At 50.6% G+C, this 70,720-nt stretch overlaps 2 protein-coding genes across 2 annotated transcripts; both read left to right on the top strand.

Annotated features, from left to right (window-relative positions):
* The first annotated feature begins 17,859 nt into the window (after window positions 1-17,859).
* On the top strand, window positions 17,860-21,327 carry LOC132334975 (serine/threonine-protein kinase pim-3-like). The gene is made up of 5 exons (XM_059861096.1): window positions 17,860-18,457; window positions 18,661-19,030; window positions 19,261-19,437; window positions 20,800-20,927; window positions 21,250-21,327. The coding sequence occupies exons 2-5, from the start codon at window positions 18,703-18,705 to the stop codon at window positions 21,325-21,327; spliced, it is 711 nt and encodes a 236-aa protein (XP_059717079.1). The 5' UTR covers window positions 17,860-18,457; window positions 18,661-18,702.
* Window positions 21,328-47,187: 25,860 nt separating this feature from the next.
* LOC132334974 (olfactory receptor 14I1-like) lies at window positions 47,188-48,057 on the top strand. The gene has a single exon (XM_059861095.1). It carries the CDS (start codon window positions 47,293-47,295, stop codon window positions 48,055-48,057), a length of 765 nt encoding a protein of 254 aa, XP_059717078.1. The 5' UTR covers window positions 47,188-47,292.
* The last annotated feature ends 22,663 nt before the right edge of the window (window positions 48,058-70,720 follow it).

Genomic DNA, 70,720 nt, shown 5'->3' with positions numbered 1-70,720 from the left:
TTTCCTCCTCACTGAATAAATCCTGCATTGAACCAAAAGCAGAAAAAGCTTTGGAACAGATGGGAACACCCATGTCAGAGTGGTCATTTATGCTTAGGAGATCCCCAGGTTGGAGAAGTAATAAGGGGACTCTGGGAAATTAATTTTTAGGAAGAAAGATCACCCATCTGAATTACAAGTAGGTGAGGAAGGAGAACTTAGGACAACGAGAAAATGCAGAGGAATACCCCATTAAAACAAGTAAACTTGGTATTGAGGATGGATATGAGCTCTACTTTGAACTAGTATCTACCAGCAGGAGCCTGTGTCCATCCCAGATAATGTTTAAATTACATATTTCAGGGGAAAATTCCATACAACCAGCCATCACCTACTGTTACCAAGGCACTTGCCATCAACATGGAGAATTCAGAAAACGGTGAAAGAACAGTCTAGAAAACACAGAACAAGTGCTGGGTTTAAACCTCTCAAGCAATTTACATTTTCAGCACCATGAGGCTTTGGAGCAAGATGTCACAGCTTTTCTGAAGCACTGTCTTAAAGGTGCTGTGAAGTAAAAGCTGCTGTTTTAAACCTGTTTGATGACTTCATTCATCTTCTCCTGTTTTGATGATCAGCTCAGCAGCAGAACAATTCCCCCATTAGCTATCATCCCACATTATCAGAGGAGCAGGAGCCTCTTGTGGAGGATAGATCATAAAGATGTATTGACAAAAAGCGGAGTTTACATTTCCTTTTTCTTTTAAATTTACCTCAGCTTTGTATCACTGCTCCAAGTGTACCAGGTCAAAGGGGTTCAAACCAAATAAAATTAACACATGGCTATGATTTAATCTAAGAACACAATGAGAATGCCATTGGATTCATTCAAATGCACAGGGACCTCAGTGCTTCTGAGCATCTGTGTGATCTTTTTGAAGAGAATATTGCTTTACAAGAAAACTGGAAAAATGATAACTTTTTAAAGTTCTGTTTGGAAAAAAAAAACATCTTTCAATTAGATTAAATCAACAGGTGTGGATCTGCTGGAAAAAGAAATGAAACTGATTCAGAAAAAAACTTATTTACACATATTTGTTATTTGAATATATTCACCCATCATGAAGCTGATTAAGCAGAAGTTGATTCTGTATTAAAGATACAGTCTCAAGAACTTAAAAATTCTCTACTGTCCTTCTGTTATTCTCAGCTGTGCTCAGAGAATCCGTGTGACATCAGCCAGAATGGCCAAACAAAACAGCCCCAGGTGTTCAGTAAGGCACCTTTGCCCAAAACCCAGAGGGAAAAATATTTCCCTTCAGACTGGGAGCATTTGATAGAAAAACTTCCAAGCTTAGATTTCTAGAAAACCAAGAGAAATAACTTCTAATATCAAATTACTGATTCTGAGAGCATATTCCTTGCACCAAATACATCTTGGGAAAGAGCCCTCTTAAGAACATATTTTTAAAGATAAAAGACTAGGGATTTCAATGATACATACCAGATATTGAAATATCACATATATTCAAAAGCCAAAAAACCAAAGTGTTTAAAAAGCCTCATGTAATCCCGTACTTCTAATGCAGAGGCACCTTCTTTGGGCTGTGCTGGAATGTGGTTTTCATGAATACCTGGAATAAGCAGTTCTCTTGTACTTTCAGGGCTCAGAATTTTAACTACTGAACTATGAATTGTTTTAGAAGTCTGAAATCACAGGTGCCTCCCACTCATAGCTGCCTGAGGATTAACATAAAAATTAACTTCAATCATTTGCATGCTGGTTTTTTTCTCAAAAACATGTTAGGAACAAACTGTGTTGATGATACAAATTATCCAGGATTCCAGACTGGAGCAAAAGTACCTCCTGTGGCTGATATAAAGGAATTCAGAAGATAATTGCTATCCTATTTCTCGCTGTACATTGAACTTTCAACTGCTTGAACATAATCAGCTTGATTATGCTTGAGCATTCAGTTGGGCAGACAATTAACCACTCAAAACCAGTCTGACCCAAATATTGCACACTGCTGTAGACACAGAATACAAACACTATCAAATAATACAATTTTCCATCAATTGACCGTCTCTTCTGCAAAAAAACCACCATAGGATCCTTGAATCGCTCAATATTTGAAATAAAAGCCAGAAAAGCACCAACTCTCCTTAGCAGCAACATTTCACAGCACAGAATCTGAAAAAGTCAACCTGCTGGACAATAACTCATCAAATAAAAATTAAAAGTGAGGGCAAGGAAAATCATCTTCAAGTGAAACTGGCTCTTCTGCAAAAGCAAACTGATATTAAGATGCAGCCTGGGAACAAGACAAGCTATGAGAGAAAACATAATTCTTAAAAACCTATTCCCTACATTAGAGACAGAAAAGCAACTACAGATCAGGTGCTAGCTTGATTAGTACGCAGACCTTGTAATTATTACCACAATATTAGCATAACAATCAAATAAACACATTCCAGATTTGCATTTTATTTCATTTACTAGTGTCAGCCATGCTCTGCTTTGATTCTATCATTACATCCTGCTGCAAAAAGGTTCAATTGGGTTTTCAACATCTTGTGAAATCAGCTCTTTGACTCACAGCTCACCACAGACCTCTAAACAGGAGGCCAAGACCTACACCAGTTTGCCTTTCAGAACTTCTCACACATCTGTTACCTTTCTGTGGGCAGCTTCAGAAAATGGGGCAAAACCATTCCAGAGAACAGTGGAACCACAGAGAACCAAGGAAATCACACAGCACTATGGAATTTTTCCAGGCGGGAGATTTTTAATGGATTATGTGAAATAACACAGAAGCAATTTCTGTCTACAGAAAAGATGTAAAATGTTTTTGTTTCAAGGACAACCAGTGGATGTTTAAAATTTTTGGTGCTGAAAGTTACATTAGGTCGTCAACATTGGGTAATCAATATCCCCACCACCTAAACTGTGGAAATCACTACTTCCCCAAGGAGAAAATTTTGGGGATTTGCAACTATCTCAAAACTTCAGAGAAACTAAACCAGCAGAATTTCCCTGGATGGCATTGTGTTCCATTACCCTCCAAATACTCATGAAAACAGACCTGCTTCCACTAGGACAGCTGTCCATGAAAATCTGACAAAACCTGTAAGAAATGCCAACATGCAGGAATGGTCCTTTCCACTGCAGGCACAACCCAGTGCTCCTTTGAGTGGCTAAAAGCTGAGCAGCACTCGTTGGCACAGCCTCTCCTCCCACAGCCAGCGAGGGACCAACACGGCAGCGCCAGCCTTCCCAGAGATGGGCGAGGACACGAGAGAGCAGATGCCAAGGAGGGCTAATGCTGGGCCAAGAGAGGTTTACATTGGACTTTAGGGAGAACTTTGGCCCAGAAAGGGGCATTAGATATGGGAATGCTCTGCCCTGGGGGCGCTGGTGGAGTCACCATCGAGTGAGGTGTTTGAGGGAAACACTTAAAAACCTAAACCAATGGTGGCAGGAATACTTTATTACTCTTATTCGAAGTCATCAAGCTCTCCCTGGTCTGTCTGAAGGTAACGCTCAAGCTGATCAGTTGGTAGCCACTGTCTGGCCAATGCCAAACCCTGATAAATTCCAGCAGGCTAAAACTTCCCATGCTTTTCTTCATCAATCTGCTAAAACGTTAGTTAAACAATTTGGTGTTCCCTTTACTGATGCTTCTGGTATTGTGCAATCCTGTCCTGATTGTCAACAAGATGGCATTGGTTTAGGCACTGGTGTTAACCCTAGGGGTCCTCAACCTTTGCATTTGTGGCAAATGGATGTAACTGATGTACCAGAATTTGGTCAGAAAAAGTTTGTACATGTTTGCATTGATACCTATTCTTGTTTTACATGGGCTACTCCCTTAACAGGCGAGGCAGCATGTCATGTTGAAAAACATTTGTACAATTGCTTTGCCATATTAGGTGTCCCCTTAGCAATTAAGACTGACACTGGTCCTGCTTACTGTTCCTTAAGATTCAAGCGTTTCTGTAATTTATGGGGTATTCAACACGACATTGGTATTCCTCACAACCCTACTGGTCAGGCAATTATTGAGCGTGCTCATCAGACATTCAAGGGCATGCTGCAAAAACAAAAGGGGGAACTACAGGGTTATCCCCTGAGGAAAAAACAGCTAAAGTCATCTTTGTGCTTAATTACCTTAGAAAAACAGGAGATAGGGAAGATCCACCTATTCTTGTGCATCATGCCCTCACAGTAATCCAAGGGAGGAATTGCCTGATGGTATTCAGGTCATGTGCAAAAGCCCAGAAACAGGGGTGTGGGAAGGACCAGCTACAGTAAAACCAATAGGCAGAGGTCATATGTGCTTGCTTACAGATAAAGGCATTCGTTGGATCCCAGCCAAGTGGGTGAAGCCATATCTGAAACCACCGTCATCAACCCATGCTGTGTCCAGAGGCAAAAGCACCGATTCCAGACAGCCCTGAATCCACTTCTCCAACACCTGACAGCTGAGCAACAATCGGAGTATCTACCAAGTGTGCTGGAGTATGCTGAGGAAGTACTAGCAACTCCACATAGGCTTAACATACACCTTCGGTTCCATTTCGTACCTGCTTAATTGGAGTTCCCTTAGACACAATGGAAGAATTTGGAAAACGGACCAGAGCTCAAATTTATGGTGACTTAAGTAAGGCCTAGTCAAATTGGTGTACTAATCAAAATGGAATAATCCCAGAAAATTGGTGTGAAAAACAAAAAATCCCTAGAAATCTTTTAGGAGATCAGGCATTTAAAATCACTGAAAATTTAAATACTGCAAGTCAGGAACCACAGGAGCTGGATATTCTGGGATCAGTGCCAGGAAATTATTGTTTGTTCTTTGAGTACTTCAAGGGCAGAGAGTTGATTAGGGAGAGGTCAGGAAAGCCCGGAGATGACAGCACTTGGATATCTCCTGTTTCTTTGTGGTATTACAATACCACGGCATACTGTGCCAACTGGACACGGTCTGTGCCCTTAAAACAAAAATCAGCAAGCATGTTGCCTCCTGGAGTTTTTCTCATTTGTGGAGATAGAGCTTGGACTGCAATTCCTCAGAAAGCATTAGGAGGACCTTGCTATTTTGGGAAACTGACAGTGTTTGCCCCTAGCATTCAACAGATGCTTAACATCAGGCACAAATACCAACATCAGAAACGCAGTGTGCATTCATTAGGCTCAGGCTGTAAGGATAATGTAGAACTGGGGAAGAGGCCTTCGGCTATACTGGCATCACTTTTTACATCAGGCGTAGCTTCTTCACAGGCCCTGACACAATTAACGCGATTGGCTTGTTGGACAGGAAAACAAATTAACATTACATCTATGATACTGAATGAGCTTACCACTGATGTAGGTAGCATATGCCACGCTGTGCTACAAGACAGGGCTGCTATAGATTTTTTGTTGCTAGCACAAGGACATGGGTGTGAGGATTTTGAAGGGATGTGTTGCATGAATTTCTCTGACCGCTCTGAATTTATTCACAAAAACGGACACTGCTTAAGGAGAATGTGCAAAAGCTCACAGCTGTTGACAATTCCTTTGATGTGTGGCTAAAATCCTGAGGAATAACAGGCTGGCTCAAGGACTTTGTGCGTTTTGGCATAATGATACTTTGTATTCATTTGTCACTTCTGCTTCCAGTGCCTTGCTTACTACGCTGGGTGCAGAAACTAAATGACTGTGCTTTCAAATCAGTCTGGCTTGTGCAAAAAGAAAGCAAGGGAAATGTTGAGGATTTGTTGGAGATTGAGGAGTTTTTGAAAAACAATGGCCATATTCAGACGATGCACAATCCAGCCTGCTTGGGATAATGGACGTCTTCAGAAAAAAGGGTTGGTATATCCTTGATAAAAGAAGAAGAGTCAAATGGACTCAGCAAGTTTATCAGTGAGCTTGGGAAAGTGAGGAAAAAAGACAGTTCATGGGTGGGACAGAAAACCACAGCCAGACGTGTGAAAAGTTAGATGATCCAGTCAGCATCCTATCTTAGACGCGTGAACAGCTAGGCCTGGCCAATCATGTATTAGCTAGAGAGGCGTGGACAGTACAGAATTATTATAAATACAGTCTTTTGAGGGATAATAAATTTGGCTTCACTGGATCATATTGGTTGTCATGTGATATCCCTGAACCTCTGCATCCCACACCGTTCCCCCCACAGGTTTCCAACAACACAGATGCTGTTAGTTCCAGAGCGCCCAGGATCTGTTTTGCAAGTCAGCTCTGGCAGGAGCAAGGTGGCTGCCAGAGGGCTGCTTATGGCCTGTGACACCCAATTGCTCAGGGCTTCCCGGTGCCCCAGCCCCTCAGGGTCTGCGCCAGCCCAGCCAAGCTGCCCCATAGCAGCGCCAGAGGACACCCCACCAGCCAGAGGGACCTCGGAGCCCTCAGCAACGCAGGCAGCAGCACACGGGCAGGAGGACACGGATGGTGCTTCCTGCCTGGCACAGGGCTTGTGGCCATCTCCAGGCACCGCTCTCGCAGGGATCCCCGCAGCTCCGGCCCCTGCACAGCCTCTCTGACGGCAGCACAAAGGCTTCAGCAGAACCACCAAAGGCCAAGGGGCTTATGGGCATTTCCCCTGAGGCACTGCACACCTGGGCAGCTGGCTGAGCACAAGCACCCTTTTCCCGCTCTTCCCCTATGCCCTGTGGACCCTGGGCAGCAAAAGAAAGATCCTGGCAGTCTGTGTATTATAACACAGTCTATATTTACATTGTAAAAGAAAACAAACAAAAAACACCAAAACAAAAAAAACAAAGAAAAAGGCTAGAAAAGAACGTTTCTGAAGAAAAAAAAAATGCCTCCTGATTTAGGTGGCCTCAGAAAAAAGAGCCTGTGGATCAGCTCTCCACAGAGCTCCGGCAGGGCAGGCAGCTGAGCCGTGACAGGCGATGCCGCATCTTCCATGCCCTGCGCAGGTGACTTCGAAGCCGCTGGAACATGGAGATCGGAGCTGGATCTGATGACTTCAGAATGCAGAGTGTTTGAATTGCCAGGCTTCTGACAGCGAGGCTGACATCATTTGTTTGCTCTTCAAGGGCTGCAACAGAGAGCCACGGTCAGATCCCAGATCGTCAGGGACCCCAGGAGAGCCCCTGGCCAAGGCCATGCCAGCCGGCTCTTGCCATGGCCAGGAGAAAGCAGGGACCCAGGGGATCAGCCCGAAGCTGCCGGCGACGAATGGCACACGTGGCCCTGAAATCTCTGTGTGCTCTGCCCACGGGAGCAGAGCCCCCTGCAGCCAGGGCAGGGCTCGCAGTTCTCCACCCACTGTCAGCCCCCGCGCTCAGCCCACTGCCCTCACTCACCACTGCAGATCAGCTGGAGCTCTTGCTGCTGCCCACTCCAGCTCTGCCCGGCGATGCCTGTGAACACAGAGCCTGTCAGGGCCACAGCGGCACAGCTCCCTGCCAGCGGCGCTGCCGGCACTGTGGCCACACGGCCTGCTGGCCCGGCAGGGCTCAGCCCGGGCCCTGGCCGCACGCTGCCGCCCCAGGGCACGGCTGCCATAGGGGGGCAGCAGCGCCGAGGCCAGCCGGGGCTCCACGGCGCCGGGCCCGGCCAGCACTGCCGGGGCAGCAGGCGGGGCTGGGGCCGAGCTGCGGCGGGCCGGGGAGGGAGCCCGGGCTCGTGGCTCACCCATGAACCTGATGGCCGCCTCTCGCAGGGGCTCCTGTGGGCTCTGCAGGTAGCGCAGGGCCCGGCGCAGGTGCTCGGCCGCGCTGCTCCTGTCCTCTGCCAGCTGGAGAGAGCGGCGGGAGGGAAGGAAGGGTTGGCGCGGGCTCAGCCCCTCGGCCGGGCGCTGCCTGCGCCCAGCCCCGGCCTCCCCTGCCCGCACAGCCCTGAGGCGCGGCCAGCAGCCGCCGGCGCCGGGCTCCCGAGGGGAGGGGCCCGAGGGCCGGCTGCTGCCCGGGGAGCGGCGATGCCGGCCCGCCCTGCAGCTCTTCCGGGCCGGGGCTCCACGGGCACCCGGCTCTGGCCCACGGGAGCCTGGAGAAGAGCCCGCGCAGCCTCTGCGTGCAGCAGCGGGCAGGGGCACAGCTGCCCCCCCCCGCACTCTGAGCATCGCCCTCGGGGGCCTTCTCCAGGCTGAGGCTGGGCATTCTTGGTCGTCCTTACCAGGCACTTGCTGAACTTCCACAGTTTCTCCTCCTTCACCAGCTTTTTGAGATCCCTCCTCTTCATGAACTTGACCACAGAAAGCAGCGTTTCCCGGGAAGCCTGGAGAGCAGCAGAGACTTGAAGATGGTCCCAGAGCCCGGGGCATGGGACCAGCCTCCCTGTGCCACGGCCTGGAGGAGGCTGCGGTCCAGCAGGCGCAGGGCAGGATGCAGCCGAGCCCCCTCCCAGAGGCACAGCAGCAGCCCACGAGTCCTCACCTCTGCCACGTGCTGATTCTCATCATGGCAGTGGAAGAGCAGTGGAAGCAGGCTCTGGTGCACAGGGCTTTCCAAAGGTTTTTCTCTCTCTTCCAAAAAGTCCATCATGTCTTGGAAGAGTTTTATGGAGAGCAGCTGTACCTGGCTGTTATCCTATATAAAAAAAAAAGGCAAAAATACGTCAGCATTGGCATTGGCTCCTCCAGGCCTTCCTGGGCACAGGCCTGGAAGTGCACAGGGCACACAGTTTCCAGGCTGCACCCAGTGGCTGTGGGTAGGGGCACAGAGCCTTACGTGGTCAAAGAGCGGCAGGAGCGCCTCAGCCAGCTGCAGGGCAATGGGGGTTGACATCAGAATGTATTTGTGCAGGAATATAAAGCTGAGCATCATCCGAGCTATCTCTGCATCATTGTCCCACAGTAGGTCCATGAGGCTTTCGGTCAAGCTCCACATTCTTTCGTCCTGTGTGGAACACAAGTCTGTGAAACCCCACCCTGCTGCCCCAGGGCCCAGAGGCCAAAGGCCTGTCCCGAAGCACTCGGGCAGCTGAAGTGGGAGGCAGGAGAGCTGGGAGCAGCTGCCCCAGCACCCAAAGCCCAGGCAAGGCCAAGCGACTGCGTTCCCAGCGCAGCTTCAGCCACTGCCCCCTTCTCACCATTGAGGGATCATCAATGAGCTCGAGAAGGGCCCTGAGCGCCAGGCGACGCCTCTCCCTGCACTCGCTCTGCAGGTACCTTGATGAGACCTTCACAACACTGTCAGCACATTCACTTGAATCCAGGCACTCGAGGACCTGAAAGGCACAGGGCAGTGATGGAGGGCCCAGCCAGCAGGACCCCGGAGCCACACAGGGTTGGGTACGGGCAGCAGCCCAGGGTGCAGGCACCGTCCCAGGCGGCTGCGGTGACGAGAGGGCAGGGAGCTGGGAGGCAGCTCAGCAAGGCAGCGCTGGACACCCGGCTCACCTCCACAAGGAATGCCAGGGCGGGCAGATCCCAGTGTGGCTCCTGCGTGCTGAGGAGCCAGAGGAGGTGGAGTGCAATACTGGAACACAAGCGAGGATAAGCATGGCGCATCTCCCTAGGAGGGCGAAAAAGGGACCAGGAACCTGAGCAAATCTCTCCAGGGACATGCTCGCAGAGCCTGGTGGTCCTGCACCACCATCCTGCAAAGGCACCTGGGCAATTGAGGAGGTGTCTCCTCGAGTGCTCTCTCCCCTCCCAGCCTTTTCCAGTCTGCTTAGCTGTCCCTCAGTGACAAGGCCCTGTGTCCTAGGGCCACGGGGACTGTGTGGGACACCCCTGGCACAGAGCACAAATGCCGGGAGCAGTGGGCAGAAGGGGAGTCTCACCTGGCCAGCAGACCCACGGCATAGTGGCGGGTGTCAGCACAGAGCAGCGTGTCCCAGCAATGCTTGCGTTCCATTGACACCAACACATCCGTGTGCTCCTTTCGGCAGAGCAGGGACTGCAGGGTCCGCACTGCAAACCTGTGTGCAGAGCAAAGCCCAGGTCACACTGGCAGCACTGGCTCCTTCCCAGGCCACGTGCCAGGGACAGGAGGACTTGGATGGAGCACCTGTTTGGGCTGGTGGCAAGGCTGTGCTCTTCCTGGCATTGCTTCCAGAAGGTATCGACCTCCTTTGGCATCTCTTCTGTGCTGAAGAACACTTGTAAGAGCAGATGCACAAAAAGGCAGGGAAAGTATGCCGTCACTACATGTAAGATGTGGGGCTCCTGGAGGAACTTCCACATCACCACGGTTGCCTGCGAAGGACAAAGCCCCCCAAGACAGCGCTCAGTGCCGAGGTGTCCGTGTGGCACAGCCCAAGCTTGGCAGGGAGAGGCCTGGAGAGACCGTGCCAGGGGAGCACGGGGCCTGGTGGGCCTGAAGCTGCCCCTGGGCCAGGTTTTAGGCCAGCGCCTGAGGTGGGGAGATGCAGTGGGGGAAGGAGGAAGCAGAGCTGCTGGAGAGGTGGCCTTGGGGCCAGCAAAGGCCTGTGTCAGAAACTCACAGCCAGGGCAAAGACACCCGTTTTGTCCCCATCGGAGGTGCAAATGCTGCGCTCTGGCCAGCTCCCCAGCACATCCAGGAGGATCAGCAGCACTGGCTCCACAGTCCTGGCTGAGCCCATGATGGTCTTCCACATGGCCATGGCAGCTCTGTGGGGTTAGAGCTCTGTCTCAGGGCGGGTCTCAGACACAGCACCGTGGCCTGGGCATCCCTAGGGGCCCGGGCTGACCGCCGGCTCTGCCTCTGCCCACTGGCCCTCACCAGCGGCACCCGGGCAGCCCAGCCCTGTGGGGACAGAGCCCTGAGGGGCGGCAAGGGAGCATGGCAGCAGGCTTGGCAGCTGACGTGCCAGGGCTGGGAAAGCAGGGCCCTGGAACTCTCTGTTGGTCAGACACCTGGGACAGGTTTTACAGGGTGATGGGCTGGGGAGCCCTGAGCCCTCTGGGCAGGTGGGCCCCATACCTGTCACAGGACGGGGCCACACGCAGGAGAGTCACGACTGTGTCACCTGGGTGTTCTTTGGTGACACTCAGCAGGGTCTTGTCCAGCCGGTGCTCAGCAGAAGCATTGGCCAGGAGCCATTGGTGAATGTACCTCACCGTGGCGGGCACCTGGAGAATACACAGGGAGGCTTGAAAATCTGCCAGAGGGAGCGAGGTCCCCAGCATCCCCAGAGAAGTGCTTCCCTTCCCAGCGCACTGCAATGGCCTCAAAGGCACCCAGGGACCAGCAGGCACAGCTTGGGAAGCCATGTGACTCATGGGGGAATTGAAGCCTGGCCAAAGGCTGCTTACTTGTTCTGGCCTGGAAACACCCCTCTCCATGAGCAAATCCAGCAGGGCGGCACTGGTCTCATGTCCCAGGAGCTCTGAGTGAGCTCTGAGCCCAGTGCCCGTGGTGCTGGTCTGTCCCTGCCGGACGCTGTGGAGGAACTTGCAAACGAGCTGTAGGAGAAGGGCAAGAAGCCGGGGATGTTGCATGGACTGCTCTACACACGGTGCTCGGCTGAGCAGGGACAGCAGGCCCAGCCCAGGTGGGGATGGCTGCAGGTACCTGAGCTGTGCTGCGGAAGCGGCCACGGCTGGATTCCTGCTCTCGTGTGCACTCCAGGGCTGCATCTGGCAAAGAGTGAGCGCAGCCAGAGCTGAGGGGCTGCAGGAGAGGCCGGAGAACACAGCCCAGCCCTGCGCTTCCCAGGCAGGGAGAGCCCCGGGATGCCCCAGAAGGATGGAGCATGGCCACTGCGGGGTGTGTGCCTGGCCCCTCTTCCGTCCTCTCTGTGGGCATGTCCCCAGGGAATGGGATGGCATGGGATGGGGCCAAGTTGGCTGCAGGCTCCAGCTCTGCTGCCCAGATCTGCCACTCACCCTCCTGTGGTGGATGGAAGGGCACCACCTCTTCAGTCTCCTGTGCTGGGGCAGCTCCAGGGCCTTCTTCCTCCTCCACCTCCCCCAGCCAGGCCAGCTTGGGAACTCTCGGGGGTCTCTGCTCCATGCCACTGACTGGAGATATGTCAGGAGAGATGTCCTGGAAAAGCTCCAGGGCACCAAGTCCCATGCACTGCCCTTGAGGGCAGCTGCAGAACAGAAGCCTCGGAAGGCCACTGGTCAGCGAGTCCTGTATTCAGGCCTCAAGCTCAGCCTCAGGAACAAGGCTGCAGAAAAGCTCCAGGTCAGACAGGATCGAGTGCGCTGTGCGGGGGCTCCTCACGGCACTGCTCTGTCCCGTTCTGAGCCGTTGGGTGTTCCGAGCACCCGGGCAAGCTTCTATTTCCCACGCGTCACAAAGGGCCCTTGGACACCGGCTTCCGTCCCGTGCCATGGTGACCGTGCTGCAGCGTGCCACCCAGGGCCCTTGCACACGCTGCCACCTGCCCTGGGGCTGCCCCCAGCCCGCCCAAAGTGGCCCAGGTTGGAAGGAATCCCTGGCCCCAGGGGTCTAAGACAGCCCGACAGGATCTTTAGGAAGGGCTCAGACCATCAGCAAACACTGCCATGCTCTGCGGGCTCGGTCCTATTCCCATAGCTTTACCTGAGAGCATTTTAATTTCTAAATTATAATCATTTGAAGGGAGGGGATTTACATTTTCTATTTCAGAGATGGCTTCTGCCTTCCTTAGCAGACACCTGTCTTTTCAAACCAAGACAATTGTTTCTCATTTTGCTGGGGAGCCCCGTTTTACACCGGGGACCTGGAGAACCATTCCCAGCAATTTGGAAAATCCTAGGTGCTCCATCCACCCATAGATGACATCTCCAAATTTGCCCCGAAAGTGGGTCCAGCTTTTATAGGCCAAAAGGAGCAAGTTCAAGTGACTTGATGCTATTTTCAGCCCAGAAAGCCCTGCAGCTGATGGCACACTTCACAATCAGCAGGGACACAGCTAGGCCAAAGGCCAGACCTCTGCTGGGAGGCTTTCTCCTCAAACACCTTTCAAACAAACCTCTGTTCAAGTCAGTTGGGAAAGTTTCTTCAAATGATACATTTCTGGCACATAACTACACAGGGTTATGTGAAAGATTCTAAAGCAGCTGCTTTGGAGTCAAAGAGCCAGCATTACAAGTCCTTGTCATCTGTTTGTCACTAATTCACACTTTGGGAGATTTGAAGGAGTTAGGAAGGAGCCAGAGAGCGGACCTCTGAGTTTTTTAGATGATGCCATTTCTTTTCCTTATCTTCTGCATAGACAGGAAGGGTGAGTTTGGCTCCCATCTCCACTGCACGGCTCACTAGGACGCAAGACTTCTAGTTACAAGAGCTTTTAAGGATTTGTTGGCCAATAAGACACTGCTAACAAGAATATCTATGTTTTTCTTTCAGAGGTGAGACATCAGAAATAATGAAAATGTGTTGCATTTTAAACCAAAGAGGAAAAGAAACGAAAGCACTCACAGAGGATTTGGCAAAGCCAAGAGATGCCAGTGTGGCTAATCCTGTTGGCTGCTCAGTTATTGCAGACCTTTGCTACTTTGCCATTTGTCGTATTTGGAGGTTGTGCTCAGATAATTCAATGATGGGTACTAGAGAAATCTAAAAAACCATAGCTGATCAATGATGCAAAATATTACAACTTAGGAAAATGTAAATAGATTGTGAAGTATTTACATCAGGGTGATGACAGTTACCACACAGAGACCAAAAGAAGCCCTTTTAACAAAACTTCAATGATATCCTTGATCCTCAAGCCCTACTATCCATTTGTTTGGCTGATGTAGGATAATGTAAAAATACTGTTCAATACCTTGTATTGCTTATACTTTCCAACACTTCTGATGTGTTTTCTAAAAGCTGTGAGTATTTTTTAGTTTGAAAAAAAATCTATTTTGGTAGTTACATTGCAGTTCTGTCTTTTCCTTTTGGTACTCAGCTGAAAAAATAAAGGAAAAAAAAGAGCAGAAAAAGTTGCTGAGGTGGACAGTAGATCACAAGGAGCAAAATTACAGGAGACAAGTGCATTAAAACTGCCACTGCTTAAGAGCATCTATCACAAAAAGCAGATGGGCTTGCACTGTCCCAACTCCATCATTTCAACTTTCCATGTTTTGTTTCTTACTTTGCAAAGCTGAGCTGAGCCATTTTTACCTAATATGAATAACAACTAGAAATACACACTTACAGTTCTCTTGTATTACTGCAACAGCACTAGGTACCCTTAGAATTTTTTTGGGCAAATGCAATGCTGTCCCTAAATTTAAACCGGATCAAGATATTATTTGTAGCTTATTCTTGAAAGTAATTTGTAGCAAAAGTAAAAAATTATTGCAGATGGTCAGTGACTGGACTGTTATGTGTATGGGATGCACAGGATGATTTAAGTGCTGCTTCATTCTGGGTGACTCCAGGCTTTGAAAAGAGTAATCCCACTTGGCATTTGGACTCCATTTGGTCTCAGGAATTATGGATCCAGAGTAACTTGTTAGAAGCTTGTGAAAAAATGTCTCTGAAGTTTACAGCAGAGCTGAAGTGTACAGAAGGATGAGAATTCAATGAATAATTCAATGAATACTAAGAATAAGTTTTAAAAGCATATCCAGTTATCCTACTGGCTATGTCCAGTGACTGTCCACTGCTACAGTACAGTGCACAATGTCACTGTAAAATTGTGAATATCATCTTCAGACCGATCTATTAAGACATTTTATTTCTGATCAGAGTTACTTTGTACAAATTACCAAGCTGTTTTGCCTTTTTGAGGCTCTTGGTTTTTTGTGTGAAGTATTTCCATGTATAATACAGGTGGCTCCTGTGTCTTGGTTTGGAAAGACAGGTGTTTGCTAAGGAAGGCAGAGCCTTTCTTGAAATGGAAAAATGCAAACCCCTTCCTTCAGAATTGTTATAAATTTAAATTAAGGGGGGCTCTCAGGTAAAACTATGGGAGCAGGAATAACAGTTCTTTATTAGGGAAGTGTTGGCGATGGAGAGAGATTGGGAGACTGACTTGGTGATCAGAATCCGATTTTATTGTGGGATAAAAGCACTTATATACTATTTTAGGGAGACTAGTAATGTCTACTACAATGATTAGGTTACAATTACCTACACAAACTTATGCATAAAACAACATCCCTTGCTTGCAGAGTTTAATGGGATTTTCTTTTTCCAGTAAACCCATCTGACTCAATCTTCTTGCAATCTAGGTGTAATTTTCAAAGTTCTGTTTGCTTTTGCCAAGGCATCCTGGTATCAAATCTCTTATGTTAACCAGGTCCAAAGTCCATCATCTGTCTTCTGTCCTCCAACATTCCAACATCTTAACACCTGAATTATATTACTGACTGATGGGAATGGTTTAGATTGTAACCTCTGTCATCAATGTACAGCTCAGATTCTTAAGGAAGCACCCTGAAGGAGATGATGCCTATTTGGAAAACGTGGGGGTTCCCAGGATGGGGCACCCCTGATCCAGGGCATCGAGGCACTGCCTGCAATCGTCCATAACCACCCCTAAGGAGCCTCCAGGGCTTCACCCTCCATGAGCTGCAGCAGACGTGTTGGGAAAGGTGACAAGAGCCCGTGGAATGGTCCTTGTTGCAGGCAGATTAGCCACTTGTAGCTCTTCAAGACTCCCTCCCGTGAAAAGTGAAAAAACTTAAACCATTCCTAAATGTGAAAAACACGTTCACTCTCCTGTGAAAATGTAAAAAGTTTAATAAAGGACAATGGGAGACCAGGACCATGGAGTAAAAGTTATTACAGCCGGTGCATGTTGGCACTCAGCCAGGAGCACCCTGTTACCTTCGGGGATCCCCCTGAAATACCTTTTCCATTACATCAGCCTGTTGAATATTCATGGACCCTCATGCATAGCAAACTTTTCCCCAAAGCAGTTTACATGTTTCAAGAACTGTTTCGCATGGCTCTTCCTTGGGTCTGCCTTTTTAGAGCATGCAGATTCCTTGGTTGTAGTTGTAATCCATTCTTATCACCTCCAGGTTTTGGGCCTTGGTCTACTCTGATTCTGAGAAATTTAGGTTTTGGGATTTTTAGTATGTTGTGGATGGAAGCAAGACGGATGGCACAGGTTGTCATCCTGGGTTTCTTCTTCATGCTTCTTCTTCCTTCTTCTTCATGGGTTTGGGTGGCTTTTTCTAATTGGGCAGAAATTCCACATTGCAAGCTCTTTGGGATCAGCTATTGGGTTAAAAGGGAAAATAATTAAGGTGTCCGTTCTTAATTGGATAGTTTAGTCTTAAAAGACCTTGGAACAAGATATTGTTAGCCATTTTGTGCCTTCTAATGAAAAGCTGCTGAACTCACATTAATGAGACTGTTTTACTGATAAGAAATAATAAACACTTGAGTCCAAAGATGAATTACTGCCTCAAGTCCCTTTAACCCAGAGCCAGTGAAACCGACGACTGGTACCCCCACACCTTGAGGTAGTGCCAAGGCAGAACTTGTTCATGCTCTTTTCTCCTGGTGATTTTCTAATCCCATCCAGACTCTGACGGCAAAGCTGTGCTGGTGACAAAATACTGACCTTGGAATCCTCGGGCACTTTCTGGGTGGGTGTTTGAATCTGCTTTTCCAGGGCCTTGGGCTGAGCAGGGTGAGGCCGAGGCCTGGGGCCCTCCAGCTGGCACCGGGCAGTCCCCGGGGCAGCGGCGAGGGGCGGCACTGAGGGGCGGCACAGGGTGCATTTCCCCCGAGCGGGCGGGCGGGCGGCAGGGAAAGGTGCCCTGGGCACAAGGGCAGGCACAAGGGCCCCGGCTCTCTGCAGGGCAGGCAGCCCATCGCCAATCGCTGCTCCCAGAGCTGCTGCCAGGGCCGTGTCTCCTCCCCACCGCTGACCCTGCACCTGCAGTGCTGCGTCCGGCTCTGCCGGGCTCCCTGGCACGGACGGCAAGGACGTGGACACGCTGCAGCAGGGCCCAGGAGGGACACCGAGATGGTGCGAGGGCTGCAGCTCCTCTCCTGCAAGGAAAAGCTGACACAGCTCGGCTTCTTCAGCCTGGGAAAGAGACCGAGCCCTGATCTAACTGTGCCCTTCCAGTACCTGAGGGCAACCTACAAGAAAGCTGGACAGGGACTTTGTACGAGGGCAGGCAAGGACAGGACAAGGGAGAATGGATCCAAATGTAGAGAGATTAGGTTTAGGTAAGGGATTCAGAAAAAAGACTCTCCTGGAACAGGCTGCCCAGAGAAGGTGTGCATGTCCCATCCCTGACAGTGTTCAAGGCAGGCTGCAGGGAGCTCTAGACAAGCCGGTCTGGTGCAAGGGGTCCCCAGCCACAGCAGGGGGGTTCCCAGCAGCCATGGGATCTTTTAGATCCCTTCCAAGCCAAAGCATGCCACAACTCCATGACTCTGGGATACTTCCCCTACTCATCCTCTGGCAGGAAAAGAAACTTGGCCCCAAGCTCCACACTGCAGACTATGTATTTTGGCAGCCTGCATCTGTGTCAACAGAGGATGAAAAGAGATGACATTAGCGACATGATTTCCCTTTTCTACTAGAAAATTTAATGCTCTGCTCCTCTCCACTTGTGCAAAATTGTCAGAAGAGGCAATTCTTCCCCATCAAATGCTTCGCCTCACACAAAGAAGAAAGAAGCCACAAGCCAACACTCTTCTTTATTGCTACATTGTTTTCTTTGGTTACTTCTCTAATAGGAATGACTTTGGGGTGTGATTTGTTTGTTTCTCTCTTTCGTTCCTTGGGGCGCGCGGCAGCTCCTCCGTTGGGTTCGCGGTGGCAACGGAGGAACGGCCGCGAGCTCCGGCGGCTCCGCAGCAGCAGCAGCAGCAGCAGCAGCAGCAGCAGCAGCAGCGGCGGCGGCGGCGGCAGTAGCGCTTCTCTCGATCGGTTTTCCGCTCGACTTTCCACTTGCTCCCCATCCCGTCCCGTCCCGTGCCGTCCGTGTTCCGCCTCTCCCAGGCCGGCTCATTCCACGTCCCGCAAGGCGCCCCTCGGCGGGGCCGCCCCGTGCCCGCCCCTGCCCGGCCCGCCGTGGTTCCGCCTCCGCCGGGCTCTCTCCGTACTGGCTGTGGCGCCGCTGGAAGAGCTGCTCGCTCTGCTGCTGGCGGAGCAGCACGGTCTTTTGGCTCCGCCTGGCGCGGGCTCTGGCCCAGCCGCGGCCGAGGCCCCGGCCCCGAAAGAAGCCCCTGCCGCGGTTCCGCCCGCTGCCGCCCCGCTGCCGCCCGGCTCCCGCCCTATGTCCGACAGCGTCGCCGGCAGCTTCCCCGCTCCGAGCTCCGCCTCTCGCCAGCTCGGCCGCCCGCCCCGAGCCGCCGCAGCCCGGGGCGGCTGGGCAAGCAGCAGCGCGCCGGGCGGGCGGGTGCCCCGAGCAGAAGAGCGGGAGCGCGGTGCTGCCCGCACGGGCGGAGAAGCCTCCCCTAGAGCAGCTCTACAGGGAGGGCTCGCTGCTGGGCAGCGGCGGCTTCGGCAGCGTTTACTCCGGGACCCGGCTCGCCGACGGCGCCCCGGTAAGAGACGGGGCCGGTCGGAGGGGGGCGGCGGGCGGCGGGCAGCGGCCGAGGAGCTCAGCCCGCCGCTCGCCTTGGCTCGCAGGTGGCCATCAAGCGAGTGTCCCGGGACCGCATCTCGGAGTGGGCGCGGCTGGTGAGTGAGCGGGGCCAGCGGGAGGAGCCGGCGGGGCGTGCCGGGCGGGGCGAAGGCGAGGCCCGGCAGGGCGGCAGCCGGAACACTGCGAGGGGAGCGAGCGTGGGGTGAGCGGGGTGGCGAGCAGTGGCAGGGTCGGGCAGGGGGTGCCCGAGGCGCGGCGCAGCATCGGCCCCGCTGACGGCATCGCGGTGCCCCCGCAGCAGAACGGCGCCCTTGTGCCCCTGGAGCTGGCGCTGCTGTGGATGGTGTCGTGGCCTGGCTTCCGCGGCGTCGTGCGGCTCCTGGACTGGTTCGAGGTGCCCGAGGGCTTCGCGCTGGTCATGGAGCGTCCGGAGCGCTGTCAGGACCTCTGGTACTTCCTGCACGAGCGGCGCTTCCTGACGGAGCCCATGGCGCGGGGGCTGTTCCGCCAGGTGCTGGAGGCCGTGCGGCACTGCAGCAGCCGCGGCGTCCTGCACCGCGACATCAAGGCCGAGAACGTCCTCGTGGACCTGGCCACAGGCGAGACGAAGCTCATCGACTTCGGGTGCGGCACGATCCTCCAGGACACGTTCTACACCCAGATGTCAAGTGAGCCCAAAGCCAGGGCCCAGCCAGGCAGTGGAGGTTCCCCCCTTTGCTGGTAGAGGGGGAAGAGGGAGGGAAGGAAGGAGGGGGAATTCTTCTTCTGCCAGCTGCAGCCAAGTTGCTTTTTGGCAGGGCAGGGGCTGGCTGTTGTGGAACGGGAGCTGGCTGGGAGGGAGGGTAGGAGGGAGGGAGGGAGCAGGAAATGCCTGATGAGCTGCGCCCGTGTCCCATAGGAACGCCGGAGTACAGCCCACCGGAGTGGATCCTCTTTGGCTGCTACCATGGCCAGCCAGCCACCATCTGGTCCCTGGGCATCCTGCTCTATGAGCTGGTCTGCGGGCACCTTCCTTTCCACACCAATGAGGACATCATCCGGGGCCAGCTTTGCTTCCCCGCCCGGGTGTCTCAAGGTGGGGATGCGCCCTCAAGGCACGAGGGGTAAGAACGGGGTTGGGAGGGGCAGCTGGCACAGAAGCGTCCTGCTCTTGCAGCTGGTGAGGAGGTGGATCTCCTGGGCTTAGCTGGAGGAGGTGGCACCTGTGCCTCTGTGCTGGTGTCCTCTGCAAGAGATGATAGATGGGAAGCTTTTGGCTGCAGCTCTGAGCACTCCTGGTGTGGCCTGAGCACTGTGGAATGTGGGAGAGCATGGACAGGAGCCTTTTCCCGCTGAGCAGCGGTTTCTGGTTTCTCTCCTCAGAGTGCCAGCACCTCATCAGGTGGTGTTTATGCATGGACCCCACCGACAGACCATCACTGGAGGACGTTTTTGAGCATTCTTGGCTGCAGGAGCCCTGTCTGGCCTAGGAGACAGCAGAGATGCATCCCTGTGCACAGTAGGATTCAGGAGCCCAGCAAGTATCAGCAGCACGCGTTCCGTGGCGCTGGAAGAAAAGCCCGGAGCGTTTCCCTGTAGCTGCGGCGCGGAGGAGAGAGCGCAGCCGAGGAGATGCTTCCGCTGGTCCCCGGCGAGCTGTGGAGGGAACAGCTCTGAGCTCCCCATCCTATTGGAGAAGTGGTGGCAGTGCAGTGAAGGTGCCATGGACTGGGACAGGGGAAACATTCCCTTGCATCTCAATGGCATTCTGGTGTCACCACAAGCCGAGGCACAGCCAGTGTGTTCTTCTGGAGGATGACGTGGAGCTGGGAACACCATCCTGGAGCAAGCTGCTGGCAGGGCAGAGCCAATGGGCTTTGGCTGCGGCCCCTACCTGGAGGACACGCTCTGCACCCCGATGAAATCAAGATGAGTCCCCAGCTGGCACAGGGGTGGGGGGATGCTGGTGCTTCCAGGCAGGGCAGGGCTCGGCCTGGCCACGTGCCAGAGGTAACCTGCTCGGCGGTGCTGGGGAATATTAATTTTTCTGCCAGCCCCTGAGCTGCTTTTTGGCAGGACAGTGGACGGATGTTGTGGAAGGGGAGCCGGCTGTTGGCCTTGCTGACAGCTTCTGCCAGCCAGCCTGGCAGGTGGTGAGGCGGGGGCAGCCAGCCAGACAAAAGCATCCATCCATGTGGATGGGGGGTGGTGGGGGGTGGAGGGGGGACAGGTTTTGAAGCCGTGCCCCAGCTGGTCTGCTTTGCAGGCCCTTGAGGAAGGGGTGCGTTTACACGTGGGAAAGGTGGGGATTTTCCCCACCCTTGGGCAGGTTTAATTCTTGCATGGAGCGGTCAGACCCTCCTCAGGCCTGTGAAACGGTGACAGGCTTTGTGGTTTTTCTTGTTTCCAGGCCTTGTTTTGAATTGACTTCCATGCAATTGTTCTCTGTTTTTCCCAGGAGGATACACCTGGTGCCCGGACCAGACGGGGAAGCGCCTGCAGCGTCTGTGGAGCACGTCCAGTGGCAGCACTACCCCAGGGGCCACGGTCTGCAGGGACAGCCCCTTCCAGAAGGATGAGGACCTGGTGCGTGATCGGCTCCTCTCCTGGCAGCAGCTCTCCAGAGGTGGGCACCCAGCTCCACAGCTCAGCTGGCAGAAGGGCTCCGGGCAGGCGGCAGCGGGCACACGGGCATCCCGCTCTTGCAGCTGCTGAGGAGTTGCTGTGCCATGATTAAGCAGAGGAGGTGGAACGTGGCCTGCCATGCTGCCCTTCAATAAACAGAGAATGGGTCGGGAGGTTTGGGCTCTGAGCACAGCCAGCAGCCTGGCCCGGGCACAGGCCATGGCAGGACAGGGGGACAGGAGCCTGCTGCGACTGACCGTGGCTCTCTGGTTTCTCTCTGCAGGCTGCCAGCACCTCATGCCATGGGAACGGCACCGCTCAGCCTGCCAGGCTGGGAGGGCTGGAGGGCAGCCCGTGTTAATTTACTGTCAAAGATAAATTATTTTGTTTTTGGTTTTTTGCTATCATCGTCATCGGAGCATTTCTTTCATCCTTTTCCAAGCTTTTGGCCTCCTGTGATAAATAGATATGATTTGTGCTAACAAAATCTGGTGGTTTATACCAGCTGGACTCTATTGTGGTCTATACCATGTTTTATTTCCTGCATAGGTAAAATACCATGTATCAAATTTGATCAAAAAGAGAAATGAGGGAGTGTGAAAACCTGGATTTGTGGGATGTAGAAGATACCAAAATTCAGTCTTTATTAAAAAGCATGAATTAATATTATCCAAAGAGAAGATGGGGGAAATTGTGATAAATGGATGTGGTTTGTGCTAACAAAATTGTAAATATATCAATATTTTGGGAAGAAAATTGAAAAGGTATATGTGATTCATGGTATGAAGCAGATGGGTTTCTTTGTAGATGATACATGTGGGAAACAGGATACAGGAGATTGGAATTGGCCTTGATGAACAAAAGTTAGGAAGACTCCCAAGTCAGAATTGGCATCAAGACGAAGTTAAGACAACTCCCAGGACAGGATTGGCCATGACATGAACAACGTTGGGACGATTCCAGACAGGGAGTCTAAAAGAGTGTTCTTATCTATAAAATAATAAGGTTTAATTGGAGCATAGTGCTTACTTACATAACACAGGACTTGGGGCACAGGCACAGCCTGCCAGGTTATTCAGAGGACAGTGAGGAAGACTGTCGGCCTTCCTCAAAGGAGAGTCCCAGAGAGCCAGAAGCCCCCTGAGCCACAGCGGGAGCATGCGCTGTGAGTGTGGTGATGTCGATTTCAAGAATCAGAAACAGGAGGAGATTTACAGGAAAATATTGATGAATATGTATTAGCCCACTGTACATAAGTTGTGTTTGGATCCTTTTGCCTTTTGCACGTCAGGCAGGGTGGGAAGCCCTCCCCGTACCCTGATTGAGCAGTTTTGGTTATGTGTCACAGTGAGGGAGGCTCGGTGACACCTCAATGTGAGAATCGGCAAGCTTCGTTTATTGATTAGAGCATCAGACATTTAAGCACAACATGTAATAAGCTCATGCATATTCTGTAAGCTAAGCAGTCTATTGATTATTCTTACTTCTTCATTCTTTACAACTTACATCTCCCTTTTCTCATGCTCTGCTCTCGGCTACATCATCCTGTTATCAGACTACAGCTATACCCAAGGCCACTGCGGCCTTGCAGGTGTAAGGCCTCAGCTTAGCTGGGCCAGTACTTTTCCAATTCTCAGCTATCCAGAGCATGTCTACGTGACCTTTGTCATGTAACCAATTCCCAACAAAAATGCTCCCTTAAAATCCCTCCAAATACCCCCAAACCTTCTCAGGATGGATTTGGAAGTAATTTTGGGTTAATTTCAGGTAATTTTGGGTTGATTCTGGGTGGATTTGGGGTCGTTTTGGTACCTCCTGGAAACAAAATTTGGTGTAGGATTCAAACCCAGCCAAAATTCCCCCAAATCTCAAAATCCCAAAAATTTCCCCCCAGCTGCCTGGTTGTGGGATCGATTTTTGGTGGATTTTGGGTTAATTTGGAGGAAATTTTGGGTGGTTTTAGTACCTTGTGGATGCCCAAGCGAGTGAAGAATTTAAACCCAGCCAAAGTCTGCTCAAATCCCTCAAAACTCCCCTCAAATTTCACCCAGAGCCCCTCAGGATGGGTTCTGAGGTAATTTTGGGTGGATTTTGGTTAATTTTGGGTCCTTTTTTGAAGCAGTGAGGGTGCAGGGCTTTGAGCGGGGCTGAGCAGCGGGACAGGAAGGGAGGGAGGGAGGGAGGAAGGGAGGGATGGAGGTGTGAACCTCCTCCGGGGATCCCCTGATGGGGACACCCCTAAAAAGTTCTGTGCCAGGATTGAGAAAAAAACGGGACCTTTGGTTTTTTCAGTCTTCAGGCTGTTGTTTATTTTTCTCTTACCAAAAGTTCAGCACGCTGTCTGCACACCAGACTTAGTGTACAAAGAGAAGGCACCAAAAGTCACAGGACACACAGGTTCAAGGTCTTTTAAAATCATTTTGCCCAATTAACTCTTAGAACACATTTTATTTCTACCTTTCTACCAGTAACTAATTCTCTGTTTACCACTCAGCATCTGCATTGCAGCTCTTTCCAACCAATCACCCTGTGCTCCCAACACAGCAGAAAATGGAGGAGATGAAGAACAAGAAGGAGATCAGGCAATGCCCAAAATCCTCCCTTCTATCCACCCTCAGACTAAAAACCCAAAGCTCTCAGTTTTTCCCCCTGTGATAAACTACACTAATCTCTATTTATCACACTCATAGATCCCAATTCTTCCCAAAGTCCTGGAAGCTTTCTGCATGGACAAAAGTTAAAAGCAGTGTTCTCTTGGGGAGAGAGAACACTGTCCTGTCCTTGGGGATCAGTCCTGTCCTTGGGGATCATGACTTCTCAGGACAGGCAGGGAGACATTCCCTGTGCCCTGGCTTCCAACAGCAGGGGGGAAGGGGATGTTGGGGACAGGAAAAGAAGGACTTGGGCAGGAAAAAGGGGAACCTTAAACAGCGTGGTAAGCGCCATTTCTAGAAGGAGGGCCCGGGACAGCGCGGTCGTCACCTTCCCGGGTAGGTGTGGATACACAATCCAGGTAAGATTTCCCATGGATCCGTCTGGGAAACATTAGGGAGCTGGAGATGAAGAATTCTGAACAACCTCGCAGGTGGTGTTTGTGACAATTGTTTTCCTCATGGATTGTACCCCAAGGGGTGTTTTCTTAATTAGCCAATCATGTGAAATGTAAAATAACCAATCAGGTCCACCTGTATTGGGATCGAGTACAAAAAAATGGGTTTCCTAATAAAGATGATTATTGGCCTTCTGAAGATGCATGGAGTGTGTCACTCATTTATCCGTGTCATTTCTGACTCAACAGTGACAGGCAGGGTAGGGGGGACATGGAAAGACGGGGAGGGGAAGGAGGACACAGGACGGAGAGAGGACAGCAGCGCTCCCATGTCACCTCTGGATGGATTCTGTCCCTTGTTCTGCCCTCAGGAAAAGAGAGACAGGGTGGCACAGAGTGTTGGGAAGGATGAAAGTTCAACAAGAAACTTTAACAGATATGTGTGCTTGGCAGAAAGATTTTTGAATGTAGAATCTGAAGAAGGAATAGAAATGAAAGCAAGTTTTGATATCGAAGAAAAGAATTGCTGAACCAGTCTCACTGGGATACTAAGAAGGCAAAGGGTGTGCTACTTACAAGGGGTTTTTATGGCTTAGAGCAAAGGATAAACCTACCTCAATCAGATGTTTTTACCAACTAAAAAGATTCCACAGGTAAACAAGTCAGCAAAGTTGCAAGTAGAAAAAAGGTCTCAGAATTTTCCACTGCAAGAAAACTGAAAAACAACTTCTAGCTTAAACTGTAAGGTACTAACTTTTAGTGACTGGAGAATAGTAATATGAACATGGTAATTACAGGAGTTATGATAGGCTATCGATAAAAGTAAAGGTGAAGATTGGTTCTACTGTACTAGGATGCTCAGCAAAGCAGTGTATATAATGCACTGTAACCAAAGCTAAAGGGTCTCCAGGCTTCTCTGCAGCTGGAGCTGACAGCTCCACATTTTCATTATTTCTGATGGCTCACCTCTGAAAGAAAAAGGCAGTAGCTGTTTTTGGCAGGGTAAGTTGCATTTGCAAATTGGCTCACCTCGTCGGCAGCATTTTTTCTTATCAAAGCTGCTCCTCAGCTTGAGTGGGGAGAAGGTGCAAAAGGATGAGAGAGGCTGGTGGAGCTCTGATGGTCTGAGGATGCAATGGTGCAAAGAGCTGGAAGGTGAAATACCTTTTCTTGAGTTCAGGGTCATTAGGGAAAGGGAGTGTGTGCCTGAAAGCTCCGTTCTGTCAGCCATATTCACCTAGTGAAAGGTTTTTTCCTGCACCTGTGTGTGTGGCCAATGCCAAGGGATGGCAGCTCTTTCTGTTGTGGGGGCATTGCAGCCTCCAACTGCAGAGTATGCAAACTGAGCTGCACTGAAATGTGTTCTCCAGGGCTCAGTTTGGGGGCTGGTCCTGGTTAACTTCTTTATTGATGATCTGGAGATGGAGATTGAGAGCACCCTCAGTAAATTTGCAGATGCCCAGTTGGGTGGGAGTGTGGATCTGCTGGAGGACGGGAAGGCTCTGCAGTGAGACTTGGACGGACTGGATCAATGGGCCAAGGGCAAGGGCTTGAGGTTCCACAAGGCCAAGTGCCACATCCTGCAGGTCACCAGCTGCCTCAGTGTGAGCCAGAGTGTGCCCAAGGGGGCAAGAGGCCAATGGCACCTGGCCTGGATCAGCAGCAGTGTGGGCAGCGGGACCAGGGCAGTGCCTGCCCCTCTGTGCTGGGGCACTGCTGAGGCCAAAGCTCGAGTGCTGTGTCAGCTCTGGCACCTCGGGAAAAAGGACATTGAGGGGCTGAGTGTGTCCAGAGAAGGGCAGCAAGGCTCACAAAGTCTCTAGAAAACATGCCCCATGAGGAGTAGCTGAGGGAGCTGGGTTTGTTCAGTCTGGAGAAGAGGCTCAGGAGGGACCTCCCCGCTCTCTCCAACTCCCTGACAGGAGCGTGCACTGAGGGGGGGCTGCTCTCTTCTGCTGGGCCTGCACTGAGAGCCTGAGGAAGTGGCCTCACGTTCAGGTTAGACTTTAGAAAAAAAATTTCACTGCTCAGGTGTTCAGGCCTGGGAACAGGTTGGTCAGAGAGGTGGTGCAGCTGCCATCCCTGGAGGTGTTAAAGAGGCCTCTGGATCTGACACTGGCAAATGGTTTAGTGGTTTAGGGTTTGCAGTGTCAGTGCTGGGCTAACGCTGAACTGATGGTCTTCAAGATCTCTTTCACCTCTGACGGTTCTACAATTCCAAGCGCTTCCCGCCTGGCCGAGGAGAAGGCTCAGGGCTGTCCTGAGTCCGAGGGCGGCCGTGCCCTGAGGCGCTGGGGCGGCGCTGCGGCTGCGGCGCCTCCTGAGGGGCCGGGCCGGGCTCTGCCCTCAGCTCCGCGAGATCCCAGCCACAGGCCGGCGGGGCCACTGCTGTCCTTCAGCCCTCAGATCCCACCCCTCAGCCCGGTGATCCCACCCCTCAGCCCGGCGATCCCACCCCTCAGCCCGGGGATCCCACCCCTCAGCCCGCAGATCCCACCCCTCAGCCCGCAGATCCCACCCCTCAGCCCGCAGATCCCACCCCTCAGCCCGGCGATCCCACTCCTCAGCCCGCAGATCCCACCCCTCAGCCGGACAGCGCTCGGCAGCGGGCACCCGTCTCGCCTCGGGGTTTGCCCGGAGCCACCTGCGCCGCTGGATCACAGGTACCCGAGCCGTGCCCCATTTTCCCCCCTCGGGACTCCCCAGCCTTCCCACAGAAGAATGCAGCTGCTGTTTCTCTTTAAACTGTTGCCTTCCAACCCCCGCTCCCCCCCTTATTTTAAACATGTATATGTTCTTTCCCTTTTATATTTGGGCTGATCTGGAGTGCTTGCTAAGGCTTCAGAGGGGAGCTCTGATAAGGAGCTGTAAATCGCACACGGCCCATCTGAGGGAGGAGGGTGCGAGGGAGCTGAAATAGGCCAGGACAGCCCCAAGTCCTGTTCCACAGCGCAGCGTCCTCACGGCCTCAGCTGCTGCTGTGGGGTTTGGTTTCCACAGGACGCCAACAACCCGCACTTCTCCCCTCTGGCCTTTGCTCCCTGGGTTTCGAAGGATAAGTCCTGCCCAGGCTGGCTGGTCTACTGACCGTGCCAGCCATGTGCTCTGGTGCTGCTGAGCACACACGTTGACAGATCTGCACTTCTCCAGGAGTGGTTTCTGGGGTTTGAAGCAATGTTACTGGGTTATTTTCCATAACTGATGGAGAAGAGTTTTAGATGCAACATTTGCCAGCTGTTTGTTGAAGCAAATCTAGTTGTCTTTCCACCTTGCTCTGTGATGCAACAACCGAGGTGAGCTATTTGCATCTAATTAATGTAGGTTGGCTTATCAATACTATTTTGCGTACCTCCTGTAGGTTGCAAAAGTCAAAAAGATGCAGGTAAAGGTCAAGATGTGTCCTTGTACACATCCAGTTTTAAACCCCTTGTGCATCTTATATTGCATAATTGTATAAACATGTATTAAACGAAACTCTTCTGAAAACCAATTAGCTCCAGAGCAAACTCATTTTTACAGCCTTCCTTTTGTTTGGGTGACTTGTGTTTTTTCTTAGGCTGGCAGGGTGGTGGCAGTAGGACAAAAAGAGGTGAGGAAGGCTGGCAAGCTTTTCCTTGTTGTGGCAGGGTTGGATTTGCAGGAAAATGAAATGCATGTCTGTTATCACTTCTGAAAGGCTGCAGGGAGATGACCTCTCTCAAATCTTGCTCTCTAAGGGAAGCAGCAAAGGAATGGGGGCAATCAGTAACTCCCAAGAGAAAGCAGGTCTGGCTGTCTTCATTAGGATGACAAGGATTCTGCTTTGAGCCTTTGCTCCACTTGGAGAAGGAAAATGAATCCATTCTTAAGCTGCATTTGTCACTGATTTCAAGTTTCTACCTGGAGCTAAGTAATTTTTGGAGAAATTGTAAGAGGTTACTGTGATGCTTGCATCAACCTTCTCTGTTTGGGACTTGGGGCATGTTTGAGGGAGCATCTTTGTGCCTCCAAAGCTGAATGTCACTCTGCTGCTCTGCTCTCAGAGGCTGCCCCGTGGGGTTTGTGAAGAAGCAGTGCTGTGGGGTTTTGTGGGTTGCATGGTTCATGTAATGTGGCAATGTCTTTGGGGAATTTCAATGGGTTCTCCCTGTAAGGAACATGTCTCTGTGCTCACTGCCCTTGGTTTGATCAGTGCTGCCAGAACAATGCCGATGGTTTGGTGGCTCCTTGAGCAGCAGGAGGCCGAGTGTTTTAGAGTGTCCATCCCCTAAGCAACATGACTTGGTCTTAGTGCCAGTTGTTGGCTGGTGGCAAAGGTGGCCACTCTTGTAAGGAAAGTTGGATCAGCTTTGTTGTGATCAGTGACATGGAGCAGGGGATGTTCTTTACTGACAGTGCCCCTCAGGGGCAACATGGAACGACCTGATTTCTGCAGAATGTCCACTCTCAAAAGGTCATCACCTGGGAGTTACAAATGCAGGGCTGTTATAAAAGACTGTCTTTCCAAAGGAAAACTTTGCCATACAAGAATACATTCAACTCTGTGTGTGTGTGTGAGATGACAAAGTAAAAGCAGAAAACTGGGAAAAGTGCATTTTAGAAAAATGATGTCATTTCTACTGCATATATTATAAACACTGCTAATCTGAACAGAACTGAAAAAACTTTTTCCTTTCTGTTGTAGAACAAGAGCAGAGATTAAAAAACAATGAACACTCAAAAGGTGCAGATAAATCAGTGTGGTAAGATACCTATATAATTTGTCATTATAATCTGCATCAATTTCACAAAGTTTTAGTAGACTGTGATAGGCCTTTTGTGGGGTATTGAGCAGTTGGGAAAACATGCTTTTTCCTACTTGCCAAATTTTGGATACTATATTGGATATGCAAAGGGTAAATCCAATGCCAAACCTACACACATAGTAAAACACACCACCACAAAGTCCCTTTTTATGGTTTTTATTTGCTAATATTTATCCACATTTTTATTGTATTTTAACTTCTTTAAGAACCCTCAAACCTTGTAAGGGTTTACAGTAAACAATACATTCTGTCACTGTTAGAAATAATTATCAACTAAGTCTTTCAATGATACCCCAAAGACTAAGAAGCAGATTTTCCAAGTCTGTTTTCCCACCCAGGGTTGTGTGTAGGTGCCCAGAGAATATTTTGTGTTCTGTCTCCAACCACCTGACTGAGGGCTCTGCTGCTGTGCTGCATGGTTTCTGTCTCCTGTACCTCAGTACCATGGAGCAGCCTTGTGCTCTTGGACTCTTTCCTTACTATTCCACAGATTTTCAACTGCACTCTGAATTTTATTTGCACTCTGAATACTTTAATGGCTCTGTATTATTTACACTTAATGCACCTTGCAATTGTGAATTTAATATTTAGTAGTTTACATCAGACTTACTAAGAATTACTGGTAATGAAAGGCCAGAAATATTAAAAGGAGGCTGTTACTCTGCAAAGGAAATCATGCTCAAATAACAAAGGATGGACAGAAATATTTCTAGGTTTGTTGTTTGTGGCTGAATAGAAGTGATGTAGCTCCATTTTGGCTCACTTCCCCCCCTTTTTAAAAATACACCTACATACTACATTTTGACAGGTTTATTCTAATACTGACTAGATTAATAGATAGAAAAGATAACAATTTTAATGAAGGTTTTTGTGTTTGCTCTTAGATATGAAAACAGATCTGAACTTACTGCTGGAATGCCTTAAATCTCAGTTGGACTGCCCTCTGACTCAGCAGGAGGCTGTGGTCACTGTCTATTCCATTTGCCAACAAAACAGTAAGAAAGGCTTTTCCTTAGAAACAATGCAGGCATTTATGTTCACCATATATTCCAAGAAACTGGTGTGCACTGTAAAAATGTCTAAAGGACATAAGGCTTGAGATGTTGGAAAATCTTAGAAGCCTTTCATTTTGCAGAGAAACAGAAGCAAAAGTTTCTGTTCTTTTTTCCTCTTGTAGGTGAAGCGAGTGAATACTTTGGAGAAATTGGTGGTTTGATGTTTAAAAATGACCTTGCCAAGTCGAGTGCTCGTTGCATTGTAGAGGAAGCAGCTTTATTTACATTGGGGATTATTCTAGAGAGTAATGGCAATAAAAATAACACTGTTTGAATTTCTGAGTGCACTATGACCCCCTGTCATTACTTGTGCTCCTGCTTTGTCTCCATTTTCTTTTGGTCACACAAAATGAGACTGCAGGATTGTCAGTTGGAGCAAGGGCAGGGAAGGTGCCCCAGTTGCCCTGTCCATCCCCGGATTTGATCTGTGCCTTGCTGACTTGTGCACACAGGGTGTCTTTAGGTTACCAGACAGCTGCACTCCCCCTCTCCCTCAGCAGCAAGTGTTCAGTGACTGCTGGATTGTTCCAAAGCTTGCCAGGGTCCTGCTTGGTGTAGAACTCACTGCAGGGGGAAGCCCTCAGGCACTTCATAGTCCTGCCCTGTCTCTGCTCCCCACATACTGGCTACAACTGAAACTTAATAATTCAGGATGCTGAGTAGCTTACTTTAGGACTTAATGGTTTTCACTTTTTGTTTTCAGTGTCTTGTCAACAGACTTTGTGTACTTCTGCATTGCTTGAAGAACTCATTTTATTTTGAATTAAAAAGGATTCTGATGTGAACTTGAAAAGAATGTCTTTTTCTGTCATCTTAGTACTGGTGTCAAATAATGGTAATTGTTTTTTTTTTCTGTGTTACAACAACACTCCTTTTCTGTTTGGCAATCTGCAGTCCGAAATTTGGAACATGCAATAAGCAATGTTTTGATGAAGTGAATTTATAAAGATGAATGTTTGCATGTAACCGAACCTGAATTGTCGAAGTAGGCCGTTGCTCACTGGGATTTCCTTAAACAGCAGAACGTGGTTTAGTTCAAAAAAGAGAGTTTGCAAATGCAAACCCGTAGTTTCTGAGAGTGTCTAGAAAGAGAGAGACATAGAAAGGTTATTTACCAATATGTTGATATGATTTTATATTTCCTTCTGGGGAGGATATGTGCTCAGGAAAGGGAATGTATGTTGCAAATTCAACTTGCTTTTGAGATTTTGTCTGCGGTTGCATTTGTCTCTGGAGTCTTGTGTGTGTTCTCTTATAGAAAATGGGCAAACCCATGTCAGAGACACAGGCTGCATCAGCCTGCTGCTGCAGTTGTTCAGGTGAACAGGGTTGCAATTCAAACAGACAAATAGTAGGCTGGTTTGCAGCTATGTTTCCTTGACTATCTGTGTCATGGTCTGAGCCTGGTGAAATGCCAGTGCTTCCATGAGAAAACCTCTTTTCCTGGTATGTACTGTGAGATGTGATCAGAGACGGAGCAGAGCAGGCTCCAACTTACGATTGAAAGGAAAAAAACTTTATTAACATAAAACTACAGGGAAAAAACACACAGAACACAGTATGAAAACCTTCCAAATTTCCTCCTCCTCCCCCCATCAAATTTCCTAATTCCGTTTCCACCCTTTGGATAATCAATTCTCAATTCTTCGAGAAGACAGGAGTCCCTCTTGCACCACAGATGTCACCCAGGAAACAGTCGAAACTTCTCATGTTTCTGTGTCACGTGTGGCACCGCCCGGAGAACATTTTGCCATCGTGACCTCTTCCTTCCATGTCCAGTGCTCTCACCACTGCACATGGACCAGAGCTGCTTCTAGGGTTTTTTCCCTTTAAGGATGCTTTGTCCAGTTCCAAAAAAAGAGCACAGTCCCTCTCCTTTTGGGACACCTGTCCCCCCCATGTTTCACCCCCTGGGGCTGAGGGGTCTCTCGAACAGAGATCATCTTCCTCTTCTTCTTCTTCGAAGACGGAGGGCATCACCACCATTCTCCTCCACCCTTCGTCTCTGTTCACACACTCTCACATCACCGCACTCTCCTGGCTCTGAGCCATTGCCTCCCCCTAGATGCAGTCTCTGTGTCACAGGAACTCAAGGGTTCTGTCCATAGCTATCCAAGAAAAGTCCAGCCGAAAGCCACTCCATCATCTCCTCCCACCTAGAATTCTTCTCAACTTCTCTCAATCTCACCAACTCCAGGAGGAATCAGCATTTGCAAGGTTTCCATCATCCCAAGAAGGGTTAAAAGTCCCAGGCTCTGCTGGTTTGGTTCATGAACTCCCATGGCTGGCTGCCCTGCTGGGCACCCCCCCCTTCTCCTTCACTCCAGCCGCGCTATCACAGGCACAGTCTGCTCTCTCTCTCTCTCCCTCCGGGAGGGGAATGGGGGATGGCTGCCCGAAGCCCTTGCAGTGCAATGCTCCTCGACCCTTCGGCCCAGGCCTGGCCTACCTCCCTCCAGCCACATGGCTCCCTTCCCCCCCCTGCCCAGCCCAGAGCTTGACAGGGGAGAGGTCTCTTCTGGTCCAGGGCTGGAACTCAAAAGGAACTTCCAGTGGGAGTTCACAGCTTTTAACCCCCTGTGTTCTCAGAGGCGTATCCATGCCCTCAGTGGACAAACCAGGTGCCAGTATTAAAATCTGGACACCGATTGGCGTGACCACACCATCCCAAAAAAAACCCCATTTCCCCTCAAACCACGACACTCTGCCACCAGCACACCCCAAACACAGGCAGAGGAAGAAGCAGCAGGGGCTGTTTTGCGGCCATGCCCAAGAGAAACTGGAAGGGTGCCCTCCCTCTGGTCTCACTTGGTTGGCTTTCTGACTGGCTCTGAGCCTGGGGCTGCCATTCCTCACTTGTGGGGACCAGAACCACACTTGGGATCCCAGCACTGCCTGACAGCGCTCCGGGCACTGGCGTGGTCGCGCCTCCAAGTCTCAGGCACCGTGCTGCAGCTTCATTTGTCCTTAGGCACACCCAAAGCTCTCTGTTAAGCCCAGATGGTCTCTGGTTCTGCCCTCTTCCTGATCCTGTGCAGGGATGGAGCACTGCTGTGCTTTCAGGAAGCTGTTCTTGAAACCTTCCAGCATTCAAAGCTCCTTTGCTTTCCATGGATGCTTGCCATGGAATCCCTCACAGCTGGGTTCAGAGCATCCTCAGGTTTGCTCTTCCAATGTCCACGGGCTCCAGGGTGCTCAGCAAGATCTGTAACTCCACAGTGTTGTGGAACTGGACCTTCAGCACAGGGACCTTTCCAGCCTGATCTGCCCTTGTCCCTCTGTGTCTGTGCACAAAACACGGTGCGGAAGAGAATGGCAGGAGAGGCCTGTGTGTCCCAAGGCTCTGGATTTGCATCGCTCCAGCTCCACAGGGATGCAGGTAAAGCAAAGAAGCCAAACTGTTTATTAATGGAAGGCAAAGCAAAGGGATGAGCTGGGAGGGAAGAAAGGGGATGGGCAGGTTCTGAGGGCTGGAGGGAGGGAGCTGTCAACAGCAAGAGAGAAGGCAGGAGCTATGGGAGCTTCCCACAGGCTCAGCTGTGCCAGTCATCAGCTGTGCCTGGAGCTCCAGCTGATCTCCTCTGGTCTCCAGGTGGTGTCACCTTCCAAGGGATCTGGAGGTCTTAAAGAGACACTGGTTCTTCTGAGCCAGCAGATGAAAGTAGTTCTGCATCTCTTCCCTCGAATATCACCTGAACAAATATGCTTATGCAGGAGGGGCTGTTGTCTTCACTCAGGCCTTGAAGGGCTGAAAGAGAGAGGAATAGAGCCACAGTCAGAACCTGGATATGCAGGAATCCAAGGAGACCTTTCTGCCAGAGCCATCCCACCCAGCTCTTGCCATGGCCAAAAGAGAGGAGGGGGATCAGCTGCAAGGTGCAGGCCATGAATCCCCCTGCCTGCATCCCTGAAATCTCTTGTGCTATGCCCACCTCATCCACACAAGGAGCGAAGCCCACCACAGCTGGGGCAGGGATTGCAGCTCCCTGCCCAGGGATTGCAGCTCACCCAGCCAGCCCCTGCTGACAGCCTGCTGCCCTCACTCACCCTCACAGAGGGCCTGGAGCTCTTCCTTCTGCTCCATCAGGAGCAGCCTGGCCATCCCTGAGAACACAGGCTAACCATAACTAAGGCTGCTGTGGCTATTATCCAGTTTGCTTTATGGCCTAATAAGGTGAGGAATTAATGGATTTTTAACTTCCTCTGGAAGGCAGGCACATGAATTCAGAGCTATCAGACAGTAAGTTTATGGTTTTGGGTTACTTTAATAATGGTACTTACTGTGAGGAAATGACACTGGGGGAAATTTTCTCCCAGCCCTTCACCCAGCTCTTTCGGTCTGCCCCACCGGTTTCAAAGGGTTCAGATCCACTCTAAATGCTAAAGATACCATACAGTGGTTGGTGTTGCTGATAGGCCTGTTCTATTTAGCATTCAGAGATAAAGGAAGATTAACCTGGATAACCACTCTGACACCTACCCCAGAGCCTAGGGATGCTGCTGCCCCAGAGCCTGCCCCTGCCCCAGAGCCCATCTCAGAAATGAACCACCCAGGGTGGGTGGGGGTTTCTAGTGAAAGAGATGGGCCAGATGCTGAAGGAGTACATTTCCCCAGCTGGTGAAAAACCCTGCCATGCCACAAAGAGGGAGAGTCTGATGGTGCAGCAGTGGAACCCACAGATGTTACAACAGTCCAGGTTCCAGCTGAACTGCAAAGGCAATCACAGCCAGCAGCAGTTGCCCCAGTGGAAATAAGGAGATCTAAGATGAAGCCAGAGCAGCCAGATGAGCATAAGAAAGGAGGGCCCTCACAACCTGCAGGAGAGACAAGAGTTGAGATCATCACTGAGTCCCTGATGTACAAAAGTCTCTGCAGTCTGCACAAAGACATTGTACAACAGGGATGTGAGTTTTATACAACCTGGCTACTTTGGGTCTCGGACCTTATGGGTACAGGTGTACAACTGGATGGTGGCGAGGCAAGGAATTTGGGACCCTTGACCCAGGACTCAGGTACAAATCATATTTTTGTAAGGGAGTCAGGCTCTCTTTCCCTCTGGGAGTGGATTTAAAGAGTGTCAGAGAGAGGTTTGTCCACAGGGAGAGAATGCAGGACCATCACCATAGAATGTGCTGGAAGACCCTCTGAGAGGGGAGGAAGGGATCCAACAGCTGAGAGAAGTGGCAGTATTGGAGGTACTCTTTGGGAGGGATAGACAGCATGATAATGACTCCGACATGGTCAGGTGCACAGGGCAAATGCTGTGGAGTCTGGCAAATCTGGGGCCATCTCAATACATCACCTTCATTGAAACAATTAATGCCAATACCAAGCGAGAGACAGTGGGCTTAGAACAAGCTTAGAAATTATGAAAGTATGATCAATGGATCATTGATGATTTGATCCATGATCAATGGATCAAGGCTCATGTCTCTGCCATGGTTCAAGAACTCAGAGTGGAGATGAAGGAGGAGATGAGGAGGAACAGTTCCCACATTGCAGCAGTGCCAGTCACAAGCCCCAAAGTCAGATCCCAACGTCCCCCAGCCAGAGAGAGAGGAGACACCCCACGGGCTGACCTGTGATTCTTTCTGCGGGATCATGGGGCAGGCATGGGAAGGTGGGATGGAAAACCTACTTCTGTCCTGGCAGCACGGGTGTGTGAACTCAAGAAGGGAAACGCTAATCAAGGGAACTCCAGTAAAGTGAAGGTAGCCTCAGCCTTCCATGACCGGGCTGCTGAGTATGATCTGTCACATCCCCTTGAAGGAACCTCTACCATCTATGCCCAAGAAAGAAATAATACCCAGGGTTAGAGGGGCCCTCCTCTAGCCAAGGAGAGGCATGGGAAAACCGATCTTCTGAACGGTGTGGATCCGATGGCCTGGCACATCAGAACCGCAAAAATACGATGCTTTAGATACTGGTGCGCAGTGTACCCTGATACCATCGAGATATGTGGGGACAGAACCTGTTTCCATTGCCAGGGTGACAGGGGGATCACAGCAATTGACCCTGTTGGAAGCTGAGGTGAGCCTGACTGGGAAAGAGTGGAAGAAACATCCTATTGTGACTGGCCCAGAGGCCCCGTGTGTTCTGGGCATGGACTTTCTCTGGAATGGCTATTACAAAGACCCAAAGAGACTTATGTGGGCTTTTGGCATAGCTGCTGTAGAGGCAGAAAACATTAACAGTTGAACACTTTTCCTGGACTGTCAGAAAACCCATCTGCACTAGAACTCCTGAAGGTGGAAAAGCAACAAGTGCCAACGGCCACCTGAACAGTGCACCGCCGGCAGTATCGGATGAATCAAGATGCTGTGATCCCCATCCACAAAATGTTTTGTGAGTTGGAGAGCCACAGGGTGGTCAGCAAAACCCACTCACTTTTTAACAGTCCCATCAGGCCTGTGCACAAGTCTGACAGAGAACGGAGATTGATTGTGGACTATTGTGCCTTGAATGAAGTGACTCCACCACTGAGCGCTGCTGTGCCGGACATGCTGGAACTCCAGTATGAGCTGGAGTCCAAGGCAGCAAAGTGGTACGCCACTATTTACATTTCCAATGTGTTTTTCTCCGTTCTTCTGGTAGCAGAACGCAGGCCTCAGTTTGCCTTCCCCTGGAGGGGCGTGCAGTACACCTGGAACCAACTGCCCCAGGGATGGAAGCGCAGCCCCACCATCTGCCATAGACTGATCCAGACTGCACTAGAAAAGGGTGAGGCTCCAGAACATCTGCAATACATTGATGACATCATTGTGTGGGGGAACACAGCAGTAGAAGAATTTAAGAAAGGAAAGAAAATCATCCAGATTCTGCTAGAAGCCAGTTGCGGCATCAAGAAGAGCAAAGTCAAGAGACCCTTCCCAAGAGATCCAGTTTCTGGGGGTGAAGTGGCAAGGCAGACGGTGTCAGATTCCCATTGAGGTCATCAACAAGATCACCGCAATGTCTCCACCAACTAGCAAGAAGGAAACCCAAGCTTTCCTGGGTGCAATAGGCTTTTGGAGAATGCAAATTCTCGAGTACAGTCAGATCGTGAGCCCTCTTTACCTGGTCACACACAAGAAGAACGAGTTCCACTGGGGCCCTGAATAGCAACAAGCCTTTGCCCAGATCAAACAGGAGATCGCTCATGCAGTAGCCCTTGGCCCAGTCAGGACGGGACCAGAGGTGAAGCACGTACTCTACTCTGCAGCTGGGAACAATGGTTTGTCCTGGAGCCTTTGGCAGAAGGTGCCTGGGGAGGCTCAAGGCTGACCACTGGGATTTTAGAGTCAAAGCTACAGAAGGTCCAAAGCCAACTACACTCCCACAGAGAAAGAAATCTTGGCTGGCTGTGAAGGAGTTCAAGCTGCATCAGAGGTGATTGGCACAGAAACACAACTCCTCCAGGCACCCCGACTACCAGTGTTGGGCTGGATGTTTAAGAGAAAGGTTCCCACTATCCACCACGCCACTGATGCTACATGGAGTAAATGGATTGCTCTGATCACACAGCGTGCCCATATTGGAAACCTGAATCACCCTGGGATTTTGGAGAGAATTACAAAGTGGCCGGAAGGTGAAAACTTTGGTCTCTCTGATGAAGAGGAACAAGAACCAGTGACACATGCTGAAGAAGCTCCACCATACAACCAACTGCCCCCAGAGGAAACATGCTACGCTCTTTTCACGGACAGTTCCTGTCGCATCGTAGGGATGAACCGGGAAGTGGAAAGCAGCCGTATGGAGCCCCACAGGACAGGTTGCAGAAGCTACCAAAGGAGAAGGTGGATCGAGCCAACTTGCTGAACTCAAAGCTGTTCAGCTGGCCATGGACATTGCTGAGAGAGAGAAATGGCCAAAGCTCTACCTTTACACTGATTCATGGATGGTAGTCAATGCTCTGTGGGGATGGCTGGAAAGGTGGAAAGCGGCCAATTGGCAGCGTAGGGGAAAACCAATCTGGGCTGCTGATGAATGGAAGGACATTGCCACTTGGTTGGAGAAACTACCTGTGAAGGTCCGCCATGTAGATTTCCATGTCCCCAAGATTTGGGCTAATGAGCAACACCAAAACAATAAACAGGGAGAGCAGGCAGCAAAAATAGAGGTGTCAAAGACAGACCTAGATTAGCAACACAAGGGGGAGCTGTTCATAGCTCGATGGGCCCATGATGCCTCCGGTCATAACAGCAGAGATGCACCTAGAGGTGGGCACGAGACCGAGGGGTGGATCTAACCATGGACAGTATTTCTCAGGTTATCCATGACTGTGGGACATGTGCTGAGGTCAAACAGGCCCAGCGGGTGAAGCCCCTGTGGTATGGTGGGTGGTGGTCCAAGTACAAGTATGGGGACGCCTGGCAGATTGACTACATCACACTGCCCCAGACACGCCAAGGCAAGTGCTACGTGCTGACCATGGTGGAAGCCACCACTGGGTGGTTGGAGACACACCCTGTGCCTCACGCCACTGCCCGGAAAACCACCTTGGGCCTGGAAAAGCAAATCCTGTGGAGACATGGAACCCCTGAGAAAACGGAGTCAAACAACAGGACCCATTTCAACAACAGCCTTATCAACACCTGGGCAAGGGAACCTGGTACTGAATGGATTTATCATATCCCCTATCATGCACCAGCTGCCAGGAGAGTTGAACGGTGCAATGGACTGCTTAGGACTACCCTGCAGGCTCTTGGGGGGAGAACTTTTAGAACTCGGGAAATGAACTTATTAAAAGTTGCCTGGATGGTCAACACATGAGGGTCCATCAGTCGAGCTGGCCCTGCCCAGTCTGAACCCTTGCACACAGTGGATGGAGATAAAGTCCCTGTTGAACACATGAAAGGTATTTTAGGAAAGACTGTTTGGATTACTCCCACCTCAGGCAAAGACAAACCCATCCATGGGATTGGTTTTGCTCAAGGACCTGGTTACACTTGGTGGTTAATGTAGAAAGATGGAGAAAACCGTTGTGTACCACAGGGAAACCTAGTCTTAAGAACTGAGAACTGTGTGTAAGGTTTCATTGTGATGCAGATAGAAATAGAATAATGGGTGGATAATGTCCTAGACTGCAAGGTAATGTGTGTTCTATTCCCATCTGTTAGAGGTAGGACAGTTATCTTTTGTAATTGGACAGTTTTTCTTTATCTCTTCCACGCCAATCCTCCCTCTGAGGAGACATCTACTATTAATGGGCTATTGAATATCACTGCATGACTGATAACAGTTACATCATCCCATTGTGAGATGCTCCACCCAGAGGGAGGAACCAAGCATTCCAACCTGGATAGAATCTGAGATTTTGGGACACCCCAACAGCGTTTCCACTTTATTCCCAGAGGAGCAGCAGGCTTTTCCACTGGATTCCCAGAGGAGGAGCAGCCTTTCCACTGGATTCCCAGAGGAGGAGCAGTCTTTTCCGCTGGATTCCCAGAGGAAGACCAGGCCCATCTACACCACCACTGGATCTTCAGAGGAGGACTACACCCTTCTACAGGATCACTGCTCCAACAGAACCACACCTGTCTGCAGGAAGACTGCAGGAGGACTGCAGCCACCATTTAAATTGCACTGCTACCAACACCCTGACCCACAGGGTGTCAGGTCGTATTCTGACACTGTCAGTGTTGTTTGGTTTTACTGCATTGTTTCTTTTATTTTTATTTTTTTCCTTAATAAAGAACTGTTATTCCTGCTCCCATATCTGTGCCTGAGAGCCCTCTCAATTTCAAAATGCTAACAATTCTGAGGGAGGGGATTTCATTTCCATTTCAGGGGTGGCTCCTGCCTTCATAAGCAGACACTGGTCTTTTCAAACCAAGGCAAGGGGAAAGGTTCAAAGCCTCAGTTTTAATTCCCATAAATGTTTGAAGGAGCAAATAAAATAGGAACTGGGGATATTCTGTTAGTTCCAGATGCAAGGTGAAATTTATTAGGATGGGATTGACAGGTGCAGTTTGACATTGTAGAGCTCCCAGAGAAAGAAAAAATGGTAGTTAAGCTTCTCCAGTTAAGGGAAGAAAATAAGGAAAAAATTCATGAGATTATGTGGCCAAAACTAAAAAACTGAGGTAAATTAAACATCAAACCTTTAGTAATAAAGATAGTTAATGAAAACCATCCAGTTTGGATACGACAATATCCAGTCTCTCTGGAGGGGAGATGAGGACTACGGCCGGTGATCCAGGACCTACTTGAGGACAGGACCTTAGAACCATGTATGTCCCCCCATAATACACCCATATTACCAGTAAAGAAGTCAGATGGGACTTGCAGGCTTGTCCAAGATTTGAGAGAAGTGAACAAAGAACAGTGAATCCATACCCACTTGTGCCTAATCCCTATATGCTACTGAGAAACATCCCAGTGGTTCAGTGTGATAGACCTAAAAGATGCGTTTTAGGTGTGCCCACTGGCAGAGAAAAGTGGGATATATTTGCCCTTGAATGGGAGGACCCTGATTCCAGGAGGAAGCAACAGCTTCGGTGGACTGGGTTACCCCAAGGGTTTTCCGAATCCCCAAATTTCTTTGGTCAAGCCCTAGGAGAAGGACTACAACTCTTCTCCATGAAATCTGAGATAAAGCTCATCCAATATGTAAATAATTTGCTTTTCTCAGGACAGGAAGAAAAAGAAGTTTGGGAATCCACCATAGTGTTGCTAAATTTTCTGTGGGACCAAGGACTTTGTGCATCTAAAAAGAAACTCCAATTTATAGAATGGGAAGTAAAATACCTAGGAGATGTGATTGGTCAAGGGAGCTGGTGGCTGAACCTGAACCCTGAGAGAATTATGGGCATAGTCTCACTCCCACGGCCAAAAACTAAGAGGGAAGTCAGGAGGCTTTTAGGCCTGTTGGGATATTGTAGGCTATGGATTGAAGGAGACACGCAGGACATCAAGTTCCTCTATGAAAAGTTAGTTGAAGAAGAGATTACATTGGAAAAAGGTGATGAACAAAAGTTTGAAGTTTTAAAGCAAAGATTAGTCAGTGCACCAGCACTGAGTCTTCCTGCCTTAGACAAAGCTTTTTATCTGTTTGTATATGTAGAAAGAGGGGTAGCACATGGAGTGCTAAGACTGAGGAGGATCCAGGAAACCAGTGGCCTTTTTATCAAAATTCCTAGGCCCTGTCAGCCAGGGGTGGCCAACCTGCATTCAGACAGTGGCAGCAACTGCCGTACTTGTAGAGGAAAGCAAAAAATTAACCTTGGGGGAAAATTGAAAGTATACACCCCTCACTCAGTTAGAAATAGCCTAAGCCAAAAGGCTGAGAAATGGCTCAGTGATTCCCAAATGCAAAACTATAAAGCCATCTTAATAAATAGTGATTTAGAGCTAATCGTGAGTAACCAACTCAACCCTGCCCAGTTCTTGTATGGAGAACCAGGTGAGGAACTAATACAAAATTGCCCAGAAGTTATTATCTATCAAACTGAAGTAAGAGAGGATCTAACAGATCAACCACTCCAATGTGGGAAAGGATTGTACATCAATGGATCTTCACAAGTAATAAAGGGGCACAGGGTATCGGGTATGCTCTAGTGCATGAAGGGTTGGTAGCCACAGAAAAGAGAAAGTTACCTTCCAACTGGTCAGCCGTAGCGTGTGAGCTATATGCCCTAAAGTGAGTGCTGGAAATATTAGCACAGAAAAAGGGAACCATATATACAGACTGAAAATACACTTTTGGAGGAATGCATACCTTTGGAAAAATTTGGGAAGGGAGGGAGCTATTAAATTCAAAGGGAAAGGGACTGATTTACAAAAAACCTTTTAAGAGGTATTAAAAATGTTACAACTGCCAGAAATAGCAGTGGTGTATGTTAAAGGACATCAAAAAGGGGTGGCTCAAGAAGCACAAAGGGACAATTTAGGAGATTTAGATGCTAAGAATGCAACTGAATCAAGGGCAGAAAAATTAATGATAGCATTAAGCCTCATGAGAGAAATGCAAGAAGTCCCCGTATTCAGTGGGACAGAAGAGGAAGAACTGCTTAAAATAGGAGCCAGGAAAGGTAACGAAGGGAAGTGGAGATTAGCAGATGGGAGGCAAGTGTTGAATAAGAAAATGCTAGAAGGCGTACATGGAACAACACATTGGGGTACACAAGTGCTAAGTGATCAATTTCTAAGGGATTGGGGCTGCATAGGAACTTTCGGAATAGCTAAACAAGTAACGGAATGGCATGTGATATGTCAACAGGTGATTAAGGAAATCATGAGGAAAACATTCAGAGGAGGGTAAGAACTAGCCTTAAGGTCCTTTCAAAACATCCAAGTCAACTTTACCAAGCTTCTCCAGGTACAATGGTGGAAGTTTTTGCTAGTGATAGTAGATCATGTGACTCCTTGGGTAGAAAGCCAATGCCAATGTTGTGAGTAAAACACTTCTAGAATCAATCATTCCCTGATATGGGATAGCAAACAGGATTGATTCAGACCGGGGAACTCATTCACATCTAAGATATTGCAGAAAGTTGTTTAGGCCCTGGGAGTAAACACTCCATGGCATCCACAGAGTTCCAGTCATGTTGTAAGGATGATTCAATCTATTAAAAGAGTTCTCGTTCAGCTGATGATTGAAACTCCAATGTCATGGATAAAATGTCTCCCTTTGGCCTTATTAAGAAGTAGGAACCAACCCCAGTCAGATCTGGGGATGTCACCCTATGAAATGATGTTTGGGTTGCCCTTTCTGACCTCACCCCAGAGGGTTGCCACCTCTGAGGAAGGGGAAGCCAATGCCAAGAAATAAGTTATGTCTATAGCACAAACCTTAGAAGGGCTAAGACATAAAGGGGCAATTCCTCAGACTGCCACCCTGGATTTCAGAATCCATAATAATAATCCTGGGGATTGGGTCATGATTAAGTCATGGAGAGATCAGCCTCTAACTCCTCAGTGGGAAGGTCCCGTTCAGGTACTGCTCACCACCGAATCGGCCGTGCGAACGGCAGAGCGGGGATGGACTCATGCCAACAGAGTCAAAGGCCCAGTAGAAGAACCCAAAGAGTGGACTATAACATCCAGGCCAGGTGAAACGAGATTGACTCTCAAGGAGAGACTGAAAGGCAACCAGAGAAACAGCAGGAAGCCCAAAAAGTAGAGTCAAGCTTCCACCAACCAACTCGAGAACTGTCTTCTGTTTTAATGGGTGAGAATTACCAGCACCTGTTGAGGGGAAGTACACGTGGGACTGTAAAAGGCAATGGGACAGCTTCTTCAAGAAAATAGGACAAAGGAAGGTGGACAAGACCAGGTTGGCCCCTTTGTTTGCTACCAAGAAGGCTCCATAGCCCTGCTGTGGGTAGCAACCCCGTAGGCATGGTAAGGTAGGGACAAAAGGCCATACCAGACCTCTGACATTCCTCAGCTGTCTTTTAATTCAACAGGGACTGGAGGGCAGGACCGAGTTGGGCTCTGTACTCACCCCTAAGATACACTGACTATGGGTAGCAGCCACATAGGCACGGTAGAGGGGAGTCAAAGCCATACTGGACCTCTGAGATGCCCTTTTCCCCATTCCAAATAAGTGTGTCTAAGGAAAGCCTGAGATTTTTTTCTCCTGTTCCCACTGTCCTTGCCCACATCAACAAATGCTGGTATGACTCATTCAAGAGAGAGAGACTAAGTTTTTACCTAATTTTTCAAGAAAAAAAATATTGAAAAAGAAAAGGGGGGTTTGTTATAGGTGAGTAATCCTATGGTTGACTCTCACAATTAAGGGGTGAATATTAAATTTATGTTAAGAGAAGTTCTGTAGATGTAGAGTTATCCTTTCCCTACCCCTTGCATTGTTATCACGGGATGGCCTCAGTAGTCTGGGAATTTGGGAGGGTTGGCTTGTTACTAAGGCATCACCTGACCTCCAATCAAGGTGTAAGAAAGGGATCTCCACCAGTGGACAGAGAAGAAGGAGTCGATTGACAAGACTTTGGGAGGGGCTTGAGGTATAAAAGACAGAACATCCATTTTGTTTTCCATTCAGCACGGGGAGACTGAATGCTTTGGTCCCGGTGCTGTGTTCTTTTCTTTTTTCAGTCTTCTGTTGTATTTTGATAAGATCTTAATAAACCATTTAAATTTTTGAAAGTAAAAATTGTTTCTCACATGGGGCAAGGCTGTCTACACTGGGTCAGCTGTCAAGGTAAAACTCTGACCTGGCCAGACCTCCTTCTGAGCAGCCCTGGATCAATATCAATCACAGAATACTGCATGCAATCACCTCTTGTATAATAAGAACAGCAATACAAGACACCCTTCAAGATAGGAATATGTTTCCTAGAAGCTCTTTGAACTATTTCTCCATAACTGTAAAAGGAAACCTTTCTGATGAACTGCACTAGAGCAGTGGGAAATCAAGGCAGAGCCATGGTTTGTCAGGACTTGCATGATCCTTATGAGCCCTGTGGTGCATTTGAAGCTGAGACCTTGAATATCAGGGCCTGAGAGAAGATTGCAAAAACCTTTCTAGGAATCAAAGTCAGAAGAAAACCACAAGGTGTCTCCAAGCATGAATGGGTCCCACTGAGGTCCATCCCCAAAAACGGCTTCTCATGGACTCCTTGGAGTACAAAATTGGAGGCCAGGATTCCACAAAAAACCTCTCAAAAATTCAGAATGGAAAAGAAACTCCAAAGTACTTTAAAACCTTGAGTATCTCAAAGCATTAATGAGCCCCACTGAGTGTCAATACAAAGCTCTCAAGGGACTAATTAAAGCAGATAATTGCAGGCTATGACTGCACAATCTTTCACATAGGGTCTGTATCAAAAGGGAAACACCAAGTACCTTAAAAAACTGAAGTACCCTAAGTATTATTGAGCCCCACTGAGTGTTGTTACAGACAAAGCCTCTCCAGGGACTAATTACAGCAGATAATTGGAGGCCGTGATTGCACAAACCTCTCAGAGACTCCAAGGCAAAAGCCAAACCCAAAGTCCTTTGAAAACCCTGCAGTCCCTGGGAGCATTCAGGAGCCCCCAGGGCCATTGCTGAGCAAGGCTCCCCAGGGACTCCTTCCAGCAGATCCTTGAGGCCACTGGGATGTGGGCTAGGGGGGGATGCTGAGGGCAGGACAAGGGGCTGACAGTGCCCAGCCTGGCTGGGGCTGTGCCAGGAGGCCCCAGTGCCTCAGGACAAGGTGTCTCCTCCCAGCCCTTGGTGGCACAGACCCTACTGTGCCCCAGGGCACCAAGACTTGGCTTCTCTTTGTCCCCACCTGTCATCACTGCCTCCAGTTCTCTGCTCTGCCTGGGGCCTGGGGACACTTTCTCTGTCGTGTCTCTCAGTGGGACCCATTAAAAGTCCAAGAAACTTTGGAGTGTGATTCTGACTTGGAGTTCCTGAGAGGTTTCTTCAGCTCCCTCTCAAGGGCTGATGTTAAGGGCCTGAGCACAAAGCCCCAGAGGGTCATTAAAGTCCTCGTGCTGTGTCTGTGCTGCTGAGCTGGGCTGGGCTCCTGGCACAGAGGCAGCTCCTGGTAACCAAGAAGAGCTTCAAAAGCACATTTCTCTTGATGAGCAGCTCTTCTGCCAGCCCAGCAGGGCTGGGGCACTGCCTGCAGCCACCCTGGGCACAGCACAGAGGCACAGAGAGCTTCAATCAGGCAGGGCTGGGAAGGTGCTGAGAAGTGCCTGGGGCACAATCCCTGCCAGCCCTTGGCACAGGAACCTCTGGCTGCAGGACAATGCAGCTGCAGCTCCTGCAGTGATCTCCTAAAGCTGGAACCTCCCAATGCCTGCAGACTCGGTGAGTACAACTCTGGGTATTTCTGGTGCAGGGGAGGTGAAATGCTCATGAAGCTCTGGCATGCTGCGGGGTTCTGGTCAGTCATAGAATATTACTAAGAGAAGGATTTTGGTAAAAAAGAGGAAATTTCGTAAGGCTTTATATTCAGTGGCATAATATTAGGGAATGGCAGGGAGAGGGGATAAATATTTAAGGTTCATTAGGAAGTAATAATGATGAATTTTGACAACAGCCTGAGAGATCTGAACTGTTACTTTTAGGGATCCATAGGTTCAAAGGAGATCCCTAATGTGTTTTCAGACACTCTTCCCTTGGACAGCACTAGCATCACTTTTGCTGGACCCATCGTCCTCAGTCTGAGCTGTCGCTTCTCCAAGCTGCAAACAGTACCTGCCCCAGCCAGTGCCCTGCAAACAGACAGGGTTCTCTAGGGCCAAGGAGAGTGCACAGAGATTTGGGGTCTGTGAGTGCTGGCACAGAGAGATCAGGCACAGGGAAACACCTGCAGGAGGTAAATCTTCAGGAAGCAGAGAGAAGATCAGGCAATGGGAGAAAACAAAAAACCCAGAGATGCTATAGCAGGGAGAGTTTAGAGATCTCCACAGGAACCCCTGCAGTGCAGCCCCTCCCTCTGAACAAGCCCCCTCCCTCCTGTCCCCCCAGCCAAGCCTCTGCCCTCAGGGCCAGGGCTCCAAGGTGTGCAGCCCCTCCTGTGCAGGCAGAGCTGCAGCAGAGCTGTGGGGCAGCTCTGCAGCCCCGGGCCCAGTTCCCTCTGCAGAGCACAGGGCTGGGAGCAGCTGCCCGGCCCTGGGGGCTCTGGCAGGGGGCACAGCTGGCTCAGGGTGATGCTGTCCCCAGTGCCCGGCTCTGGGCAATGCTGTCAGTGCAGCCAGGGAAGGAGCTGCATCTCCCTCAATCCAATGCCATCATAAGGGCACTTGGAAGTCTCCCTGAGATTTCAGTCCAAGCTTGAAGATTCAATCCACGGTGCAAACCTGTCCTAGAGCATCTCTGTGTTATAAGATACATGGGGAAAGGCAGAGGAGTTGTGACACTGAAAATGCTGCTGGGTTGGTGAAATGATCAAAGCGAGTCCTTGGCTACAAATGTGGATCTGGGCTGTGGTGGATTCTTCTGCTCTCAGTCGTACCTGGTGACATTTTAGATGAAGCATGGGAAGGTGATCAACCTCCACCTGAGAAAGGATAAAACATAGAAAAACTCTTAAGAGGTCAGAATGACAGACCATCTCCTCCACTCCCCACTCATCACTTTGCCTCACTGAACTTGCTCTGTTCTCCCTGAATGCAGCAGAAATGCTGAGGGTTTCTAATATCCAAGAACACCAGCAAAGATATGCGGGACCTCTAAAAAATGCCAGAACACTTGAACAACAAAGCATGTCCATCTGTGTTACACAGGAGGGGATATTGGAAATGGCTTTGATTTTGGTACAGCTATCTCCTCTAACACTTCACTGTACTTTTCTCCAAGAACAGGGCCCCATATGCAGCCCCAGCAAATGTCCAACAGCAGCTCCACCAGCCACTTCCTCCTGCTGGCGTTGGCAGACACGCGGCAGCTGCAGCTCCTGCACTTCTGCCTCTTGCTGGCCATCTCCCTGGCTGCCCTCCTGGGCAACGGCCTCATCATCAGCGCCGTAGCCTGCGGCCACCACCTGCACACGCCCATGTTCTTCTTCCTGCTCAACCTGGCCCTCACTGACCTGGGCTCCATCTGCACCACTGTCCCCAAAGCCATGCACAATTCCCTCTGGAACACCAGGACCATCTCCTACTCAGGATGTGCTGCACAGCTGGGTTTTTTTGCCTTTTTCATCTCAGCAGAGTTTTATTTGCTGACCATCATGTGCTACGACCGCTACGTGTCCATCTGCAAACCCCTGCACCACGGGACCCTCCTGGGCAGCAGAGCTTGTGTCCACATGGCAGCAGCTGCCTGGGCCAGTGCCTTTCTCATTGCTCTGCTGCACACAGCCAATACATTTTCCCTGCCACTGTGCCATGGCAATGCCCTGGGCCAATTCTTCTGTGAAATCCCTCAGATCCTCAAGCTCTCCTGCTTACATATCAACCTCAGGGAACTGGGGGTCATTGCAGTCAGTACCTGTTTGGTACTTGGCTGTTTTGTGTTCATTGTTTTCTCCTATGTGCAGATCTTCAGGGCTGTGCTGAGGATCCCGTCTGAGCAGGGACGGCACAAAGCCTTTTCCACCTGCCTCCCTCACTTGGCTGTTGTTTCCCTGTCTGTCAGCACTGCAGCCTTTGCTCATCTGAAGCCCCTCTCCATGTCCTCCCCATCCCTGGATCTGGCCCTGTCAGTTCTGTACTCAGTGGTGCCTCCAGCCCTGAACCCCCTCATCTACAGCCTGAGGAACCAGGAGCTCAAGGCTGCAGTGTGGAGACTGATGACTGGATGCTTTCAGAAACATTAAACTGCTGGCCAATTTCTGCCAATCACTTGTAAGAAAACTCATCTTTGATACTTTCTTTTAGTTTGCTTGTGAGGTCTTTTTCTGTTTGTTTTAGTTTTTTAGAACTGTCCACAAAAAAATGTCATGGTTTCTGTCATTACTCATTTGTTTCTCTCCACCTTTCCTCTGGTCACAGACTGTGTCAATGAGGGGCTGCACCCTCAGTGGCTTTAATGGAACTAAAGGATCTTCCAGCAAAGTTTTCTGCAGAGATGCCTTTTTGTTGTCTTCTCTGTAGCTGCAGCAGCAATGTCTATGTGCAGAGCTGGGGCAGATCAGTGCTGGCACAGCAGCTGTGCCCAGCAGCAGCAGAACTTGGTGTTGCCAGTGCTGCTCCCGTGGCCTTGCCCCGCTGCCCTGGTGGCCCTGGTGTTGCTGTAGGGCCTGAGTGCTCTCGGGGCTGGGCACAGCCCTGGGGGTGGCAGTGCCAGGGCTGCAGCAGGGACAGGCCATGGGCACTGCTGGGGCAGCGCTGACACCTCAGGCCAGGCCCTGGGGGCTCCAGGCTCCTTGCCCAGGCTCTCTCAAGAACACACCCTGGCCAATGCTGAGCACAGAAAACCCCCGTGAGCAGGCGCAGGGTGGCCATGGGCAGGCTGGGGGCAAACAGCATGGCTGGTGCTCTGCAAGGGCCCTGGGGGAGATGGGAAGGAGCAGCAGAGCAGGGGCTGATCCATCCCCAGTGCGCTGGACAGCCCAGGGCAGCGTCCCAGAGCGTCCTCATGGAGCTGCCAACAACATCCCCCCTCTGCAGCCCTGGCCTCTCCCCCAGCTCACACAGGTGCCCCATCCTTGCAGGCACAGACACGGCAGCACTGGCTCAGGAGCCCCTGTTTGCATTGCACAGAGCAGGGGGAGCACCCCCATGCTGTTGGTGTGGGGACATGAACCTGAGGGAGCACAAATGCCATCAGCCCCTGGGGCCAGCAAGGGCTGGGAATGGCAGGGAAATGACTCAGCTTTGTCCTGGCCTCTGCAGTCAGCCAGAAAGTTTGTTCCCATCAGCTGGGAGTTTCCTGTCCCACTGCAGACGCTGTTGCTCAGAGCCAGGGCTGCCTGGCAGCCACCCCCAAACTGCCCTGAGCATTTCCTCTGCTTCACCTTTGCTTTCTTTACTATTCCCAGGCACAAATTTCTTCCTCTTGCCCACCTCTGTTCCCTCCCCTGCAAACAGCCCATCCCTGTTTGCCCTTTCCTCTCTGGCCCCACTCCCCATTGCACTTCCTGCCTTGGCACCATGGGAACGTCCCTTGGGGAGCAGGATCATCCTACAAGTGCTGCAGGAATTGTCTGCAGGCTCCTGCAGTGCCTCCTGCTGCTCCCTTGCCAGATGTACCACAGGCCAGGGGGGCACATCTGGGCTGCTGTGTCTGCCTCTGGGGCTCCCTATTCTGGGCAATGAGGAGGGGCTGCAGAGGCTCTGCAGAACTGACAGGATGGGCTTTGGGCCTGGCAGGAGAAGCTGAGGGACCTGGGCTGCTGGAGCTTCTGAAGAGGAGGCCCAGGGCTCCTCCTGCAACTGCTCCAAGGGTGGTTTCAGAGAATCCCAGAATCAGCAAGGTTGGAAAAGACCTTGGAGATCATCAAGTCCAACCTGTGTCCTGCCACCACCTTGTCTCTCCTGAGCCTCCTCTTCTCCAGGATAAACAAGACCAGCTCCCTCAGTCACTCGTCCCAGGACTTGTATTCCAGACCCCTCCCCAGCCTTGCTGCCTTTCTCTGGACACACTCCAGCCCCTCCATGTCCTTCCTAAACTGTGGGGCCCAGAACTGAATACAGCACTTGAGGTGCTGCCCAACAAGTGCTGAGCACAGGGGAAAACCTGTTAAACCTCTCCTTGTTGGATTTGGTCCCTGGACCCAGCCTGCCCAGGTCCCTGTGCATATCTCACCTACCCGCTAGCAGATCAACACTCCCAGCCAACCTGGTGCCACCACGGTTCCATGAGGCCCCAGAGTGTCACAATGGTCTCCAGAATTCCATGAGGCCTCTTAGGGTCACAATGTCTCTTTTGGTTCCATGGGACACCTTGGGGTCATAAAGTCCTTGGATCCTTGGGGCCTGCAGTGTCATAACGGTGCCGTGGTCCCCCAAGGCCCTGCAGTGTCACAATGGATCCTTGGCTCCATGAGGTCTGGCAGTGCAGCAATGCTCTCCTTGGTTCCACAGTGTCACAATGGCCTCTTGGTCCCAAGGCCACCACGGTGTCAAACATGTTTCCTTCATTCCAGGAGGCCCTGAGGAGCAGCACTGGCCCTTGGTTCCATGGGCCCCTGCAGTGTCACAATGGCCCCATCATGACACCAGGTCCTGCTCTGTCACAATGCTCTGCATGGTTCCACAAGGCCCTGCAGGGTCACAGTGGCCTTTTGCTTCCATGAGGCCTCACAGTGCCACAATGAATTCCTTGCTGCTACCGGGTCACAAATTAGTCCTGGTGACACAAGATCCTGCAGTGTCCCCAGGGACCCTTGGTTCCATGGGGCACCACAGTTTCACAATTGTTCCCTCAGTTCCCAGAGTCGTGTAAATGGAGCAATGGCCCCTTCATTCCATTGTCCCCAGGCTCTCCCAAGGGTCTCCTTGGTTCTGCAGTGGCACAATGGCCCCTTGGTTCAACAGGGCCACACAGTGTCACAGTGGCCTCTGTGGTTGCACAAGGTCCCAGACTGTCACAATGGACTCTTGGCTTCCATTTAGCCCCTCAGTGTCACCATGGCCCCTTGGCTCTGTGCTGCCATGTCGTACACAGTGTCACCATGGTCCTCTTAGTGCCACCAGGCCCCGCAGTGTCACCATGGCCCCTTGCTTCCCCAGGGCCCTGCAGTGTCACAATCATCAGAGAATCAGCCAGGCTGGAAAAGAACTTGGAGAGCATCATGTCCATCCTGGGACCCAACACCACCTTGTCACCCAGACCATGGCACTGAGTGCCACATCCAGTCATTCCCTAAACACCTCCAGGGATGGTGACTCACCCACCCCCCTGGGCAGCCCATTCCAATGGCCAATCACCCTTTGTGAGAGGAATATTTCCTAATGTCAGCCTAAACATCCCCTGGTGCAGCTGAAGGCTGAGTCCTCTTGCCCTGTCCCTGTTCCCTGGGAAAAGATCCCGACCCCCACCTGGCTTCACACTCCTGTCAGGGAATTGTAGAGAGTGATGAGTTCTCCCCTGAGCTTCTTCTTCTCCAGGATAAACAACCCCAGCTCACTCAGGTGCTCCTCACAGGACTTTTGTTCCAGACCCATCACCAGCCTTGTTGCCCTTCTCTGGACACGCTCCAGACCCTCCATGTCCTTCAGCAACCGGCGGCCCAGGACTGGACACAGCACTCGAGGTGCTGCACAACCAGTGCCCAGCACAGGGGAAGAATCACTGCCGTGGTCCTGCTGGCCACACCATTCCTGATCCAGAGGAGTGCCAGCAGTTGGATGAGGGAAATGGTGGGGAGGGGGTGGGGACACAGTGGTATTGATTGTCATCCATGAAGGGTCTTGATTTTCATATCTATTCAGAGTGCATTATGAGGTGCAGGGAGTCAATATCAATTAGACATTGCTGATACCAAACTATAAACAGGAAAATAATACATGACAAAACACTCCTCTCTGTTTTTTTTTTTTTCAATATAGCAGATTAACTTTGAAAATGGTTCTGAAATTTGTCTAATTATCCCCAGAAGAATTTAATACAGAATATTCCTGGGGGCATTTTTTGTTCACATGTTTTGGAACAAATGTTTATGAGCGTTTTTCAGTGATATCCTGAACTGAAGAGCTCAAGAAAGAAGAGGCCTCTGGAGGAGAAAAATTCATCAGCAACCTCCCAGTGGCTGAGGATCCATCCCCATCAGAGCAGCAATGAACAGAAATGGGCACAGCTTTGGGGCTGCCCCAGCTTTGGCATGGGCCCTGGGCCTGGAGCAGGAGCAGCTCTGGAGGGCCCCAAGGCCGGGGCTCTTGTGCTGCCCTGGGCAGATGGGATGGCAGCAGGGGCTGCAGAGCTCTCAGCACCTCAGCCAGAGGGGAGCAGGGCACCCAGGGAGCCTCCTTGTGCCTTGGCCAAGCCCCTTCCCCCATGGCTGGGGCTGAGTCCTGAGGGAGCTGCAGCTGCTGCTGTGCCCTGGCCAGGGGCTGAGGCCGTGGGGCAGTGCCCAGAGCAGCCTGGCCTGAGCAGAGCTGTGGGGCCAGAGCCGGCTGGGCTGGGCTGGGGAGAGGCCCTTGGTGCTGCCCAGAGCTCAGGGCAGCTGGGAGAGCTTGCAGGGAGCTGGGCTGGGCTCAGAGAGCCTGGTACAGACACCATCAGTGTCCATCTCAGCCTGGCTGAGCGTGCAGGGGCAGGACTCAGGCCAGGCCTTGTGGGGCAGGGCCAGCGCCTGTGCAAGGCATTGAAAACAGGCAAGTGGCCCAGAGAGGAGGCTGCTCTGTGCCCTTGGGGGCATGGACAGAGAAGGGAGGAGGCCCAGGACATTTGTCAGAGCCAGCCTCTGTTGCCAGCCCTTGGCAGCCCTGACTGCTGAGCCCAGCTTTGCCCTGGGCTGAGTTTGGCTGTGGCCCAGCTCCATCCTCCTGCGGGGCTCAGGGCCTGTTCCCGGCCATGGCCAGCCCTGGCTGCCTCTCTGCTGGCCCAGAGGCCGGCAGAGCCCAGGGCAGGGCTGTCTGTGCAGGCCCACAGGTGCCACGGGCTCTGCAGGAGCTGGCAGAGGCTGCCCAGCAGGGAGGCCATGGGGCACAGAGCCCCAAGGCTGCTGTGGGCACCACGGCACAGGGGCCGTTCCCAGCCGCAATGCTCCTGGCCTGGGCTGGGCCTGCACAGGGGCTGGGCCACCATGGCTGGGCCAGCACAGGGCCACAAAGGGGCCACGCAGCCGCTGCCAGGGCTGACAGCAAGGCCAGGCACACACAGGCAATTGCTGAGCATGGCCTGTGCTGGCCAGGGCTTACTGTGCCAAAGGCAGAGCTCAGCTGCCCTTGGCGGCTGCAGGAACAGTCCAGAGCCCAAAGAGCCTCCATGGCTGTGCTGGAGACCAAGGCTGCAGGAGGGAAATGCAGGGCTGCTGTGGGATAGGGAGGGCATTGAATTCCAGCACACACCTCAGCTCTCTGATGATCCCAGCACCATGCTGGGCCCTGTTTGAGACAGGAGCAGAGCAGATGTTGATGGGACAGGAGCCCTGTGGGGCTGTCAGGGACCTGCAGCTTGCAAGGTGCTCTGCTCTCCCTCAGGTGCTCTGGGAGAGATCCAATCCCAGCTGGGCACCTCAGGGCACAAGTGGCACTGTCTGTTCGTGGGAACACAACTGATGTCTTCCTGGAAAGGGACACAGGTGTTAGCTCCATAATATACAAGCAAATCTTTATAATCTGGGTCATTTGAGTACTTTTAAGAAATGGGAGAGATTTCCCATAAGGAATAGGGATTTCCTAGAAGTGTACTGATGGCAGAAGGAGAAGAAATACTGATCTTCCCCTCTACTTATGTCACCAATATTCGGTCTATTATTTAATCTGCCTCTTCCTTCAGGTGTTTCCAGCTCTCCAGTTTAAATGGGCCTTTCTAAGGACAACTCTTCATTTAGAGCAGGTGGATCTATGTACTTCCTGCTGCTCCCAGATTTGCTCTTCTAGGTCCTCTCTGGTCATTCAAGTAGTTCTCAAATGACTGTTTTAGTGCTTTGAGCTGCAAGAAGTTGCCCAATATTTCTGAAGTTAAAATAAAAATGTAGTTAATCATCATCTCGTTTGTGTTTATATTTATCACAAAATTGTGTTGTCTTATGTTTTTTTCTAGAACTGTTCCTGACTGGAAATCCCTGGAGGATGGTAGACATGTCAGATGCTGCTGGGACATTCCAGAGAGCTGAGAAAAGAGCTGAGATGGTTATTAAACTGTTCAAATGTTCAACTTGTGTTTGTTGGCAAGAAACCTTTCTGTGCCTCTGAGTGTCACCAGGCCCTGAGCCCAAAGGACACAAACCTGATGAGTTGTGGTTCCCACTGCAGGGGCTGCACTTGGACCTTGGCTCTACACAGGAGAGCTCTTCATCCCCTTTCTCTCTTTTCCTCCCTCTGGGCATGGAGGGAGCTCATGACTTCAGCCTGTGACTCGTGTTTTCAAAGAGCAAATCTGGGCAGAATTGGGGCAGGGAGGGTTTGGGGGGACCTTGGGATCTGTGCTGGGCACAGAAGGTGTTTTCCACTGCTCTGAGACTGTCTGCTGTGGAAAGTGGATTTAATATCCAGCAGAGGAATGACTTTTGCATTTGATGGATCTGTGCCTTCCCTTGGCTTGGTTGGCTGACAAGAAATGAACATCCCTCTGTGTCTCGGGCAGCTCCTTCTCCAAGGAGAGCCGGTGAGAGTTGGAGGCAAGGAGCTGAAAGCTGCAGGTGCAGCCTGGGCTGGAGGGAGCTCAGATTTGCACAAGGCTGCTCTGAGTGCCAGGGCTTGGATGGAGGAAATGGTGGGGTGGGGGTAGGGACAGAGTCTGATTGATTGTCAGCCATGAAGGGTCTTGATTTTCATATGCATTCAAACTGCATGAGGAGGTACTTGGATTCACTGTCAAATGGAGATTGCACATATCAATAAATTAACAGAGAAGAAAAGTAAACAGGACCTAAAAAATATTTTCTCACTGTCTTTTTAACTATCATGTATTCAGTTTAAATACACTACTCAGATCTACTTAACTACAGATCTGAAATCAAATTATTCCCAGAGGCTTGGCTTGTTAAGGTTTTCTGAATGTTAATGAGCCCTGGGACACTGAATTCCTGCACTGAAGAGCTGAAGGCTGAACAAGCCTCTGGAGCAGTGAAGTTCAGCAGCAGCCTCCAAGTTGCTGAGGATGTCAGCAGCCCCCACTGAGGCCATCCCTGCCCAGAGCCCGTGGCGGAATGGGCAGCCAAGGAGAGCGTCCCTGGGGCTGGGGCAGCACAACTCAGAGGCACCAGGGGCTCCAGCTGGGAAATGGAGTGTGGAATGGGGCTGGGAAAGCCCTGCCTGGGCTGGGCCAACAAGAGACTCTGAGGAGCTCAAAACAACAAAACAGCCTTTACTGGCAACTTTAGGATAATCAGAGAAACTTTGGCAAAAGGTTGATTATGACATTGTAGTGGTTTTGGTTTGTAAATTTAAGATTTTTCTACTCTTGGGATTTCTTAATCAATGTCATGATGAGTGTGGTGGGTTTTAGTGTTGGTTAATTATTTATGTATTTATTTTGTTGTGAGAATGGATTAAGAGAAGGGTAAAGTAGGCTTAAAATTTTTAAAGGATATAAAGAAAATTTTATTAAAAGTAACTTTAAGAAGATAAGGTAGTAAGAATTTAAAAAAAATCTTTTGAACACTTTTTTTTTTTACAATTTTTTCTTTTTACTGATAATGTAAAGAAACAGAACTAAAAGTTTCTGGTTACTTTACTATATCTAGAATAGTCTCTTTTTAGATTACTTTGGGAATGAAATTTTTCTTGTTAAGGTTATGGAGATTTTTTTACAAGAGGAAAAAACAGGTTTTTTATTGTTTCTTATTTTGTCATGGATAACAGTTTTCTGGGGAACTTTGTTATTATGAAGTTGTTTCTATTGCTACAAGCTTTTTTACAGCTTGTTGATGGGCCATGTTGACTAATGGGGTATTGTTTTAAAGATGAGTTATTTAAAGGTAAAAGTTTTTATTATTTACTTTTAAAATTATTTTTTACTCTTGGAACAGAGATCCTTTATGTGAGTACTGGATTGCTTTTTTCTACCACACTGTTTATACTTTTTATGAAATTAGAGTTTTTTTAATATTTGGTTTTTTTAGCATGGCGGGTTTTTGTTTTATATTAATTTGAATTTTTTTATAGTTTTATGTGTTAAAACAAAAATATTTTTTCTTTTAGAGTTTATAAAAGGATTTTAATTTTAAGATTAGGATTTTTTTCTTCTTTTTTATTTGGGAATAATTTCTTCTTTAGTGAGTTTGATGGTTTTATGTTTGTTTTTTTATATGCTTGTAGCTTGTTTCTCTTTTATTTGAGGGAGGATTGAGGTATCGAAAAGGTTAACACCTGAACTGCCAGAACCTTGTGGTGGAAGTTGTGTTTGGATTGTGTTAGGATTGGTTTTATGGTTGTTTTGGGGGGGTTTTTGGTTTCATTTTATTTGTATGGTTTTTTATGTATGGCTTGTAGGTTGTAGGGGTTTTTTGTTTTAGTTGTGCTGGGGGGAGGGGACTTGATGGTAAGATTTTAATAGCTGTGGTTGGCTTTGTTCTGGTTGGGGTTTTGTAGCCTCTTTTGTTTTCCTGTTTGGCAGTTTTTGGTGTTGGTTTGGTTAGAATGGGGCCAATGATGGGGGGGGGGCAGCCTGGGGAGGGGGAAGGGGTTCAGCCCACAGCAGGGCTGCTTGGTTTGGTTTGGTTTGGTTTGGTTTGGTTTGGTTTGGTTTGGTTTGGTTTGGTTTGGTTTGGTTTGGTTTGGTTTGGTTCGGTTTGGTCTGGTTTGGTTCGGTTTGGTCTGGTTTGGTTCAGTGTGGTTGGGATGGGGGCTGGGGCCTGCTGCTTCTTTGTTGACTGGGAAAGAAAGAGGAGCCTGCTGGGTTTTTTTGTCTTTAACATTTGTGTTTCACAGAGGCGTGTTCAGTGTCTTAGTGGTTTAACAGATTGTCAGTTACACAAAAAGATTTGTATTACTTTTTAAAATTCTTCTCATGTCAAACTACGACAGACATTCAATCAACAAAAAACACTTCTCAAAGCATTGACTTGGCCCATTCGACTTCACAAACTCTAATTCTGTTCAATGTAATGTTAATCAAAATTTGCAGGAGCACAGAAACAGAAGAAGAAGACACAGAAAGAAAGACAAAAAAGATATAGAGGAACACACACAGAGCTACCAGCTTCTGGATTCGAGTGGTGTTCAGATGGAAATTCCAAGAGGAGGTGGGGTCAAGATGTGTGCTTGTCTTGTGCTCAGCCTTCAGTACCCCTTGGCCTTCCTGGGCCCTTCTCCCAGGTGGGACTTGGGCTCATTTGGTCCCTCAGGAGCTGGGCTGGGGGCTCCAGAGGTGGCTGTGGAGCATTGCCTGTGCTGTGCCAGGGACTGGCAGACACTGCTGGGCTGGGATGGAGGCTCTGGGGGGATTGGGGTTCCAGGGCAGGGCAGTGCTGGGGTTCCAGGGCAGGGCAGGGCTGGACCTGCCCCTTCCTCCCCTGCGCAACAAATGCTTTGAGCCAACAATCTCCTCCAGTCTGTCACAACAGGCAGTGTTGGAGGTGGAACCCAAATTTGTCCAAGGGCACCTGGCCAAGAAAGACAGTTCTTTTCCATAGGATGGAAAGCACTTAGCCCTAGTGTTTCAGCAGCAGATGGGAAAAGTGACACTCAACATGCCAAGGTCAGCTGGAGCAGTCAGGCGGTCCCTGGGAAGCCAAACCAGCCAGACATATTCCATGTTCTCTTGGTTTTACAGTGCCCCATAATGTCACAATGGTGTCTTGATTCCATGGGATCCAGCAGTGTCACACTGGCCCCTTGGTTCGATGGGGTCCCACAATGTCACAGTGGCCCCCGGGTTCCAAAAGGCTCCACAGTGGCACAATGGTCCTAACGAATCCATGAGGCCTTGCAGTGTCACAATGGTCTCTGTGGTTCCCCAGGACCCACAATGACATGTGACTCCTCTGTTCCATAAGGCCCAGAATGTCACAATGGACCTTTGGACCATGGGGGTTTGCAGTGTCACAATGGTCTCCTTTGGCTCCACAGTGTCACAATGGACCACTGATGACAGGAAGCCCCACAGTGCCACCCTGGAGCTTTGGTTCCAGGCAGCCCTGCAGTGTCACAATGATCTCCTTTGGCTCCACAATGTCACAATGGACCTCTGATGACACGAGGCCCTGCAATGTCACAATGGACCTTTGGTTCCATGCAGCCCTGCAGTGTCACAAAGGTCTCTTTATTCACAAGGCCCCACAGTATCACAATGTTCCTCTTGGTTCCCTGGGTAGCCTGAGGGTCACAAGGGTCTCACTGGTTCCATGAGGCCTCACAGTGTCACAATGCTTTGCTTATTTCATGGGGCCTCATAGTGTCACAATGGTCTCCATGAGTCCCCTCAGCATCACAATGGTCTCTATGGTGCCATGGTGCCCCACAGTGTCACAATGTCCCCTTAGTTCCATGACACCCCAAAGTGTCATAATGGTCTCCACAGTTCCATGAGGCCCCATGGTGTCACAGTGGACCCCTGGTTTGATGGGGCCTCTCTGTGTCACAATGATCCCTACATTCCATGGAGCCACACAGTGTCAGTACGGCCCCCTTGGTTCCGTGAGGCCCAGCAATGTCACAGTGCTCTCCATGATTCCATGAGGCCCCACAGTGTCACCATGGTCCCTTGGTCTCACAGGGCCCCACAGTGTTACACTGGTCCCTTGGTCTCACAGGGCCCCACAGTGTCACAATGCTCCCTTGGTTCCATGGCCCTGTGCTGCTGCATTCCCCCCTCCCCTTCTCAGCCCGCCCTGCCAGCTGAGAAATGCTCCTTGGGCCTCGGCCTTGGCCAGCAGCCCCTGGGCTCAGCTCCTCTGCAGCTCATCACAAACACTGCCTGCTCCAGGCACTGCTGCTGCCCAACCAGCTCCTGCTTTCTGGAGGAGCAGCCCTGGGAACTGGTTTTGTTCCCTCCGTGGCACAACATCCCTGTTCTCACAGTGCCAAAGAAAGCTGCTGATGCCAAGTGTGGCCAGGATGAGCCATTGCTGGGACTGAAGCCCCTCTGGTGGGGCCCTGCAAACAGCGCTCCAAAAGGAGCCCTTGGAGCTCTCCTGGGCCAGCGACTCCCTCTGAGTGGGGCCTCTCCCAGCCGGGAACTCTCCCGTTTGCTGCACTCGGGGATCCTGAACAATGACAGAGCCCGGGCCGATCCCCCCACTCCTCCAGGCTCAACCCTTGGCCTGCTGGGGAGATGCCAAAGCATCCACAGGGAGCATTCCCTGCCCTCAGGGGAATTTCTCCCAGGTGCCTTGCACTGACTCTTTGTGTCTGTGTGCACACAGGAGTGCCTGTGCTGGGGAAATGGGGCAGAAATGCTGCTCTCGGAGGGGTTTGAGTGCCTTGCATAGCTGAGTCAGTCAGGCCTGTAAGAAATGTTCAGTCATGAGGTATGAGCTAAGTTAAATGCTTCTGAGAGTTTTTCTTTTGCTAAGTTGTTACTTTTAATGGAAGTTAGTAGGTAAGTTAAATGCTGTTATTTGTTATATCTCTGTTAAATTGCAAAGTCATAGATTATAAGTTCAGTTCAATACAGTCAGCTGCCGTTTTTGGCTAAATTGTGTCATTTAATTAATCAGTTAAGCTTAAGGTATAAGTTAAGTCCTGTTAAGTTTGATCTCTGTTAAGCTTTTATCTCTTTATTCCTTTTATTCTCTCCCTCACTGTCCTTGTGTCACACACACAGGGATGGTTCATAGTCCATTTCTGGTTTGATTGCCTGGTTTTTTTTCGGTTTTGTTGTTGCTTTGTTTCCCTGCTGTGCCTGAAGTGTCCAGTCTGGAGCACAGTGACTCTTGCTAAGGAACTTTGTCCTGCTGGCCCCTAATGTTAAATCTGGTTTTTGCTGATCCCTTGCTGAGGATTTTTTCAGCGCTCTCAAGCCCTTTTTTGGAACAGGGTGAAGGAGCCCTGGCCCAGGCTCTGGCCCTGGCAGACACGGGGACGCTGCCGGCGGGTCCCTGTCCCCATGTCCCACCCCCCAGCCCCCTGTCCCCATGTCAGGCTCTGGGGTCGATCTCGTGGAACATCCTCTGGGGGAGGCTGCAGCGCCAGGGGTGGGGGAACCCAGGGGCACAGGGGACCCCGCTGTGCACGAGCAGGGTTGGACTGCTCTGGGGGGAGCTGTCAGGGGGGCTGGGGCAGAGTGACCTCCCCAGTGACCTCACACAGCCCCTGTGATGTCACACAGCCCCTGTGACGATACACAGCCAACTCTCAGATGTCACCCTGTGATGTGATACAGCTGCTCTTTGATGTCACAGTAGACTCTCTGATGTCATAAAGTCACCCTTTGATTTCACAGTCTGTACTGTGATGCCACAGTTTGCTCTATGATGTTCCATAGCCACCCAGTGATTACACAACCCACTTTCTGATGTCACAGAACCACCCTCTACGATGGCAGAATCTGCTCTGTGTCCTCATACCTTACTCTATTACATCACAACCAGCTCTGTGATGTAACAACCCCCTCAGGGATGTCACAAAACCCTCTCTATGATGTCATACTGCCACTCTGTAATGTCACAGCACATACTTTGATCTCACAACCTGCTCTGTGATATCATTCATCCATGCCATGATGTCACAGCCTACTCTGGTATGGCACACAGTCCCCTCTGTGATGCTGTAGCTGCTCCATGACCTCACACAACAAACTCTGTGATGTCATAGCCCAATCTGGGACCTCACACAATCCATTCTCTGCTGGCCTTGGCCTCCTGGGGACCACCTCTCATCTGCCTTCAAAACACTGCAGGCCTTTGCTTTTCTTCCCATGGAAAAAACTGTCTTTCAAGTCCAGGCATCCATGGCCGAAATGGAGAATCAGCCTCCTTAATTCCTTATATCCAAGGATAGCTCCCAGACCAAAGCTGCCAGGGCTGTCCAGGTACCCTTGGCTTCCTGAGGGCCAGCTCTCATCTGCCTGTGAAACACTGGGATTCCGTACTTTCCTTCCTATGGAAAAGAACTGTCCTTCTCATTGAGATGCCCATGGACAAAAGTGGGGGTTTGGCCTCCCAAATTCTGTCTATCCAAGGATTTCTCCCTGACAACAGGTCTGGCTGGCCCTGTCCTCCTTGGGGCTGCCTCTAATCAGCTATTGAAACACTGGGGCTCCACCCTTTCCTTTCTGTGAGGAACTGTCATTCCAGTCCAGGAACCCATGGCTGAAATGAAATTCCATCCCCAAAGCTCCCCATATATCCAAGGGATGCCTTCGGACAAAAGCTGCAAGGACAGACAGGTCTGGCTTGCCTTGGCCTCTGGTGACTGCTTCTCATCTGCCTTCAAACCCTGGGGTTCTGTGGATTCCTTCCTGTAGAAAAGAGCTGTCCCTCTTGTCCAGGTGCTCTTGGCCTCAGGCACTTGACCACTCCATAGGGACACAGGAGCTCTGTGCTCAGTGGGGTGGAAACTGAGGACAGCAGAGGAGAGCCCTGGGAGGGATTGAAGGGTGGTTTCAGAGATGGTGGATCCTTTTGACATGGTAGAGAAGAGCCAGAGACAGAAAAAATTAATACCAAGGGCAGCTGGGGAAGCCCAGACTGGGAGCAAAGAGAAAGGAATTTCCCTGCCAGGGCAGGGCTGTGGTGCAACACGTCCCCCAGAAGGAGCCTGGAGCAGCCCAAGGCTTTGTGTGGGCAGGCAGAGGCAGGCAGGAGGCAGAGCTGTCAGCAGAGGAAGGGGCCAGCCAGGTGGGGCAGCCGGGGGATGAGCACAGCCTGCAGGGACAGAGGCCAGGGCAGGGACACCGTAGGACAGCCTGGGCTGCACAGGGCACAGGGATGGGCAGCAGCTGCCAGGCCCTGACAGAGCCAACTTGGGCAGCACTTTGGCCATGGCTGCTGGCCCTGGGCCTGAGGACACGAGGGGACAAGTGACCCTTGCAGGCCTGGGGCCTCATTGCCTCCTTGTCCCTGCTCAGCAGCCTTGCAGGGGCTGCCCCATGGTCCTGACCTGGGCATTGTCCATCCCCACATGCCAGTGCCCATCCTGGGAAGAGCCCTGAGCACTGAGGGAGGGACAGGATCTGCCTGGCCAGGGGCTGGGGCTCAGGCCTTGGCCCTTTGCACTCCTGAAACCCATCCAGGTTTGCTCAGCACCAGAGACACCTTTTGTAAGAGCCAAAATGAGGGATGCAGGACTCCAGGCGGCTCCCCAAAAGGCAGTTTATTCCATCCACGAGGTTACAGCACTCCAGGGTCGTGGGTGACAGAGCCTGTGCCTACAGCTGTCAGCTCCAGCTGCAGGCAGGCCTGGAGACCCTTTGGTTTTGGTTACAATGCATTATTTACTTTTCTTTGCTGAGCATCTTAATACAGAAGAACGAATCTATACCTTAACTACTACCTATAGCCTGTCATAACTACTATAATTACTATATTCATGTTACTATTCTCCAGTCACTAAAAGTTAGTGCATTACAGTTTAAGCTAGAAGTTGTTATTCAGTTTTCTTGCAGTGGAAAATTCTGAGACTTTTTTTCAGCTTGTCACATTAGCAGGCTTTTTTGCCTGTGCTATCTTCTTTCTTGGTAAAAACATCTTCTTGTTTGAGGTGGGTTTATCCTTTGATATAAGTCATAAACCCCCTTCTAACTAACATCCCCTTTGCCTCCTTGCTTATCCAGTAAGACTGGCTCAGCAATTCTTTTCTTCTATATCAAATCTTGCTTCTATCTCTATTCTTTCTTCAGATCCTACATTTAAAACTCTTTCTGCTAAGCATACATATCTGTGAGACTTTCTTGTCAAACTTTCATCCTTCCTAACAACCTTTCCCTTGCTTGTCCCCACCTGTCATCACTGCCTCCAGTGTTCTTCTATACCTGGAACCTGGGGACACTTTCACATGAGTTGTGTCCCTAAGTTGGACCCATTAAAGTTAAAGAGAGTTTGGACTTTGAATCGCACGTTGACTTCTTGAGAAGGTCTTTGAGCACACTCTGAGGCACTGGGTCTGATGCAAAGAGCACCAAAGCCCCAGAGGGTCATTAAAGTCCTTGTGCTGTGTCTGTGCTGCTGAGCTGAGCCGGGCTCCTGGCCCAGAGGCAGCTCCTGGCAAGGGCAGCGCTGCAGAGAGACAGCTCTGGGCAGGAGCAGCTCCTGTGCACAGCCCAGCAGGGCTGGGGCACTGCCAGGGCACCTCAGGGACACCAGCAGGGCACAGACAGAGCTCACAGGGGCTCAGCACTGGCAGGGGCTGTGGGATGTCCCAGAGGGGGCTGTGTCACAGCAGCACCTCTGTGGCTGTGTCATAGAGGCACAGAGCAGCTGTGATGTCAGCAAGGGGCTGTGAGACAGCACAGAGTGGTATGTGTGAGGTCACAGAATGGGCTATGACATCACAGAATTTTTTGTTAGGTGATGGAGCAGCTACAGCCTCATGGAGGGGATTGTGTAACATCACAGAGCAGGCTGTGACATCATGGCATGGATGTATGACATCATAGAGTGGGATGTGAGGTGAAAGTTTGTTCTGTGACATTACAGAGTGGAAGCATGGCATCACAGAGAGGGTTTTGTGACATCACTGAGGGTGTTGAACATCACACCGCTTTCTGTGACATCATAGAGTAGGGTGTGAGGCCTTAGAGCAGATCCTGCCATCATAGAGGGTGGCTGTGTGACATCAGAGAATGGGTTGTGACATCACTAGGTAGCTGTGTAATATCATAGGGAAGGCTGTGACATCACAGATCAGACTGTGACATCACATGGTGATGTTCTGACATCACAGAGTTTCCTCTGACATCACAGTGCAGCTGCATGACATTCCAGGGTGACATCCCAGAGCTGGCTCTGGGATATCACAAGGGTGCTGTGTGACATCTCTGAGTGGGCTGTGACATCACAGATGACTGTGTGACATCGCAAAAGGGCTGTGTGGCATCATAGGGTGCTGTGGCATCACAGGGGCTCTGTGAGGTCACTGGGGAGGTCACTCTGCCGCAGCCCCCTGTCACATTTCCCTCCAGAGCAGTCCAACCCTGCTCATGCACAGAGGGGTCCCCTGTCCCCCCAGGTCCCCCCACCCTGGTGCCGCAGCCTCCCCCAGAGGATGTTCCATGAGATCGACCCCAGAGCCTGACATGGGGACGGGGGACGGGGCCCTGGGGGCTGGGACAGGGGGACAGGGACCACCCGACAGCGTCCCTGTGTCCCCCAGGGCCAGAGCTGGGCAGGGCTCCTTCACCCTGTCCTGAAAAAGGGCTTGAGAGTGCTGAAAAAATCCCCAGCAAGGGATCAGCAAAATCAGATTTTACATTAGGGACCAGCAGGACAAAGTTCCTTAGCAAGAGTCACTGTGCTCCAGACTGGACACTTCAGGCACAGCAGGGAAACAAAGCAACAACAAAACCAAAAAAAAACCAGGCAATCAAACCAGAAATGAACTATGAACTGTCCCTGTGTGTGTGACACAAGGACAGTGAGGGCAAGAATTAAAAAAATAAAGAGATAAATGCTTAACAGAGATCAAACTTAACAGGACTTAACTTATACCTTAAGCTTAACTGATTAATTAAATGACACAATTTAGCCATAAACGGCAGCTGACTGTATTGAACTGAACTTATAATCTATGACTTTGCAATTTAACAGAGATATAACAAATAACAGCATTTAACTTATTGTCGTGGTTTGAGGGGAAATGGTTTTTTTGGGATGGTGTGGTCACGCCAATCGGTGTCCAGATTTTAATACTGGCACCTGGTTTGTCCACTGAGGGCATGGATACGCCTCTGAGAACACAGGGGGTTAAAAGCTGTGAACTCCCACTTGAAGTTCCTTCTGAGTTCTGGCCCTAGACCAAAGGAGACCTCTCCCCTGTCCAGCTCTGTGCTGGGCAGGGGGGAGGGGAGCCATGTGGCTGGAGGGAGGTAGGCCAGGCCTGGGCCGAAGGGTCGAGGAGCATTGCACTGCCAGGGCTTCGGGCAGCCATCCCCCATCCCCCCCCCCAGAGGGAGAGAGAGCGAGAGCAGACTGTGCTTGTGATAGCGCGGCTGGAGTGAAGGAGAAGGGGGGGGTGCCCAGCAGGGCAGCCAGCCGTGGGAGTTCATGAACCAAACCAGCAGAGCCTGGGACTTTTAACCCTTCTTGGGACGATGGAAACCTTGCAAATGCTGATTCCTCCTGGAGTTGGTGAGATTGAGAGAAGTTGAGAAGAATCCTAGGTGGGAGGAGATGATGGAGTGGCTTTTGGCTGGACTTTTCTTGGATAGCTATGGACAGAACCCTTGAGTTCCTGTGACACAGAGACTGCATCTAGGGGGAGGCAATGGCTCAGAGCCAGGAGAGTGCGGTGATGTGAGAGTGTGTGAACAGAGACGAAGGGTGGAGGAGAATGGTGGTGGTGCCCTCCATCTCCGAAGAAGAAGAAGAGGAAGATGATCTCTGTTCAAGAGACCCCTCAGCCCCAGGGGGTGAAACATGGGGGGGACAGGTGTCCCAAAAGGAGAGGGACTGTGCTCTTTTTTGGAACTGGACAAAGCATCCTTAAAGGGAAAAACCCTAGAAGCAGCTCTGGTCCATGTGCAGTGGTGAGAGCACTGGACATGGAAGGAAGAGGTCACGATGGCAAAATGTTCTCCAGGCGGTGCCACACGTGACACGGAAACACGAGAAGTTTTGACTGTTTCCTGGGTGAAGTCTGTGGTGCAAGAGGGACTCCTCTCTTCTCAAAGAATTGAGAATTGATTATCCAAAGGGTGGTAACAGAATTAGGAAATTTGGGGGGGGGAGGAGGAGGAAATTTGGAAGGTTTTCATCCTGTGTTCTGTGTGTTTTTTCCCTGTAGTTTTATGTTAATGAAGTTATTTTTTCCTTTCAATCGTAAGTTGGAGCCAGCTCGGCTCAGTCTCTGATCACATCTCACAGTAGATACCAGGAAAAGAGGTATTCTCATGGAAGCACTGGCATTTCGCCAGGCTCAGACCATGACAGAATCTCATGGAACCAGGTGTCCATGGTGAGAGAGCCAGGCCCCATGGAACACTGGAGAACATTGTTACCCCATGGAATCTCATGGAACCAGGTGTCCATGGTGACAGAGCCAGGCCTGATGGAACACTGGAGAACATTGTTACCCCATGGAATCTCATGGAACCAGGTGTCCATGGTGACAGAGCCAGGCCTGATGGAACCTAATGGAACACTGGAGAACATTGTTACCCCATGGAATCTCATGGAACCAGGTGCCCATGGTGACAGAGCCAGGCCTGATGCAATACTGGAGAAAATTGTTACCCCATGGAATCTCATGGAACCAGGTGTCCATGGTGACAGAGCCAGGCCTCATGGAACCTAATTGAACACAGGTGAACATTGTTACCTTTTGGAACCCTGGCTGCGAGAATTTTAGACTCTGTGCTCACAGACACTCACCCCAGAGAGAACACTGCATTTGACCTTGGACTCTGGAGGAGGCTTCCAAAATGGAATGATGGAACTGGGATTATGGGTGTGGAGTTTGAATAGAAGGGTGTAATATCACATGCTGAAAAATTCAGGGTTTACCGTTTTAGAATATAGTAATATATATAAAGCTAGATGGAGGTTTTAGGGCAGAGGATGATCCTTTTTCTTTGCCTTCTTCACCTTCTTTTTCTTCTTCTTCTTCCTCACGTTCTTCTTTTCCTTCTCCTTCTTCACCTTCTTGTTCATCTTCTTCTTCTCCTTCTTCTTCTCCTCCTTCTCCTTCTCCTCTTTCTACTCTTCCTCGTCCTCATCCTCCCTCTTCCTCCTCGGGTTTGGGTGGTATTCTGTAATTGGATAAAAAAGTCGGTGTTGTCAGGCACGGCTGGTTGGTTATTGGGTTAAAAGGAAAAATAACTGAGGTGTCATTTGTTATTTGGACAGTTTATCCTTAAAAGACCTTGCAGAGAGAGAGATGGGGCTCCATTTTTCCCTTGTTAGCAAAGTGCTGCAGAACTCACAGCTTGTGAGACTGTTACATGGACAAGAGCTAATGAACACCTGAGTCCAAACAAGAAACACTGTCTTGTGATTTAATCCCGACCTTGGCAGAGAAGAAGCAAAAGAATTGACTGTTCCCCCATGGAATCTCATGGAAGCAGGTGTCCACTGTTTCACAGTGCAGCCTCAGAGAGGGTGAGACCATTGTGCCACAATGGAATATCCTGAAACCAAGGCTCCATTGTGACAAACCTGGGCTTTATGAAACCAAGGACACCGCTGGGATGCAATGGAATCTCAAGGAACCCAGGGCCAACTGTCAACACATCAGCTTCTCAGGAAACCAAGGAAAACACTGTGACACACAGAGAAGGGCCTCATGGGACCCAGTAGACCATGGTGACACTGTGGAATCTCATGGAACCAAGTCTGAATTGTTACAGGACCCAGGAGACCATGGTGACACCGTGGAATCTCATGGAACCAAGTCTGAATTGTTACAGGACCCAGGAGACCATGGTGACACCGTGGAATCTCATGGAACCAAGTCTGAATTGTTACAGGACCCAGGAGACCATGGTGACACCAGAGAATCTCATGGAACCAAGTGTCCAGAGTTTCATGGCTCAGCCTCATGGAGCACTGGAGACCATTGTGTCCCAGTGGGAACACAGGGAACAAAGGCTCCACTGTGACACAGCAGGGCCTCATGGAATGCAAGAGATCATCCTGATGGAATGGGAACTCATGGAACCAAGGGCCCACTCTTTGGCTGCGTGGCCCCATGGAATGCTGGAGACCATTGTGGCCCCATGGAATGAATGGCACAAAGGCTCCACTGTGACCCAGCAGGGCCTCATGGAACCAAGGACACCGCTGGGATACAATGGAATCTCATGGAACCAAGGTCCAGTTGTGACAGAGCTGGGCCTCATGGAACCAAGGACACCCCGTGATGCAATGGAATCTCTAGGATCCAAGGATCAATTGCCAACACACCAGGTTCTCATGAAACCAAGCAGAACATTGTGACACAGGGCAATCTCATGGAAGCAAGGCTCTGCTTTGATCAAGTGGGGCCTCATGGAACCCCTGTGCCACTGGGACATTGTCAGGCCCAGTAGGAACAAGACACCCCTGTGGCAGACCAAGGCCTCATGGGACCCAGGAGAGCTCTGTGACACAATGGAACCTGATGGAGCCAAGGGCCCATTGGGACACAGCAGGGTCTCATGGAACCCCTGTGCCACTGGGACATTGCCAAGGCTCCTGCAAGCAAGGTTCCACTGGGACAAAGGCAGGCCCCATGGCACCCAGGAGACCACTGTGGGACAATGGAATCTCATGGAACCAAGGCTCCATTGTGACAAAGCACGGCCTCATGGAAGCCCAGTGCCACTGGGACATCTCCAGCCTTGGAGGAAGCAAGTGTCCATGGTGACACAGCACAGCCTCAAGTCATAGGAGAGCAGAGGGATGCCATGGAATCTTGGGGAACCAAGTGTCAATTCCAAACACAGCGAGGACTCACGGAGGCCATTGTGACACCGCCCTTTGTCACAATGGGGCCGTGCTCCTATGAGAATCCACGGGCCCACCATGTTCTCCTGGGTTCCAGGAGGCCCCGCTGTGCCACAATGGCCCCTTGCTCCCACGAGCCACAGCACGGTCCCCGTTGCCCCTGGGTTCTGGGAGGCCATGCTGCGTTCACAGCTGACACTTGCTGCCATGAGATTCCACTGTGCCTCAGTGGTCCCCATGTTTCCATGAGTTTCTGCTGTGTCCCAGTGGACACTGGGTTCCACAAGAGCTGGCAATGTCCCAGTGGCACCTGTGTCCTGTGGGCCCCACTTTGCCAAAGTAGACCCTTGGTTCCATGAGATTCCAGGTTGTCTCAATGCTCTGCTGAGTTCCATGAGGCTGTGCTGTGTCACCCTGGACACTGAGTTCCACCTGCCCTGGCAATTCCCAAGTGGCACCTGGCTTCCACGAGGCCCCGTTGTGTTTGCAGCTGACACTTGGTTCCCCAAGATGTCATTGTCACAGAGCTCTCACGGGTGCCCTGAGGCCTTGCTGTGCAATAATGGAGACTTGTTCCCACCAGACCTGGCAATGCCCCAGTGGCACCTGTGTCCATGAGGCCCCACTTGGTCAAAGCAGAGCCTTGGGTCAACAACTGACCCTTGTTTCCTTGAGATTCCATTTGTGAAAAACACGTTCACCCTCCTGTGAAAATGTAAAAAGTTTAATAAAGGACAATGGGAGACCAGGACCATGGAGCAAAGGTTATTACGGCCGGGTGCATCTTGGCACTCAGCCAGGAGCACCCTGTTCCCTTCGGGGATCCCCTGAAATACCTTTTCCCTTACACCAGCCTGTTGCATATTCATAGACCCTCATGCATATCCATATACTACTTTACATATTCCAGGAACTGTTCTACATGGCCCCTCCTTGGGTCTGCCTTTTCAGAGCATGTGTGTTTCTTGGCTGTGGTTTTGGCTCCTTCTCTTTATCACCTCCAGTTTTTGGGCCTTGGTCCACTCTGCCTCCAGACAGGGAGTGCTGATAGCTGGCAGATCTGTGCAGGTGTCCTCATCCTGTGTGCATTGGATGTTATCCCATCCCAGCAGGCATTTAACACAAGCATGCTTCTCTCAGCTATTTCACTACAATGTCTAAGCTCAATTAACAACAGAAATAAAAACTATATCTTTAGAACAAAGTTACTTTAACATCACACATACAAAATCCATTTTAATTTTTGTTAAAAGCCAATATTATACTATGTATCTATAACAGGGTGAAGGAGCCCTGGCCCAGGCTCTGGCCCTGGGGGACACGGGGACCCTGCCGGGGGGTCCCTGTCCCCCTGTCCCACCCCCATGGCCCCAGCCCCGTGTCAGGCTCTGGGGTCGATCTCGTGGAACATCCTCTGGGGGAGGCTGCGGGGCCGGGGGCGGGGGAACCCGGGGGGACAGGGGACCCTGCTGTGCATGAGCAGGGTTGGACTGCTCTGGGGGGAAATGTGAGGGGGGACAGGGCAGAGTGACCTCCCCAGTGACCTCACACAGCCCATGTGATGTCACACAGCCCCCTGTGATTTCACACAACCCCTGTGATATCACACATCCATCTGTGATGTCACAGAGCCCCCTGTGATGTCACACAACCCCCGTGATGTCACACAGCCATCTGTGATGTCACACAGCCCCTGTGATATCATACAGCTCCTATGATGTCACAGAGCCCCTGTGACATCACACAGCACTTGTGATGTCACACAGCCCCTCTGTTATGACACACAGCCTCCATGTGATGTCATTCAGCTCCTATGTGATGTCACAGAGCAGCTTTGTGATGTCACAGTCACCCTGTGATGTCACAGCCTTGTCTGCGATGTCACAGCCTTCTCTGACATCACACAGCTGCTCTGTGATATCATACTCTATGTCACAACCCACATTCGGATGTCACAGAACCATTTTTGATGATGTCACAGCTAGATCTGTGATGTCACAGCCCCCTCAGTGATGTCAGCCCACTCTGTGATGTCACACAGGCCCTTGCTGACATCACAGCTGCTCTGTGCCTCTATGACACAGCCACAGAGGTGCTGCTGTGACACAGCCCCCTCAGGGACATCCCCCAGCCCCTGCCAGTGCTGAGCCCCTGTGAGCTCTGTCTGTGCCCTGCTGGTGTCCCTGAGGTGCCCTGGCCGCGCCCCAGCCCTGCTGGGCTGTGCCCAGGAGCTGCTCCTGCCCAGAGCTGTCTCTCTGCAGTGCTGCCCTTGCCAGGAGCTGCCTGTGTGCCAGGAGCCCAGCCCAGCTCAGCAGCACAGACACAGCACAAGGGTTTTAATGACCCTCTGGGGCTTTGTGCTCAGGCCCTGAACATCAGTCCCTGAGAGGGAACAGAAGAAACCTCT

The sequence above is a fragment of the Haemorhous mexicanus genome, chromosome 16 (assembly GCF_027477595.1).
Source record: "Haemorhous mexicanus isolate bHaeMex1 chromosome 16, bHaeMex1.pri, whole genome shotgun sequence".
NCBI classification, from domain to species: domain Eukaryota; kingdom Metazoa; phylum Chordata; class Aves; order Passeriformes; family Fringillidae; genus Haemorhous; species Haemorhous mexicanus.
Note: the sequence above shows the minus strand (reverse complement) of the source record. Positions and strands in the feature narration are given on the sequence as shown.

Bases quoted from the DNA above. Each gene is read 5' to 3' on its own strand.
- LOC132334975 (XM_059861096.1), top strand. From the start codon at position 18,703: ATGGTGTCGTGGCCTGGCTTCCGCGGCGTCGTGCGGCTCCTGGACTGG. The intron at 19,031-19,260 runs GTGAGCCCAAAG...CGTGTCCCATAG, and splicing joins GTTCTACACCCAGATGTCAA to GAACGCCGGAGTACAGCCCA. The intron at 19,438-20,799 runs GTGGGGATGCGC...TGTTTTTCCCAG, and splicing joins CCCCGCCCGGGTGTCTCAAG to GAGGATACACCTGGTGCCCG.
- LOC132334974 (XM_059861095.1), top strand. From the start codon at position 47,293: ATGTTCTTCTTCCTGCTCAACCTGGCCCTCACTGACCTGGGCTCCATC.